General features: G+C 39.4%; 1 protein-coding gene and 1 pseudogene across 2 annotated transcripts; both read left to right on the plus strand.

Annotated features, from left to right (window-relative positions):
• SPTSSB (serine palmitoyltransferase small subunit B) lies at positions 3,235-33,993 on the plus strand. 2 transcript variants are annotated; one of them, XM_018048163.1, is made up of 5 exons: positions 3,235-3,319; positions 3,895-4,755; positions 15,740-15,833; positions 30,263-30,403; positions 32,425-33,426. In XM_018048163.1, the coding sequence occupies exons 4-5, from the start codon at positions 30,352-30,354 to the stop codon at positions 32,685-32,687; spliced, it is 315 nt and encodes a 104-aa protein (XP_017903652.1). In that variant the 5' UTR covers positions 3,235-3,319; positions 3,895-4,755; positions 15,740-15,833; positions 30,263-30,351; the 3' UTR covers positions 32,688-33,426. The 2 variants fall into 2 exon arrangements, with proteins under 2 accessions (XP_017903652.1, XP_005675430.1); XM_005675373.3 differs by lacking the exons at positions 3,235-3,319; positions 30,263-30,403 and having other exon boundaries at positions 4,250-4,755; positions 32,425-33,993.
• Positions 38,234-44,048, plus strand: LOC102179886 (annotated as a pseudogene).

Here is a 72,089-nt window from a genome sequence, read left to right on the forward strand (position 1 = left end):
CTGGTTGGAGCCTTATTATTTTCTCTCAATTCCTTTGACTTTTCATCGTCTTCTCTGTCTTATCCACATTGATGCAGTTATACCTAGGACACTGTATGAAAATACAGTGTTTGATGCTGCTTAAGAATAGATGCTTCAGAAAATCTTCAGTTAAACTGATCTCACTGCTGCTCTGGGAATTTCTATATTGTTCTCTTGGGGTATCTTTATTGCTAAGAATAGCCTTTTAAGGTCATAATTGTGCCTATTATGATATATCTCATATGTTTGTTGATGATTAATGGGACAGGCAATTAGTACCTTAATGAAATACTGCTTTTAGAACATTTAGAATATTTAGAACAAACTACTGATTCTAATTATGATCTTTATCCTAATATTAAATGTAGGAATGGCTAAATGTCAGAATCTTTCCATTAAAGACTTCAACTGAAGCACAGCATCTCTGTTAAACTGTAATCAGTGAGTTGGCACAATGACACTCATGCTGCTAGAGTATAGCCACACAGGAACTCAAAATATATATTAATTAGGAAGGAAGGAAGGGAGGGAGTGAGGGCAATCCTGCTTTTGCCATCCATCGTATAAGAGAAAGGCGAGTTATTTTTAGATTCAGGGATATCTCTCCAAAGCATCCCAAAGGTACTCAATCATGATGTTTGGATTCCTGATTGCTGAAGAGTCATAGAGGAGGTACCTAGGTCACTGAAAGGAAGGGAAGGAAGGTAGAGTCCTACTGACAAAATAGGAAACATGTCAATGGACAGAAGATAATATCCTGAAAGATGATGTTTACAGAAGGGGGGAGGTGTCAGCATGGGGGAGGGGGGTGGTGAACAGGGAGTAGGGAAGATAGAGCCCCATGGAGGCAATATAATTTACACATCATAGATAAGAAAACTAAAATTTAGAAATATTAGATAATTTGCCTCAGACTGCGGAGTTTCTTGGGTTTCCCTGGTGGCTCAGAATGTAAAGAATCTGCTCCAACACAGGAGACCCAGGTTAGATCCTTGGATCTTCCTGATCCCCTGGAGAAGGGCATGGCAACCCAATCCAGTATTCTTGCCTGGAAAATCCCAAGGACAGAGGAGCATGGAAGATTACAATCCACAGGGTCACAAAGAGTTGGACATGGCTTAGGGACTAAACTACCACCACCACAGAGTTTCTTAGTAGAAAAGCTGTTAATAGAACCCAGACTTTGCCCCAAAGTGCATACTCTTTCTACCACAACATTCTGGGCAGGTTTGGAGCTTGGGAAAATTCACATCTCAGGCTGTTAATTTTGGTCCCCTAGAAGTAAGACCATCCTCAGCAGATGTGTATAAGGCTGGATACCTGACGGCTGGTTATTTTCAGTGGATTCTCACATCAAGCCCTTTCTCCTTCCCGGTGTTCTGAACTCCAGAGATCATTTCCAGATGATCTTTCTGGGTCATAAATAAGCTTTTACAAAGTGATCCTATTCCCTTCCCTGTAATTTCTGTCTTCAAATCTCCCAGGTAACCCAGAAGGCATAGAGTCGTTTAACTTTTATTACTTTATAAAGTTTTCTACTCTAGCACACATGTGCTCTTCAGTTATTCAACAACTGCTTTATGATAATCATGATGAAAAGCCTGGTTCAAAATTCAGTTGATACAATTAGAATTACTTTATATTCTTATACTATTACATGCTAAACAATTTTGCCTACTTCTTCAAACCTTATTCCACTTTCCATAAGCTGTGGTACGACTTAACCATTTGTTACCTCACAATTTCTAGTTATCAGCACAAAGGGAGGCTCCTCCTTGAGGGCAAAAAACATTATCTGTTATTTTGTTTTTAATATCCTACTCACCTGTGGTTGTATACCATCTTTATTTTTTAATAAGGCTTGTATTTTTGTTTCTTGATTTTTTTCTTTATCTTTTCAATAAATGTTTTTTCTTTTTTGATCAATTTGCCTTGCTTTTTATTTTTCTATTTTATTAATTTCTGCTTTTATTTTCAAGGAATTAACATAATTTTTTGCAATTTCTTCTAAGTTTCTTGGTTTGTATGTTGTTTTGCAATAAATACATTGAAGATTGTATAGCTTTTTTATACTCTCCTGATTTTATGTAGGATTTTTGTTTTTCTTCTGTTTCTAAAGTGTTTGTAGTTTCCCATTTGTGCTTCCCTTTAATCTAGGTTTAACACATTCTTAAATTTTTAATTGTGCTATATCAACCAAGGGGAAATATGCTGTTTATAATCTCTGCCACTTAAAATGTGTCCATCTAGAAAAAACAGTGTTGACAATGGATAACCAGCAAGGACCTATTGTATAGCACATGAAACTCTGCTCATTGTTATATGGCAGCTTGAATAGGAGAGGAGATTGGGGGAGAATGGATACATGTACATGTATGTCTCTTTGCTGTTCACCTGAAATTATCACAACAATGTTAACCGGCTATACTCCAATGCAAAATAAAAAACTTAAAAAAAATAAATGAAAAAGAAAAAAAAGGGTGGATCTTTATTTGCGATCTAGTTAAGTTTTGAGAATGTTCTGTTTGTATTTAAAAAATAAAAAACCTATTCTCCATTGGGGGGGTGCAAAGATATGTGTGGTTATATTACATACATCATTTAAAATGATTTTTAATGGTATAGATGCTTCTGCAAGAGATACCAGTTTCTCCCCACCTACAGTTCAAATAATTGCAAGGTCTCAATGCCATTTCAAAAACCTTTGACAGAAAAAGAGAGACTTGTTTCTACATTTCCACAAACGTACAGTCACAGGGAGGATGCGGGGAAGCTGTCAGAATCTGATAAGAAAACTAAACAATAAATAATAAGACCTAAAAACGAGTGTAAATAGTATTGATCCCACCACAAAATGGCTTGGTGACCTTGGACAAGTCACTCCTCAAGGTTTCTATTTCCTTCTCTCTCAATGGGAATGGTCACACCTGTGCTCCCAACTTGACGAGGTTTGTCAGGAGAAGCCAAGAGGTAAGAAACATGAACATAAAGTAATAAATAAAAAATATTAGCAGAGGTTGCTAATATTTCGATACAAGATAGAAGATAACAAAATGTAAAACGGCCAACTCAGACTCCAAGGTGCTCATTTTCTATTGGTTCCCTTCCCTGGCCCCAACACCTTCAGGTTCCTTTGAGGACACCTTCCTCCTGCTTGGAGAAACCCCCGCCCAATTGTGTGAGTCTCTCTGTTCGTTGCAAAGGCAGGCAGCTTGGAACCTACTGGAAGCGCTTTGTGGAGGGAGCAGAAACCTGCCCGCAGCTAAAATTCGCGCTTCAGCACAATGAGACCGAGCAAGTACGGTGTCTCTTCCTTAGGCTGTGGGGGTTGACTGGCAGCTGTTGCCCAAAGACTCGTCAATCAAAGGACGCTTTCGCCCCGGACTCCCCCAGGTCTTGAGCATAGTCTCAGCTACGGAGATATTTGGGCTGGAAGCTTCAAGGGCCTCTGAGATCTCATCCAGCAATCGCGGCATTCTGTCTAAGCACTATGGTGTTCGGCATGAGGGTTATCAGGGAGGATGCTCCTCACGGTCCCGCGCCTCCTGGGGAAGATAATTGAGCGCCGAGAGCACGAGCGCTGGGTTCGGTGCTGCCGGAGCCTCTGCGGTGTGTGTGGGCACCCAGCCTCCTCCAAGCCCTCTCTCCCCAAACTGCCTTCCTGCCGCAGTCCGGGCCCAAATTAATTCTCTTCCCTGAGCACGATCCTTCCGTTTCCCGATGGGATCCAGCCTTTCAACCATTAACCTCCCAGCTACGGGGAGGAGGGGACGTGCAGGATGGACGGAGTGAGGGGTGGGAGGCATTTTGCACGTTCAGAGGCACCAAAATTAACTGCCAAAGCTAAAAGAGTCTTTCTTCCGTTTCTGACAGACGAATGCAGCGGGATGCCTGCTGGGCCGACTGCCGCCCCGGCCCGGAGCCCTGGGTTCACTTCGCAGCCTGCTGCAGAGTTTCAGACCGCAGTACTCAGCATCCACCGGGCTTTGCCCCCTTGCCGAAGTCTGCAGATCGATAGATGCTGGGCGTAGGCTTTTCCCTAGGCTAAAGCCCCAAAGCTCCCACCTTCACCTTCTATTTATTTGCCCGCTCCCACCACTACCATCGAAGTACGTGCCCCTCTGGTAGTGTTGGCGCTGAAACCCGAGCAAGGGAAAGGGCGCCTCCCCATCCCCTCCTCCCCATCCCCGCCGCGACTCGGGGTTTTACTGCGGCAGCCGGAGGTGACAGCTACGCCTGAGCCTCCTCCGTTGCTCTCAGAGCCCCGGCTTCCCCAGCCTCCGGAAAGCGCCTCCTTCTGAGAGGCTGGCCCTAGAGAAGTGCTAACGTGCTGCAGGAAACCAAATTTAAAAATGTAGAAGTCGCTGGGCTGCATTCCTCCGAGGACGAGCCTGATCGCCCAGGACCGAGAGTGGCAGCGTGTGGGAAGTTGGGACCGTAGGCAAGGGGGGAGGGGAGTGGTGCAGCCGGCATTCCCTCTGAAAGGAGTCGCTGGGAGCAGCGACCGGTTGGACACAAGTTTGCCTGGGAGTGTTTTCCTTTCGTCAATAATTAATCACCGGAATCAGGCTGACAGAATTGGAGTTTTAGCAATAGTGCAGAGGGCGGGGCCGAACACCTAACTCCCGGAGCTTTGAGGTGCCCAGCGCAGTAGGAAGCTCGCAGCAGTTGGGGAGGAGCCAAAGCGCTGGCGCTCACCTAAGCCGCAGGAGATATACCCAACCCAACCGGGAGGTAAGCATCTTCCAAATACATGCTTGAACGGTAACGTAGCTTTTAAAGGATAGAATTCCTGTCTTTAGAAGGAATAATAATACCGAGCCATAAAGCAATGTACCAGCTTATTATTTAACTGCACTAAAAATTTTAAGAATTGAATGGGTTTTTCCATTTGCCTTTAACTATGTTAGAAACTAAGATGTTTCAGTCAACAGAAGCCAAACTTTACTACTGAAACTTTCGCAGCCAAAAGAAGAGAAAATTACTTTGTTAATTACTTTTGTTTTTTATCTTTGTATAATGCAGTAACACTATTCAGAGAAATGTCATTGGGTGTTGCTTGATTTCATTCTTAAATATTTTGTTCATCTTGTTTTATGTTTTTATACAATACTTTTTGCCCATAAGCTAATTGAGGCAATAATACACACAAGTCAATTGCCCCCAAAGTAAAGAATTTCCAACAAGGGATACATTTTAACATTTTATCATGATTATTAAGCTGTATTGCTGTTTGTTTTAGTGGACAAGTCTTGTCTGACTCTTTTGCAACCCCCTGGACTGTAGCCCACCAGGCTCCTCTGTCCATGGGATTTTCCAGGCAAGAATGCTGGAGTAGGTTGCCATTTCCATCTCCAGTTAAGCAGTATGTATTTTCTTTTTCTTTTTTTCTTTTTTTTTTTTTTTTTGGTCTTTTAATGGGTTTTAGTCTTTTTTTTTTAATTTTATTTTTACTTTATTTTACTTTACAATACTGTATTGGTTTTGCCATACATTGACATGAATCCACCACGGGTGTATACAAGCTCCCAATTCTGAATCTCCCTCCCACCTCCCACCCCATATCATCTCTCTGAGATGATTAAGTGACCACTTATAAGTAACTAGACTTCTAAACCCAAGGAGAAAAGTACATATAGATAACTTTGACAAGGGGGTAAGGATATGGCATAATGAATGGATGGAAAAGAGTTTAGATATGAGCAGAGATTCTAGATCTGTGTCAACTAAAATGACATTCAACTGATTGGCAATTAACATATGAACCCAGCCCTTGATCAAATAAAGAATTTGAAGAATTATTAACTTTAAATTTTAGCCCTAAAACTACAAATAAATGCACCAAGAAAGTTGGGGCAGTTGTTTTCCTATATGACTTTGTGGTCTGGTAGTTCTTTTGAATTAAATAAATGTTAAGAAATGAATGATTATTTTTGCTTGTGAGTGCTATAGATTAGTGTGTAAAATTAATGAAGTTTTAATAACTTAATTTTCACTTCTGAATTATTCCTATACTTATTAAAAGACATCTTTTTATTGTTATTTTTAATTGGTTTTTATTGGAGGATAGTTGCTTTACAGTGTTGTGTTAGTTTCTGTTGTAGAGCAAAGTGAATCAGCTATAACTCCTCTTTTTTGGATTTCCTTCCCATTTAGGTCCCCACAGAGCACTGAGTAGAGTTCCCTGTGCTACCTGTGTTATCTATTTTATAAGTTGTTGTTTAGTTGCTCAGTCGTGTCTGATTCTTTGCTATCCCATATACTGCAACCCACCAGGCCCCTCTGTCCATAGGATTTCCGAGGCAAGAAGTAGTGTATATATGTCAGTCCCAATCTCTCGATTCATCCAATCCCCCTCTTCCACCCCTGGAATCCATAAGTCTATAAAACAGGAATCATTTTGATGATTGTTTCAATGGCTGTTGATGGTTTTACTCATCGATTACTAGAGCAACAGCAAACATGTGAAATGTACTATCACCCTCATTACCCAAAGATTTCTATACAACTATTTGATAACAACAAATTAACAATGGTTTGCCAGCCAAATTCATGGGCATTCTAGAAATGTAGTGGATATAAAGTTGAAAGTCAACCAATCCTCAACTTCAATTAGCTTTCTTAATCCACTGTTTGTAAATTTGCAAATACGTAAAAACTGTCCTTTGTAATTCTATATTTACTGGGCTTTTATGTCAGCATAAACTATTTTACTACCAAGTATACAAGATGGAAAATCTTCATTAAAAATTATCCAGATGGGACTCAACTTCCAGTATGGTGGTATGAGGAACTCTGTAAACCTACCCTTTCTAGCAAAACAACAATAACTTTAAAATTACTGTTGAAAATTGTACATAAACAACTATTTGGTCTCTAGAAATTGTCCTGAGGAAATAAAACAAATGAAGAAAACTTTGTTAAAGACAATCTATTAAGTTTCAGTAAGAACAGCAAGAGCTTGGATTCTGAGCTACAACCCACTTCCTTCACCAACTCTACCTGGACATGATTGGGCTCTACTCTGAGGGGGAGTGCAGCCAAGAACACTGGGCTCACTTTCAACCTAGATCACAGTTGAGGGCTATGTTATGTCCCGAGAAAATAGGCCACCAGCATCTCATCCACCACCAGGATTGCAGAAGCTCTATTTTAGTTAAGAGCAAGTGAACGGTCTGAGGCTCTCTTCTTCCAACCATCCCCCATTCTTAAGGCAAAAGAGACAAAACTCAACAACTAAAATAGAACTAACCCATTTTACAATGGGCAAGGGACTTCAGGTATTTCTCTAAAGAAGGTGGGTAAACAACCAATCAACAAATGAAGAGGTGCTTACCATCATTAGCCATTAGGGAAATAAATATCAAAAACACATGATACCACTTTATACCGACCAAAAAGACTCTAATCAAAAAGAAAGATAATAACAATTGTTGGAGAGGGAGTGGAGAAATTAGAACCAGCATATATTGCTGGTGGGAATATAAAATGAGTGAGTTGCTGTGGAAGATAGGTTGTGAATTCCTCAAAAAACTGAAATTTACCATTATAGCCTAGCCATACAACTCATATAATTTCACTCCTAAGTATTATCCAAGAGAATTGAAAATCTAGGTCCATGTAAGAACTTGTGCACTGATGTTCACTGCAGCATTACTTATAATACACAAAAAGAGACCATAACTAAAGTATCCATTGACTGGTGAATGGATAGATAAAATGTGATATGGAATGGAATAATGGAATATTATTCAGAAACGAAAAGGAAAAGATATGTACCACAACATGGATGAACACCTAAGACTATACTAAGTGAAAGACCATATATTGTATAATTCCATCTATATAATATGTCCACAACAGGCAAACCTAGAGACAGAAAGTAGATTTTGTGTGTGTGTGGTTAAGTATGACTGAAGGAGGGGAGGGGTGAAGTTGAGCAGGAATGGGGAGTTACTGCTAAAGGGTACAAGGTGTCTTTATGGGCTAACAAAAATGGTCTAAAACTGATTAGTAATGGTTGCATAACTGTCAGTATACTAAAAACCACTGAATTGTGTGCTTTGAGTGAACTGTGTCATGTTTTAATTATATCTCTTTATTGAGCTGTTTTTAATAAATTATACAAGGTATTAAAAGAATATATAGGTTCAGAATTTGGAGTTCATGAATCTTCATGTACCACCAGACCAATAGTTTACATGAACCTCTTTCCTAAGGGCCACATTGAAATAGATGAAATAATTGAGTGATACACGTGATACAAATGTGATTTTCAGCCTTGGAGAAGGAAATGGCAACCCACTCCAGTGTTCTTGCCTAGAGAATCCCAGGGTCGGGGGAGCCTGGTAGACTGCTGTCTGTGGGATCACAGAGTCGGACATGACTGAAGTGACTTAGCAGCAGCAGCAGCAACACGCCTGCCCAAGCTTTTCTCTGTTTTGAAATGTCAAATGTCTTTAATGCAGTCCTATAGAGAACTGGTTTGCAATACCCTAACTTTTTAAACTCATGCACTCATTAGATTAACACAAGTTCAGTGAGACCAGTCCTTCATCCTGTTTCTAGAGAAGTCTAGTCCTTTATCAGTTCTTCAGGCCAGTTGTTGAGAGAAGCCACACTAGGTGAGAGAAGGAAGGAGGGTACCTGAATCTCAGCCCAAGTGTACTTGTCTGCCACTTAGACAACCCCAGTTTCACTTACACTAGAATGGCTCAGAAGTAGAAGTCTTCAGGAGAAAGGAAGAGCTGGGGCAGCCACGATAGTGCTCAGAGCACACTGACATGTCACTGCTAGGAAGCATCTCTAGTGGTTTTAACAATCTCAAATATAGAAGATTCCAATAATTAATATTCTCCTCTACTCAACTTCTATATTTTGAGTTTCTATAAACTACCTGATCCTGTACTAAAAGCCATAGAATTGAGATAATGTTTTGTTAAAAAATGGGAAGATAAAATTAGTGAGTCTGAGTTTCAGAGGGGTAGTCACTAACACCTGAACTTGTTGCCAGGAACAGGTATGAGCACACTGAGCCGAAGCATACCCTTAGCTTTAGGGATTCAAGCAAATCCACCTGCATCAGGAAACCTCAGGATTTTCCATTCTCACCAGGTCAAGCTTATCCTTCCATATATCTGTTTAGAAGAGCATACCATGCTGATGAAAATGGGTTCCACGCAATTTTTGACCATTGAAGGTTTTATAGAGATCATATTGTCATGTTTTGTCAGATTTCTATAAAATAGTTTTAAATGTCCAACCAAATGTCTATAAATTAAATCCATGAAAAATCTGATTGTAGTTATGATTTATTAATATTGCTTTGATCAGGATTAATGATTCTTTTATTCAGCATATTTATGGTGCATCTACTCTGTACCAGGACAATTCTAGGCCCTGGATGAGTAATAAAACAGACAAAATTCCTACCCTTAAGAAACTTAACATTCCAGAGGGGCTGCCATATAAATATGTAATTTTAAGTGAATTATACAGTGCATGAGTAGGAGATAAGGGCTCTGGAGAAAAATTAAACAGGGAAGGGAACAAGTTACAATTTTTAACTGTGGCATCAGGCTAGGAAGTACAGTTATGTAATTAGATAATATAAAGATCATGTATGGGATGGGCCATGAGGATTACCTGCTCCAAGTTAATTTTTTTCCCCCGGGAGCTTCATTTCCCCTTCCTGTCAGCATTGTTTTATTACCTTGAATTTACTGCTGTTTCACCAAAGAAAATATTACATTAGCCCTAACATTCCAAGCAAGCACAAGGAAGACAGAACTTCTTGCCTTTTTTAAAGAACTACAACCCAAATAAACACCGCCTTATGACAACAAAAATTCTTGTTAAGGAAAATCATTAGCCTGGTCTTTCAGTTTCTCCTGGCCTTTCTCTCTTGCTGTGCCCTGGATCCCTTTTTTTTTTTTTTTTTGTCACCCTGCTTTTTTTTTTTTAAATTTTAATTTTTACTTTATTTTACTTTACAATACTGTATTTGTTCTTATAGTCTGTAAGAGGATTGTGTGGTCAATGATTAAGAACCACTTTCCCAAAGTTAACACCTTTTGAAAGAGTGAAGAGACTACAGGAGAGTTTGAGTGGAAGAAAAATTTCCAGGCCTCTCTGGAAAGGTGAAAAGAGAATAGATCTTTCAGAACTATAGAACATAGGAACCCCACTGATCAACTGGAGAAAAAGGAAAAAGCAACCTGCTTTCCCAGACCAACCCACAGTCTCTCCTCAGGATTAAAGATACCTGAGATATCTGATATTTGATACTTAAAAGATACCTGAGAACACACTGTTCTAGTAAAATATAATGGGTGTGGCAGCTTGCCTAAAATAGGACTTAGAAAATGGCTTAAAAGGGATCAGGGACTTGATTATTTTTTTAAGTCAAAAGGGAACATTTATTTTAGGCTTGGATGAAAAGTGTTTAAGAGTCAAGTTAGAAATAAATCAAAAACCTCCTGTTGTAATGGAGTCGTTATGGAGCATTAGAATTCTCATTTATTTAGTAAAATATTTTAATTGAGCAGCCACCATGTGTCAAGTTCTGGGGGAACAACACAGGCCTTGCTTCAAAGACCTTTCTTTCAGGTTCCCTTATATGCCCCTTGTTACAAAGTAGTCAGAGCACACAGTGATGAGGACAAGAACTTTTTGACCTGCCTGTCCTGACACTGGTTCCTAGTGTAGATTAGAGCCTCCTTCCATGCCCCAGAGTACCCTCCACTTCCCTGTCTTAGCACCTATCTCAGTGCATGGGATGCCTGTGTAACTGTCTCTCCTCCTCTCTAAAAAGTGGTCTGAAGAGAGTATGTCAGTGTTATTCACAGTTTATATATCCCTAGTACATGCTTACTGAATATCTGACTAGATGGACGGATGGATGGATGATTTACCAGAGGTGTCTGCCAAGAGAGGCAGTCTGGAAGAATAGTAGTTAAGAGTGTGTTCTCAACATTAACTGTGAGACTTTGGGTCAATATTTAAGTTTCTCAGTGCCTCAGTTTCCTCATTTGTAAAATGGATATAGAAATAGTACCTCTGGTACAGTGTTGTTTAAGTGAACTAAGGTAATACATATAAAATTCTGAGACATAAGTTGCTCAATAAATATCCACTATTATTACCAGTACAGAATGGTGGTTTCCTTGGTGACCATTGGCTATCCAAATATCACATCCCTGCCCTTTTGGCTCCATTATAAGCTCAAAGGATGTCCATTAGGGCTAAAGTTATCACTTTGGGTTCAAGATCTCAGAAAAGATTAAAAGGAGAATTTGGAAATGAATATAAGTAGAAATTGAACAAGAAAATTAAAAAAGGGAAAGTGCTCAAGATGGCATGTCCAAAGCAATTTTTCTGGGGCAGTAATACCTCTGCTTCTCTCACATCCACCAGCCAACATGCCGATTCATCTCTGTTCTAGAACATACTTGTGCCTCATAGGATGTCATGCCCAATAAATATCAGTAAGTGTTTACTGATGCAGAAGAAGAAAGAAAAATGGGAAAAATTTTTATTTGAAGTCAAGACTTATCTAAACCTAAGAGTGTTATATAATCGTTTTTGTTTCTTTTGAAAGTTTAATAATCTTTTTTGCGTGAGATCTGTAGTCAGGATTATCTTGGTACTTCTTCAAATACTGTGTTTATTACCTTCTAAATAAGGTGAAATGCCAACTTGTAACTGTCTGTGGAAATCTAGTAATTTTAATGTTTCCCTCTACTGCTATTAAAGAGAATTCTTTTGGCCTCTTCCCCAGTCATAGGGGAAATCTCTCTCTCTCTCTTTTTTTTTTTTTCATCTTCTCCTAAGAGCAAACTGATTCTCCTTTATTAACTCATCCATTTAAGAGTAATTTTTAAGTAAAACTAGCTTAGAGTCATTTTATGGATAGAAAAAAGTTAGAGTAAGAATTTGTAACAAACCCTGATACTTCAATTACCAACTCTTTATTCCTTGAGGCTGCAGATATTTTACTCCACAAGGGAAAGCTTGGTCATTAAATTTTTAATAGGATATCTTATTGCCTAAAACTTTAAACAAAGGAAAAATCAATCAGGTTGGCCTAGTTCTGATCTTGATGGGCAGGAAAATCATGTTATAATTCAGGACAAAAAAGTGGTTCTACAGGTTTCCTCCATTTAGGAAACCCTGATGCAAATGTAAAATAAATGATATGGTACCCCTCCCCATGACCTACTGGGTGAATTCTTTCTCCCAGACTCATGAGAGTCACCATTTTACCCAGTTACATCATTTGTGCTTTATGAGTTCAAAAGAGTCACCTAAAAGGACTCTCTTGGGAGAAGCAATAAAATGCATGTAGAAAATAAGAGGAACAAATAATATTCTGATAAAACTTACCATCTTTGAGCCATTATTAAAACCAGGCTCCATTAAGTATCATTTACCAACGTTGTGTAATCTTCACAACACAGAAATAACTAATCATCTCTGTGTTACCAACACTTAACTGATGTTTATAGAGGTTAATCAATATCCTGAATATCACATGACAGCAAACTCCAGTTTGCCAATTTCAAAATCCATATCCTCTTATTATGGAAAAAAATTAATGAAGCAAATCATTCTCCAATGGGATATTGAATTCTGTTATGGAAATAGCACCTTAGATTTGATGAAAGCTTAGTGATCTCTTCTTCAACCCTTCCTCCTGATTCTTAGCAACCCCCAGAAGGTATTATCCAGATTCTGTGAACAGTTCCCTAATGGAATTCTCACTACTTCAATCAGCTAGCCCTTTCCCCTTTAGATTACTCTTACTGTTTAAAGTTTTTCTTGAGTTTTTGTTTTTGCCTTTGGCCGTGTCACACAGCTCATGGTATCTTAGTTCCCTGACCATGGATTGAACCCAGGCCACCACAGTGAAAGGGCTGAGTCCTAACCACTGGACCACCAGGGAATTCCCCAGTTTTTCTGAGATTAACCTCTGAAAACAATAAAACAATTCCAAACCTTTCCCTCCATTATAGCTTATAACACCATTTAAAGTCTCTTAGATCTTTTAAGACTTCCATGATCCATTCCTTCCCCTCAAATCTTCTTGCAACCTCTCCTGTTGGAAGCCTTCCAGATTTTCTCCATCTGGCTTCCTGAGGACACGGTCAGCTTCCTGGAGTGACTGTTTTCATCAGATGGAAGAAGGATGCTAACCAAAGCCAAGAGCTGTGGCCCCCTTTTCTTATCTGTGGCACAACAATTCTATAAATATAAAGAATATTGGTGCTATGGTCTGAATGTTTTCCCCTCAAAATTCATATGTCAAATCCTGACCCCCATAGGAGATGGTATTAGGAGGTGGGTCCTTTGAGAGGTGCTTTAGTTGTGAGAATGGGATCTTCATGATGATATTAGTGTTCTTCGGGCTCTGGAGTGATCCCTTGTCCCTTTGACCAGCCAGAAGGTAGCAACTAGGAGTAGAAAGAAGACTTGGCCAGAACACGACCACACTGGTGCCTTGATCTTAGACTTCCTAGTCTCCAGACCCATGAGAAATGAATTTCTGTTATTTATAAGTCACCTAGTCTATGGTATTTTGTTATAATAAATCAAACAGACTAATTCAATTGGATCACTTCTTTGTAAACCATTTCACGACACTATTGGTTCATAATGAACTTGAAGTCAAATAAAATTCCTTAGTCTTTATTATTTGAATTGATTGTGGTCCACATTTTCCCCTATCTTATCCTTGGACAATTAACTTTTTGAACTGAAGAACAAGACTTTGTATTTTTCTCAAAGTTTTACCGTTGGTCATTCTTAGGACTCTGTAATCAACTAAGTCTTTTATAACTCCATCCCATAACTCTTGTTCATCTGCAAATTTGACCACCTATACTTTCTCTGGGCTGGATGAAGTCTGGAATCAAGACTACATGGAAAAATACCATAACCTCAGATATGTAGATGACACCACCCTTATGGCAGAAAGCAAAGAACTAAAGAGCCTCTTGATAAAAGTGAAAGAGGAGAGTGAAGAAGTTGGCTTAAGCTCAACATTCAGAAAACTAAGATCATGGCATCCAGTCCCGTCACTTTGTGGCAAATAGATGGGGAAACAGTGACAGACTTTATTTTTTGGGGCTCCAAAATCACTGCAGATGGTGACTGCAGCCATGAAATTAAAAGACGCTTACTCCTTGGAAGGAAAGTTATGACCAACCCAGACAACATATTAAAAAGCAGAGACATTACTTTGCCAGCAAAGGTTTGACTACTGGTTTTTCCAGTAGTCATGTATGGAGGTGAGAGTTGGACTATAAAGAAAGCTGAGTGCCAAAGAATTGATGCTTTTGAACTGTGGTGTTGGAGAAGACTCTTGAGAATCTCTTGAACTGCAAGGAGATCCAACCAGTCCATCCTAAAGGAGATCAGTCCTGAATATTCATTGGAAGGACTGATGTTGAAGCTGAAGCTCCAATCCTTCGGCCACCTGATGTGAAGAACTGACTCAGTGGAAAAGACCCTGATGCTGGGAAAGATTGAAGGTGGGAGGAGAAGGGGATGACAGAGGGTGAGGTGGTTGGATGTATCACCGACACAATAGACATGAGTTTGAGTAAACTCCGGGAGTTGGTGATAGACAGGGAGGCCTGGCATGCTGTAGTCCATGGGGTCACAAAGAGTCGGACACGACTGAAGTGATACTTTCCCTGACATAATTCAGATGGACAAAAATGCTACCATGGTCAGGACAAGATGCAGAGCCCTAGAGCTCATCACTAAAGTCCTACTCATCACCATCTTTATAAATGCTTCACCAATTATAATACAATTTCACAAATATCATTTCATTTAATTCTTATAATTCACCTGTGAAAAAATATTATCATCATTCTATTGTGCTTGTGCTCAGTCATGTCTGACTCTCCATAGCCCCATGGACTGTAACCTGCCAGGCTCCTCTGTCCATGGAATTTTCCAGTCAAGAATACTGGAGCATGTTGCCAGGTCCTCCTGCAGGGGATTTCCCAACCAGGGATTGAACTCTTCTGTCCCTTCTGTCTCCTGCATTGGCAGGCAGATTCTTTACCACTAGCACCACCATTCTGTACACGAGGACAGAGCTTCAGAAAGACTATCTGACTTGCTAATAAATGACAAAATAGGAAACAAACCTTAGAGCTTCTGTCTCTGCTTCTGGTGTTTTTTCAAAGATGAATGTTTAAATACAATGATTAACCTAATCTTTTTCCTTTTCCCCTCATATAGATATCAACAGAGACTAATTAAAATTATGAAATATTTTTATTTTCTATAAACAAAGTCTAGTGTTTTTGTTTATAGAAAATATAGAAAACCCAGAAACCTAGTGTTTAAAGCAGATTAAAAGCAGTCTACTCCAATATAAGTGAGGTGGGGGCTCTTAGATTTTCTCTCTTTGTCCCACCTGGGGCCTCCCTTTAACCCTGCCATAGATAGTAATGTGGCACCTTATAGTCCTCAGAGTACATTTGGAAGTCACTAGTCAATGGCATGTCCTCAAACTGTAACCTCTAAAATAAATTTTAAAATAAGGCTGGTTTCTGATACCTTGTTTTTATTAATAAAATACATTCTAGAATTCTATGGGAGATCATCTCTCTAAGGTTTAAAGACCTTTTATATAGAATAGAATTGTTTTAAAGTTTGAAGTCATCTTTGAGTTTGTTTAATTCAAATCTTAATTTCACAGATGAAGAAACTGCAACCCAGAGAGGAGAAGTAATATACACAGAATCATTCTCCAGGGGAAGCAAGGACAAGAAACCAGACCTGGACTCTCCTAGGTAGGTAGATTCTTCTGGTTATATCAGGGAGTATTGTTTTTAGAAATCTGCCTGTTTTCCTTACAAGATGACATCTTTAACAAGATGAAGTTTCTGGTTCTCTCTTAAGCAACCGTGAGACATTTACGATATATTTGATTTTACAAAGGCACTTAGATGATATATAGGACTGAAATGTGCAGTTAGCTTTAATAATGAGGCTTTGAAACAGTGGTTCTTAACTTAGAGATATTACAGGCTCCTTTGAAGTGGGCTTCTCTGATGTCTCAGATGGTAAAGAATCTGCCTGCAAGGCAGGAGACACAGGTATGATTCCCTAGGTCAGGAAGATCCCCTAAAGAACAGAGTGGCTACGAACTCTAACATTCTTGCCTGGAGAATTCCATGGACTGAGGAGCCTGGCGGGCTACTGTCTATAGGGTTACAAAGACTCAGACATGACTGAGAGACTAGCACTTTAAAATGGATATCAAAAAAATGTTTCTGCAAAACTTGAAAACATTTCAAGAGGTTCATAGATTCCACATCCTCTCCCCTCACACACAGCAAGTTATTGGCTTCCTGGTTAAGAACCTCTGGCCAATTCTAGTACAAGTGCCAAGATAAGGATTACATAGCACCAACTACTATCTTATTTATGGGTCTGCTGGTTAAAGCTGCTCTGTTTCTGCATCCTTCATTTTTTATTTAAATGGATCAGTGTCTTATCCTGGAAGACTTCTGATACAAGAAAGGAATAAATGTTTCAATAAGTTCTCAGTTAACCAAATTAAGAGAGAAATTTGATAAAGACATTTTTATACAAAATGTTAATGAAAGTAAGGCTGGTCAATGTTCATATGGGACATTCATTTTCTTTCAACTTGTTTTTTTAAGAAAGAAATAAAAGGAAATGGAGTAGAAAAAACCTTGACTACCACTGGCCACATACCCACTTTTATTAAATCTGTTTTGTAGTGGTTTAGTTTCTAAGTCGTGTTTGACTCTTATGACCCCATGGTCTGTAGCTCACCAGGCTCCACTGTCCATGGGATTTCCCAGGCAAGAATCTCCAAAGTTCACACATTTTGCCTTGAAATGATCTCATTCTCATTTATTCTTTGCCTGGTATTCATAGCCTCAGCAATAATATATTAGTATAGCATATAATAATCGTAACAGTTAATATTCATTTAGGCCTTCTTTCTATGTTTTATTCTAAATATTTTACACCTTTTAATATTCCCAGAAATTGTATGAATGAAGTTCTATTATCAGTCCTTTTTTTCCAGTAGAGGAAATTGAGTCTGAAGGATTGAGCAACCTAGCCAGGGCCAAACCCAGACAGGATCCAGAGACAGGGCTCATTAACACTCCACCCTGCCTCTTGGCAAGATTCTCATGTGGATTCTCACCCAGCTCCTCACGTGGTTACTGTGAGACTTTGGGCCTCAGTTTCTTCATCATAAAATAGGAATCATTTAAGTTAAACATTTAGCCAGTACCTGCCACAGTGCTGCTTAATACATGCTGTTTCTGTTCCCTAAAGAGAATTCCACATGATACGATTCTCGTACCTTCAAGGAAGAGATCTGAATTCATTTCCTAGGACTGCTGTAACACTGGACCACAATGTCGGTGACTGAAAGCAAGAAAATTACCATCTGATAGTTCTGGAGGCTAGAAGTCAGAAATCAATATATCAGCAGGGCTGCAATCCCTCTAAAGACCCTAGGGGACATTCTACTTTTCTTCTTTCAGCTTCTGATGGCTTATTGGCTTATGGCTACAAAATTCCAATCTCTGCCTGTCTTCGCTAGCCCTTGCTTCCATGCCTTTCTTCCGAGGACGCTCGTCATTGGATTTAAGACTGACCTGGGTTATCTAAGATGAGCTTTTTCAGAGATCTATAACTTAATTACTTCCACAAAGACACTTTCCCCAAATAAAGTTATATTTACAGGTTTCTGGATGTGGATGTATCTTTTGCAGGGTCACCATTCAACCTACTACAATATCTTAACCCAAATATTTTTCTGTCTTGGCAGATTTCCTCTGGTATTCTTGACAAACAAGCCCATATTTTTTCAAAGAGGGCAAAGAACGTTTCATCTCATCCAGTTTGAGCCTATAGTTAAATTGGTTACAAATCTATTGGTTGAAATATTTTTCTTTAGTTGCCATTAGCCTTCTTGAGAATCAACAATGTTCTTTGGAAACAAACAACTGTTACTTATTTAGAAGAATAATCTTAGAGTTCAGCCCTTTACTGCTTTTCACTAGAAGCATGCAGGTACCCATGCACCTGGGAGCAGCTAAAGGAGAATGAAGCCAGCATAATATGTCTATACCATTCTGCCCAGAAGGATGAGGAATCCACTGGGCTAAATTGTTACTGATGCTTTTTTCTTTCAGTATCTCACTTAAGTAACTCACTTCTAAGTATCAAATTACAAAATCTAATTAACTTAATTGCCTAAAAGCAGTGATGTCTTGAGGTAACTCTTATTACTCCTGCCCCTCCATTCTCAACTCTCCCTGTCCCACCCTAGAAAATGACCTACACTGCTAACCAACCCGGTAGGGAAATCTCCCCTGAGCTGGGGGTTAGCAGAGAGAACACCTCGACAATGCTGTATCTATCTCCATGAGCCTTGAAGTCAGCTCAGCTCTCAGTTCGTTTTCTTAAAAGCAGTGATAACTGAGATACCAAAGCAATTCAGGTGAGGGTAGTAAAAGGGCACTGAAAAAAAAAAAAAAAAACCAGTAAGACTGTGTTACTGTTCTCACAAAAAAATCACACCTATGCGAGTTCAATGTTCAGTTCAGTTCCGTTCAATTCAGTTGCTCAGTCGTGTCCGACTCTGCGACCTCATGAATCACAGCACGCGAGGCCTCCCTGTCCATCACCAACTCCTGGAGTTTACCCAAACTCTTGTCCATTGAGTCGGTGATGCATCCAGCCATCTCATCCTTGGTCGTCCCCTTCTCCTCCTGCCCTTAATCCCTCCCAGCATCAGAGTCTTTTCCAATGAGTCAACTCTTCGCATGAGGTGGCCAAAGTATTGGAGTTTCAGCTTTAGCATCAGTTCTTCCAAAGAACACCCAGGACTGATCTCCTTTAGAATGGACTAGTTAGATCTCCTTGCAGTCCAAGGGACCCTCAAGAGTCTCCTCCAACACCACAGTTCAAAAGCATCAATTCTTTGGCACTCAGCTTTCTTCACAGTCCAACTCTCACATCCATACATGACCACATAAAAAACCATAGCCTTGACTAGACGGACCTTTGTTGGCAAAGTAATGTCTCTGCTTTTTAACATGCTATCTGGGATGGTCATAACTTTCCTTCCAAGGAGTAAGCATCTTTTAATTTCATGGCTGCAGTCACCATCTGCAGTGATTTTGGAGCCCAAAAACATGAAGTCTGACACTGTTTCTACTGTTTCCCCATCTATTTCCCATGAAGTGATGGGACCAGATGCCATGATCTTCGTTTTCTGAATGTTGAGCTTTAAGCCAGCTTTTTCACTCTCCTCTTTCACTTTCATTAAGAGGCTTTTTAGCTCCTCTTCACTTTCTGCCCTCAGGGTGGTGTCATCTGCATATCTGAGGCTATTGATATTTCTTCCAGCAATCTTGATTCCAGCTTGTGTTTCTTCCAGCCCAGAGTTTCTCATGATGTACTCTGCATATAAGTTAAATAAGCAGGGTGACAATATACAGCCTTGACATACTCCTTTTCCTGTTTGAAATCAGTCTGTTGTTCCATGTCCAGTTCTAACTGTTGCTTCCTGACCTGCATATAGGTTTCTCAAGAGGCAGATCAGGTGGTCTGGTATTCCCACCTCTTTCAGAATTTTCCACAGCTTATTGTGATCTACACAGTCAAAGGCTTATTGAACTCATCACCAAAAGCTTTTCAGACAATGCAATAAGATGTAAAGAATAAGCCAGAAGAATGAGGAAAAGAAAGAGGAGGAGGAAGAAGGACAGAAAAATAAAAGCAATTGAATGTTTTATGAGTAAATCTATTCAATGTCATCCAAAAAATTGCCCCCAAAGGACCAAAAAAAAAAAAAAAACCAAAAAAAAAAAAAACCCAGAAAATTAGTATTAGAAAATACTATTGGAAGAGTCTTGGTTGACCAACTGCTTATGCAACCAGATTTCCTTTGGCAGAACACTGGGAACAAATGCTTAGCAAGTATGCTTTTGACAAATCAATATTGTAGTAACTCACCTTCCTTGCCTTCAGATCTTCCTTGGGAAAAAAGTCTTCTATATCTGAAGACACATTGAATATAATGGCAATAGGCAGGGATGAGACAAAGGCTTGATTTTTTGTACTCCAGGCTTCTAGCTCCTAAGGAAACTGAGTCCTTAGAAATGAACAGTAAGCGGGTATTTCCTTTACCAAAGTATAGGTTTGATGGTGAAGACCTGGGGATGAAAAGAGAAAATCAGAATCATTATGATGCACATGGCACATAGTTGCCAGTAAAGGGGTCTATAATAACAGTAGAAAAGTAATAGCTTCAGTCAAATGGTTTAGCCACTTTTCCGCTTACTTTTAAATATTCTGGGTTTGGGGGTCTTATGAGCCCCTTATTTCACAGTCTTGTCAAAAACAGGTAAGCATATCACAGAATTTATAATTCCCACAAGTACTATAGGAAATTAAACTATGAAAATTTCACAGATGCCAAGAATCAACCTAAATAGATCAACCCTCCTCTCAGAAGATTCTTTGCATTTCAGCAGTTTCCAATTTTACTCTTATATCCTGAAAGCCAAGGAGAGGAAAACCCCAGTTGGGACCTTAAAATGATTATTTGAAGATATTTTAGGGTTATTCATTTGTTCAATTACAGATGGTCCATCCAAGCAATTTTGCTAGACAAGTAGTGCCCCACTACAAATTGAGACTCTCAATGACTTTTAAAAGATATTGTTTTGAGTATTTTTAATGTATTTTGCAAAACTGCAATTTCATACCCAATAAACAAGTCCCAATTTCTCCCTTTCTCCAGCCCCTGGTAATCACTATCCTACTTCGTTTGCTTGAGTTTGACCACTCCAGATATCTCAGATAAGTGAAATCATACAGCATTTGTCTTTTTATGACTAGTTTATTTCACTTGGCATAATATCCTCAAGGTTCATTCTGGTTACAGTATGTGTCACCATTTCTTTACTTTCTAAAGATAAATAATATTCCATTGCAGGTATGTGCTATTAATACATTTTGTTTATCCATTTAGACATTTGGATTGCTTTTTGGCTATTGTGAATAATGTGCTTTAACATGTGTGTACATTTAATGACATTTAAAAATGACTGTTCATGTCTTTAAGTCAACTGTTAGTGTTGTAGCTATATTCACGTTTTACTTCTAAAAACAAAAAACAAATTGGTAAGCTTTGGAAACAATATCTGCAGAAGGAAAATACAACCTAGAAGCTGTATTTTTTCCTTCTTTCCTTAGGGTAACAGGGTTTTTCTCTCTTTTTTTTAAATAAAACAATAAAGTAAAGAGGTTCATCCTAAGAAGTGACATTAGAGTTAAAAAGTTGGTCCAGAAGTCCTACTCTCCATTCCCAAGTTAGCAGAAATAAAGATACTTTCCCTGTTTCTTTTTTTGAGAGGCTTTTTTTTTTTTGTCCTCACATGGCTTGCAGAATCTTAGTTTCCTGACCAATAACAATCCAGACATGGTGAAATCACACCATCCTAACCACTGGACCATCAGGGAATACCCCTTGCCCTGTTTCTATATGAGTCGATGACAGGATACCAGGAATCCCTATATCATCCCCTATTACAAGTTTCTCTTCCTATTCATAACATCTATTCAGCATTAATATACGTACTGTTTTTTTCTTGGTTTTAATATGTGCATCATCTTTTTAATAGCCACGTGACATTGAAATTTATCTAATCTGAATTTTGTATCTCCTAAATGATTACGAAATTTTCTTTTAAAGTGAAATTCCAAATTTCCTTTCCCAGAGAGAAGTCCTTCATTCATAAATTCCTCTAGAGTCTGTGATAAAATGCAAAACAGCAAGGACTGCTTTGAAATTAGTATTTCAACACACACTGTGTTGCCCAGTGGCCTCAGTTGATAGTTGGACTAGAAATACGTGTTTTCTATTGTTTTGCTTTTGTTGGTCTTAATGGAAATTGGAAGCCAAAAGTTTGGTTCCACAAAAATACTCTACTCTTGTGTATTAGTCAAACTAACACCATACCTACAACAACTGGGCTAAATTGTTGTCAAGACTTTTTCCTCTTAGTATACTATTTCAGCAACTCACTTCTAAGTATAAGACTATAATACTGAGTAACTTAGCTGCCTAAAAGCAGAAATATGCTTCAACTAAAAATTGTTTATTTCTTCCTCTTTGAGGAGTCTATAAATTGTCCATCTAATTCATGAAAGTATAAAGAAAGTTCCTTAATTGCCCTATAGTTATTTGATTTGCTTCTCACAAACTTTTAAGTTTTTTTGTTTTTGTGTTTTAAAGCTCCCTCTGAAGACCTGGACTTCAAATCCATCACTTCTGGTCTGATATCCAATATTCACCTTGGTATCTGACTTGCCAAAGGGTGACTGGAGAGTATTTTAAGATGAAAAGGAAATTCTCCAGAAAATGTTAAGCAAAAATAGAACCTTCTGTGGGATACAGAAAAAACTGGAGTCACCCACAGAAAACTTAGAGCCAAACTTAGAGGAAGTCAATAAACTATTGTTATGTCTGATTCTTACACAGACACAATGTGAGCTTTTTCCTTTAGTAATACAAATCTGTACCTCTGTCAATCAAATTGTGTTCATGTAAAGAAGCAGTCTGTGGTTAGGTCCCTGAGATATGAACAATGACACAAGCTTATGCAACACACAGTCCACACAATGGTACGTGGTGGCCCTGCCCAAACACATCTAAAAATTATGTGAAGATTATAACACCTTTCAAGTAATAGTTTGTGGCAATGACTATATACATGTGTTGTTTTATTACAATTTCTTAATGTACTAGGCAATTCATCTAGCAAACATAAATAGGAATGAGGTTTTTTCCCGAAGCACTCCATTGCTGAGATGAGCATTATAGACTATTCTATGAAGAATCTTTGACTCTAAATTATGATTTAATAAAATCTTGCAAAAAGTTTAAAGTTGTACCAATCCACAAGGTACAACAACAAACATCTATTACTATGACTCTTAAAAATATTCCTGAAGAACTCACAAACTATGCCTATATTCCTTACTACATCACTGAGACAGAGAGAAAATTACCAATTATCTCCATTTCACATAGAGAGGCTGTGACACAGAAAGCCTTTGGAACTTTCTCAAAGACACAAAATAATGAATGAATTAAGAGAAATAAAGAGAAAAAGAGATGAATAGAAAAAAAAAAGCTGTAATACACTTCAGGTCTTTAGATGTTTTCATCTGGAATTATTCCCATTAGAACCACTTTTCTACCTACCAATCTTAAACTGTTATTCACCTAGAATACTCCCTTGTAAAAAGTCATTTTAATGGGATTTAAGACAACTTTATAAGTGTTTTTATCTCCCCCACAGAGTCCATGAACTTTGAACAGTACTGGAAAACTAAAAAGCATTTGTCATAATAAAAAAAATTAGTACCAACTCCCTTCCATCTTACAAAAAAACAGATTACACTGAATTTGACAGTACTTAGAAAACAATATGTCTAAAACTCATTGCCTGAAAGCAGATAATGAGAATTCATAAGTTCCTTTTATGTGCCCAGATTGTGCTACAGAAATATTAAATAAGTACAAGTGTGGTCCCTGTGCTCCACAACCTTACAATTTAGTAAGTCAGTCAGTCAGTCAGCCAACCAGCTCATGAGCTGGTGTATAAGTATCCCACATTCCAGACACTGGGGATAGAGAGATGACTGTGGCTTATCCTCAGTATTTAAAGACCTCATAGTGTAATGGGGAAACATTGTATTGAATATGTGGGTAATTATAATACAGCATAATTGCTACAATGGTAACCCATAGAAGAAAGCAATATACATTTCTTGGGAAAGGTAGTCTTCTGAGAATGTTTCGTAGAAGAGATAATATAGGAGCTACATCTTGAAAACCAATAAGATTTTCTCTAAAAGAAAAAATATTTCTAGAAAAGTAAGCAGGTGAACATAGAAGCTTAAGAGTGAATGGCATTTAGCAGGAAAGTTCAGAGAGGTGGAGGTCTTAAATGAATGTTTCATTTCATAGAAAATGGAGAGCTATTGAAGGGTTTCAACCAGAAAAATAAATCTGTTATTTTAGAAAGTTAATTCCAGCAACAGCATGGAAGAGTGTAAGGTGAAAAGAAGACAAGTGGTAGATGGGCTATTACATTAGTCCAAATAAGAGATGGAGAGAGTCCACAGTACTGCCCAAGAAAATTTTTTGCAGTGATGGAAATATTCTGTATCTGTGCTGTCCAATATGGTAGCCATGAGCCACATGCGGCTACTGAGCACTAAAATTTTAAATTGCCACATGTCACTAGTGTTTGCCAAACTGGACAATGCAGAGACATCTTGAGTTAAACCTTAAAGGAGAGTTTTTCCAACTGCAGGGTGCAATTGGTGGGTTAAGAAATTGATGTGGTAGGGAGTTCTCCGGTGACCCAGTGGTTAGGATTCTGGGCTTTCATTGCCATGTCCCAGGTTGGATCCCTGGTCAGGTAACTGAGATCCTACAAGCTGTGCAGCACAGCCCCCCAAAAATTGATGTGGTAGTTCACAATTGGTATTTTGTAATGAATGAAGACAATAACACAGAAGACAGCAGAACAGAAATGAATGGAGTAGAACAGAATAGGAAATAAAATGTCAGCATGCACTGAAGAGTATTCTTTTGAGAGATGTTTATTTCAGTTAAAGGTATGTGTATGTCTGTGTACCACGGATCACAGTGTAAAGTGTACTTTTCTTCTATATTGTGTTTGAAAATGTTTGAAAGTCAGTCTTTTGTGGAAGGCTATTATTTAGCTACATTCAGAGTTATGAGGAAGAGATTTCCAGAAGGGAAAGACAACATAAGCAAAATTCACTGGAGTTTGGAGTAAGGATAACTGGATGTTTTAGGACTTTTTTTTTTTTTTTTTTTTTTTTTTGCTGTTGTTAGAATATTAGAATATTTAGAACATTTTTAGACCTACAGAAAAATGAGACAATAATACAGTGAATTACCATATGCCCTGCACTCAGCTTCTGCTATCAACATCTTACATTAGTATGACATGTGTTGCAATTAATGAGCCAGGGTTGATGTGCTATTATTAAAGCCAGTACATTACTCAAATTTACTTTGTTTTTAGCTAAAATCCTTTTTCTTTTTTCAGGATTCCATCTAGGCTAAAATACTACATTTAGTTGGCATGTTTCCTTAGACTGCTTTGGGCTGTGACAATTTTTCTGTTTTTGCCTGTTTCTGATGACCTTGAGAATTTTAAGTGCTAAGAATTTTAAGGGCAGGCTTTTTGTTAGAGGCTCTTCTGTTGAAAATTTGCCTGGTGCTTTTCTCATGATTAGACTGAGGCTGTGAGTTTGGGAGAGGAAGACAGTAGAATAGTGCTATTTTCATGCCATGATATCATGGATACATACTGTCAGCCTGAGTTATCACTGTTGATAGTGGCCTTGATCAGCTGACTGAGCTTATCAGTCTCCTCCTCTGTAAATTTACTCGCTTTTATCACCACTTTTCACACTGTAGTCTTTGGAAGGAAATCACTCTGCTCCTTCTCTAAATGAATTAGTTAATTAAAGGAAGGCTTCAACTTGAGTCAGTCATATTGAGCTCTTTCTAAAGAAAGCTACTTCCAAGTACAGACACAATCTCTTTTTAGATACAGCATCTCCCTCTGCGGCAGCAGGCAGGATACTTTTCCCACTTCTCAGGTTTTCAGGTTCCAAATATGAAGCACAGAAAAAGCTGAGTGATTGATGTAGAATTCCAAAATAAGTTGGGAAGGAGCTAGCCCACGATCAATTGTAGATCCTTCTGACTTTTCTCTTTAGCCCCAGATTCTGACATTTTAGAAGGCGATTTAAACCAAAATGTGTTAGGTCCCACACCCACCTAAGGAGGGAAGATTCATTTTTAGCCAATGTTTAGAGAGGAAAATCCCTTTCTTAGAAAATCCAATCATTTGGAGTCCTTTCTTAAGGCAGAGGAGGGCTGCAGGATCAAGTCTTTTGCAGTATTCCCAAGGTAAACACCACCCTGACAAATCATCAAGTACTCATCTTTCATTGCGGTTGCCTAACTTTTTACCACTTCCATTCCCATGGAGAGGGCCAAAACCAGAAAGCCTCCTGAGCAAGCCCAGCCTCTACTTTTGTCCCCACCCTGAAGGTTCCTTTAACAGTGTTCTCATTTCGTGACTCATGTATTACATGGGTTTATGAGAGCATATGGTTGTTTTTTTTTAATTGCTCTATTTATTCTAACCTTCTTCTCTGCTCAGGCCAGAAGAAAGTTTTGTCCCTGGCTAATGTGGATCCCACATCCCAGGACTTTTCCCTCTCATTGTGAGAGACGAGATTAAAACTTACCTTTCCTCACTGTATACAATCTAGTGAGAGAAAAATCACTCAGTGATCATATTCAGAAATAAAAAAAATCATTTGGAAATTAAAAATAGCCACTAACTCTCCAATCAGTTATGATATAACTTCTTAGCGGAATTCCAAGTCCTGTTTTCTACTGTCACTGTGTCCCCATTCATTCCCTGGGTTCCCTGCAGGAATCTCTCTCTCCCTCTGGTTCCCGAGACTCTCTTAATCATTCTCTGATAATCTTTCTCCCAGCTTTTTCTCCCCTCAACTTGGCAAAACTCTACTTTGGCTCTTTTATCCATGCTAAGTTGTACACTGCTAATAGGAACCTTGGCTTTTGCCAGTTCCCAGTAATATCTGCAATAAGTGGGCATTCAGACCTTTATATGACTGGAAGAGAATCTGGGGTTTCAGGAGTCTTGAGTAAGAGAAGAGTAGAATCTGGGGAAATTGAGAGAAGGTGGGGCTGAAGTTCTTCCAGATACCTACACACTTGATACCAATGTCCTTGCTCAACTTTGAATCTTTGAAGATCACAGAAACCCTCCACTGGAATGTCTACTTCCTTCATCCAACATCAGTTCACAAAACACAGGGTATTCACCACCTGGAATAATCTGGTCACTTTAATTCGGTTTGACAAACCAATTTGACATCAAGCAGTTTAATATCCATTTAATGTTTAGCCTCATAGGCTTGACCCTTTTCTTTAAAATTAATGACTGGGTCTAGGGGATTCTACAGTCCATCCAGCCACTAACATTCTAGGATTCCACTTTAGCTACTTAACACATGGTAAATATTGTCTAAAATGCATATATGTGGACTATATCCAGCTAAATTATAATTATCATTCTGGGGAACAGTGGCCATGATTGTCTCAGTCACTATGGAATCTCCAGTTCCTAGTGCAATTACCAGGATGGTAGTAAATAAAAAGGAAGGTAGAGAGAGAGGAAAGTCTGTCTCTGGTTAGATTCCATCTTCCTATCTATGTACTTCTTCTATATATAAATCCCTTTACTTGATGCTTTGCTTGCGTTTTTGCTAATCCTCACAGCAACCTTAAACAGAAAGGATTGTTATTTCCATTTACAGATGAGGAACTTGAGGTCCAGAATAATTAAATAACTGTGCCAAGGTTACATGCCCAGCAAGTAGAGGAATCAGAACTTGAGCCAGTGCTTAGGCTTAGTCACATATACATATATCTATATGCATATATGTATATATACATATATTTACACACACTTACACATATAAATACACACAGAAATTGAATCACTGCTATACACCTGAAACTAACACAACATTGACAACTATACTTCCATTAAAAGAAAGAAACATTAAAAATCAAACAATGGCCCAGAGAAAGCTTTTCCTCTGGCCTCACAATCCATCCCTCCAGGCAACAGTGCTGACCTTTGTCCCACCCCTATTTTTTACCAAGCACTTCACTGACTTTGTGTCCTGCAGGGCCTCCCAGTCCTCCCCACTCACCTGAAGGCATTACGCACAGCTTCAGCTGCTAGAGCCAGACCCATCTAGGCCACTGTACTACTGAACACATACCACCATGTGCTTAGGCAGTGTCACCTTTGAATGCACAACCTCCTTAAACATTTAAGAGGGTTTTAAAAAATCATCAAGTTTAGAGGAAAAATTAAAAGAAGGAGGAGGAAGAGAAAAAACAAACTACTTGCTCCCTCTTTTCCATATACAGGAAATCATCTTTTAAAAAACACATAATTAAAAACAAGGAGATGCATAGTATGCTTAAATAGAGTAAGCATTTTATGTCTTTTTTTAGCGTTACTAGGATATGCCATCAGGTCTTTAAGGGCAAGTTAATTTCATACTTCACAGTGAAAATTAAGACATTAAGGTGTTTGCTGTTATCTAGTTCTAGGTTGGGCTCTCCTGGTGGCTCAGTGATAGAGAATCCTGCCAATGCAGGAGATGCAGAAGATGCGAGTTCAATTCCTGGTGAAGAAGATCCCCTAGAGAAGGAAATGGCAACCTACTCCAGTATCCTTGCCTAGGAAATCCCATCGACAGAGGAACCTGGCAGGCTATATAGATCATGGAGTCACAAAAGAGTTGAACACAATTTAGCAACTAAACAACAACAATAACATTTCCAGGTTACCTGTGGATAATTAATTTCATGCCATTTTTGTCAGCTTATTTCCCAAATTCAGCCTATTTTCCTAGCTTGCTTCTTAGCATTTTCCACGCCCTTTCCCCTCATTTAGTGCTCATTCCTCGCCCTCATCACTGCATGTTTGCTACGTGGTCCAGTTTGCTGCTGCCAAGAAGAGCATCTTCTGTCTGCAATGCCATTTTGGAATAGATTCCTTTTGAAGCTCTTACTACTCAGAAAAAACCACATAGCAGTACTCAAAGAGCAGTTGTTTAATGAATGAATGAATTCTCCTTCCCACATTACTCATCTTAAGTTGTCTAAAGTGGTTTTCTTAAATCTTGCATGTTGTCCCATAGGAAATTTAAAAATAGACTCAATAGGAAGGAAAAACATATTAACTAAGCAAATCTAGAATCTAAATATAGTGTATATTCTAACAATAGGTTGTAGCAGATGGTTTACCAATAATAACCAACTCTCTTCTCACCTTTTCATGACCAACAGTAAATAGATAATCTTTAAAACTGCATCTCATTAATAAGGGGGAAAAGAACCAAAGGAAAGGGGGACATCAATGCTTTTTATTGACTCTCCTACTTTGTGAGACTGGAATGAAATGGGACCATAAAAGCATGTCAGAGGTGACAACTGAGAGGGCTGGGAAATGATCCAGGGCACTGTAGAAATGGGTGAGAATAAAAAAAATTCAATCTTATCCTTTAAATTGTTAGCAATATGTAACCAAGGCTTTACCAGGTATCCAGCTTTGGTGTGATGCATGTTGGTATGCTTTAGAGCTGTTGTTTCCTTGATTGTTTGACTTTAACAGCTAAAAACAGTGAACACTGATCACCTCAGGGTTTCTGTGGCTTAGAAATTTGGGCACAAGTTAGCTTAGTGCCTCGGCTCAGGATCCCTCACAAGGGTACAATCAAGGTGTCCACTGGGGCTACTCAAGCAAGAAATTTAATTTTTTAAGAGAAACCAATGGCTAGGCAATTAATTAGTACATTTTTAAAAGCTAAAATGTATAGGGAAGAAAGTCAATGATTTTCTAAAAGAGTGATTTATCTCATTTATAAAAGTAAAAAGAGTAATTGAAAATATTTTAAACAGATTTTCAGTACATGGTTGATTCTGAATGACTAATTCCTATGGGAGGGCAGAGGCATAGATTTACTGAAAATTCAAAAGCATTTCAACTTGGCTTTAGAATACAGGGAAGGCAACACGTCTATATAAACTTAAAGCCTCATCCTCTCAAACCCACTACAGCATTCCCGTATTAAAAACCTCTTGAGCCCCCTCACTCATAGGTTCAAGCTTAGAGTGTGTGGCCTCACTCTGGTCATTTCCTCCTCTTCAGTTTTCTCATACTCCCAGTCTCCCTCCCCAGATCTCTGTGCTCCATTTACTGCCCCACCCAATCACCTATCAAACTCCTTCCATCCTCTACCTTTTGAACAAACACAAGTTGATTCTTCTGTCTTGGCCATTCTCCCCACCTGACTTATCTGTTAGACTCACAATCATCTCTTGGATTTTACCTCAAATCTCTCTTCCTCACAGACATATTCAGGCTGGATTAATTTTCCCACAGCCCCTTTATACATTGCTCCTGTCCTTTAGGGTATAATGTAGTTGATAATTATATATTTATATATATATTGTTTGATTGCTACTTGTGTTCACAACCAGATCAAGCTTCTTAAGGAGAAGATCTGGGCTTCCCTGAGCCATCATTCTCCCACCTTCACCCAGCACAGTCTGGAGCTTCATACCTATGAATGGACTCTCACGTTCTTGGTCACTTACCTGGCACCACCCTAAACTGTCTAGGTAATAAAGAGGGAGCAAGTATGGGTATCCATGAATGAAATTCTTAAAAATCAAATTTAGTTTGAAACATACAGTAGTCTAATGAAACAGCCTAAAAGCTCAAATAGTCGTATCTCCTAATTTTCTCTGTGAGTCTATCAATGGAAAGTCTTGGTTGCTTGGATAATATTATTCACTAAAATTATCACTCCTTCTGTCACTCATTTTCTCTAAGACCTTTCCCTGCAACTAGAGTTAGGAATGAAGAACACTGGAGGAAACTCCTCACTGAAGTCCAGATGCCAGGGCAATGCTTTTATATCCAATTACTTAGTTCCCAACTCCAGCTTCTAGAAAAGATGAGAGGCTCACTTTTCTTTTCATAGGAAAGTAAAAACAACTTCAGTTTGTATTATCTACTTATTTGGATTATTCTGACCATTATTACAAATAATCATGACCTAGTAACACAAAGGCTTTCCCATTTTAAGTTTTTGTGGAAATTATCCTTATCAGAAAGGGGTACTTATTATCAAAGCCAAGGTACTGAAAGTCAGCAATAGCCAACTGTATCCCACTTAGGTCCAGACTATGAGTCCTCTCTATTTTAAGTTAGTTACATGTTATTCATTCATTTACTTATTTGTTCAGCAAGTATTCACTGATGACTGCCTCTATGCTAGGCCTTAGGATCATGAGAATCTCCCCATAACCTGAGGAGTCCACGGTCACATGCAGCAAAAATATTTTGGTTTTACTCAAATGAGTATCAAAGAAAAGAGAGATACGTTCATGTCAGAACATAGGAATGATCTTCAAAAGATGTAACTGTGATTTTAATAGTAAAAGTCATCAAGGTGGGCTTAGATGATGTAGCATCATGATATTCTTAGGAGTTAGCAGAACAAGCACAGGTCAGCTTGTATCTACAAGGACACCCACCATGTCTATGAGTGTCTGATGGCCTTCCTTCTAGGAAGTTTTAACTGTGATCCTATCTGAGGGCCAACAAAACATTTTTTTGGCTTTCATAAGTTCTCTACCCCCAAACCAAATGAACACCCAAAAGTACACTTTTGGCTTCCCCTTTGTTTCCGAGGTTCTAAGACCAACCACAACCACATGTCAAGTGCCTCACTAGAAAGACTCACAGGACTCAGCATATATTCACACTCACAGCTAAGGTTTATTGTAGCAAAATGATAAACAACAGGATCCGCAAGGAAGAGAGACATGGGCAGAGTCTGAAGAAATTCATTTATAGGCTTCAGATGTTCACTCCTTCCCATGAGTGGACACCCAGAGCGTGCTTCTTTCTTTACCAACAAAAAGTACCGTGATAACACGTCAAGTTTCTGCCCAGGGCAGCCCATTAGAGACTCAGCACCAAGATTTTTATTGGGGCTGGCTAAATGGATACTCTCTGCCTGGCAATTACAAAAATTCCAGGCTCCCAGAATAAAGCAGGTGTTCACCATAAATTACAGTGTTTACACAGTCTAGGCATGGTGAATCATCCTTATCCATTAGGGAATGAAGAGAACATTCCAAAAACCAAGTTCCCAGATGCCAGCCAGGGGCCCTTCTAAAGATAGCAAGCAGCCTCAGGCTTGCTATATTAACTCTTTCCTGCATAATATTTTTTAAACTTTTTTTTCCAAAATACAGTTGTAGGAAATAGAAAATTCATATTGATTTCTCTTGATGTACAGGGCTAAAGAAAATGTGGTTAGCCTCAATTGTAAATACTACTATCAATAGAATTATTACTAGCATTAATAATTTTAGATAAATATTACTGTTAATAATATTGCTATTAATTCTAGTAGTAATTATTAGTAGTAATGACAATATTATTAATTCTATGATTAACATGCTGTATATTATTTCCATGTAATATTCCTATTAGTAATTCACTCAATGATCATTCAGTTCACTAACCTTTGAAAATTTTTAACATGCTGAGATCATGAAAATCTAAGGCGATTCTGTGTTCAGTGCCTTATTTATGTTTTGTTCTAATCTGTTACCTTTTTTAACAGGACAGACTTTCTGCAGCTTGAAGGACCCAGCCATGGATTTCAAGCGTGTGAAGGACTATTTATCCTGGCTCTACTATCAATATCAAATCATTAGCTGCTGTGCTGTCTTGGAGCCTTGGGAGCAATCTATGTTCAATACCATCATACTAACCATCTTTGCTATGGTAGTGTACACCGCCTATGTTTTTATCCCAATCCACATTCGCCTGGCTTGGGAATTTTTCTCCAAAATGTGTGGCTATCACAGTACAATTTCTAATTGATCTTTTCTGCATTCTGCAAACTGGCATTGCATATGTGTATGTTGCTTCCAACGCATTGATTTAGGTGAATACTGTGGCTTCTATCACTGTCTAACCTGAAAAGCTCTCCCTTCTCTATGCAGTCTTAGATCCTGCCTGAAATTTGAGATAAATGTCTCTTTAGGTTCTTTTGTACACACCATGTTGTGCATCAGACCATGGATAACACAATGACCTGACCTCACGTACCATATTCTTTCAACTTAAATCTATGAGTTTAGATTTTGTTTTTAATTGGTAAATTGCCTATAAGCTTTTTCTGGAAAATAGGCTCATAAGAGATCTATCAGAATCATATTTAAAATGCTCCCTTGATACCTATTCTATAGTTAAGGATATATTTTTTAAAAATTTGTTCATAAGCTACAGTCAAAGTATCCTATCTTTGTTTACAATATACAAAAAGATCTGAATAAATTATATAGACCCCTAAAGTCTTATTTTCTAGTAACCTGCTGATACCTAAAATTCTTTTCCTTCAAGTGCAAAAGAATTGAAGGCATTGGTTGAAGGCAATTAACTCCTTTCAGACATGGTTCATGAATTGTTTCAAATGTCTCTAAAAGTCTGGCTTTGTAACAGTTTAAAATCAACAAAGTTGATTTTTGATAACCCAGTAAGTATTATAATACAAAATAATTTTAAGCATAAGAAAAAATATATAATCAAAATAAATTCAGATATTGTGATTGTGATGCTGCCTTGCCTTGCATGATGCTGGGGGGAAAAAGAGACAAGAAATTGCATCCTTTCTGTGCTTTCACTCAGTGGAGAGGGGGGTAGGGATCATATATTGGGCTACAGGAAGAAAAGCTAATAAATAGGCTGGAAGTAATATTCTACCAGCAGGAACTCGACAGCTTCAGTTAAATGCTTTGATATAGTGGCTCCTTTGCAGAGCAAAAACAAGATTTATCAAATTTCCTTCAAAGTGTTTATCTTAGAAACAAATACAAGTTTTTAATTATACTGTTGAGTCAAATATGAATGCCAAAGAACAAACCTTGCAGTTTTCCTTTCCTCTCAATAAATATTAATGTTAGTAAATATGGAGGGTAAAAATATAAATAGTTTTTGGACAATATTTGCACCTTTCTTTGTGTTATGAAAGAAAATTTCAAGGAGAGCTAGAGAGAAAGATGTTTGGCATGCCAAATTACCTTGCATGTTTGTTAAAAAACAAAAACATGTTTTGAAGATAAAACAGATCTGAACATGTATTTGTTGATTTTTCAAAATAAAATTAGGTTTAATTTTATAAATAAAATATCCGCCTCCAGATTTGCTTTTTCCTATTGCACTCAATATCTAGATACTTACATCCATACTTCTATGCAAACATCATTTCTTACTAATCCAAGGTGGCAACTGATCTTAAGATGGTAAGGTAAGACTACATTTATCAAGAGTCTTCTACATGGCAGACATGTTTTATATGTTCAAATACGTATTAAGGTCTCCCAGTTACAGATAAGGAACCTAGAACCTAGAAAAAGTACATTTCTTGTTTAAGGTCCTTTAACTACTTGTGGCAAAGCCAGGAAACAAATCTAGGTCAGGACCATACTGAGCCCTGAAATATTTGCCACATAGAAGCCCATGGGAGGACAGTGTGAGCAAATGAAAGTTAATTGGCTGAGGGTCCCTGACATGCTAGAAAGCAGAATGTCATCAATAAAAGGGGTGAGGGGCTGAGGATATAGCCAAGATCAGAAGAACAACAAGCCCAGATCTCAGCTCTGCTTCTACTGCTTATGCAGCACTGTGTTCGCCATTTCTATGTTGTCCAAGCCCATGGGCCTGTTTTAAAAGAACGCTTTCCCTTTTAAATATTTCACAGAGGATTCTCAGTTAAGCATAAACTTGGACGCATTCCCAGTTCACAATGATTCAACCCCTTATATACATGGACCCCTGCTAAGTACTCTTGGAATTCAATCACTGACCTTCTTAAATGCGTTGACCTTCTTAAAATCCTCCTTCTAAAAATAAGAATTAAAATAAATGTGAATAGACACAGTAAAGCTTAATAAAGGATATTGCGAAGCACTGCCCCAGGATGTCACTTCAAAGGTAAGCATTTCCTCTGAGCAATCAAAATAATAAATGCAGGGTCCAAAAGATATAATCGACCGTAGTTTGAAAAAAACTATTTGCATGCAGAAGGAAGAAAGCTCTACCTGCTCTTCTCTGTCAGTTTTGCAGACTAGGCAGAGATGCTCTTTACCTTGACCATAGTTAGCCTAAATAAGCAATACTTTTTATATGTTTTCCTTTGCTTCTATAATGTGTATATTTCAATGGTATGTACAGAACTTAAAAAAAAAAAAAGCTAAGAGTTTCGTGGTTCCAGTGGGCTTGCATTTGTCACCCACTGAACTAGGAATCATAAAATATTCCTTCATTGGTATTGGCCAAGTCAACAATTGTTTCTGCCTACTTGTGCAACAACAAACATAAAAGGCCAAGAAATCAGGCAGTTTTAACGTTGAGATAGCGCTGGTTGGTCTTTATTAACAAGTCATGCATGCAAAAAGAAAAAAAATCTCTATTCTACATTCTCTACTTCTTTCTTGTTCTATCAGATACTAATATATCTGGATCTTCTCACTATTCAAGCATGTGCCCCTGAAAGGCAGGAAATTTGTCCTTATTTCTCATTTTTCTGGCCTCCTCAGTTTTCTAGCCCAATGCCCGGTACAGAGCTAAACAGATACACTTAGTACGGAACATAACATAGTTCCCCATACCCTGTGTCCACACAGAAACAAGGAAGTGTAGTGTTTGTGTTGAGTCACCTTAGGACATACAACTTCTATTTACCAAAGGGTAAATTTTTCATTTACCCATTTATTCAACAAATGTATTAAAAGTCAACCATGTGTTGATGGGTAGATAGAGGAATGGAGAGATGGATAAACACATGATGAAGAAAGTACACAGAAACTAGGGGTTAGGTATTCAGGTGTTCGTTATAAAGTTCTCTATAGTATATGCTTGAAATTTTTTATTTCAAAAATGCTGTGTGAAAAGTCCATCATGTCCATTTTTGCAATTGCCACTAGGAACCAAAGATGAATAAGACAGAAATATCCCTGAATTTATGAATCATACAATCTGGGCAAAATGATATAATAAAAAATAAGCAAATGAACTATTTTCAAATTATTGTAAAGTCTTTCGAAAGAAACAGCAGAGTGCTGGAGAGAAAACAAGAGGATAGGAGAGAGGGGACTGCATTAGAGGAATTCAAACTTCTCTCAGGGCAAGTCTTTCAGCAGGTGAGCAATGTGGGGTGGGAGGTCATTTACACTCTAAGATGAGGACACTGGCTGTTGCATGTGAGAAGATGGAATGAGTCTGAGCAGGTGGAGCCAACACAGATGAGAGCCAGACTAAAATGGTGGCATCAGAGACAGAGACACAGTGTAATGTGATGTAATTTTTGGAGCTATAAAAGTCAACAAATAATAACGTCAACATATCTTGCTTATAGGTTAGAGCAAAGGAGTAATTTTATTAAATATATAAAGTATTTTTTAAAATCATCTAAAGGAAACTTCCTCCTCATTTTGGGGGAGTTATTTGCCGAGCAATTAGCTGCCCTAAAGAAATGTCTTTTTGAGAGGTCCAAGGAAACAAATTTCATATATTTTCTGCCGGGGTCCAGCCCCAGTAGATCCAGGGTAATTCGAAGCGGGGATGGAGTCAGCAAGGAAAAACTTATTTATTTAGAAATATAAAGAGAGATTAGGAAAGAATAGTATAGTAGGAAAATTAGTGGAGAAAAGAGGCTGAATAACTTGGTTTATGCGGAAAACCAATAAAATTCCAAGACAAGGAACGTGCACCGTCTACGTAGGCCGCCGGTGCCCCCTTGAATAGCAGAGGGTGCCCCGCCTTGGGCTCCCTCTCGTGTGGGTCTTAGAAACCAGGGCAAATAAGTATACATGGTGAGCCTCCATGCTCCAGATGGGAATTCAGCCAGAAAAGGGAGAAAAGAACAATATGGGGGAGCCAAGCATTGGTGCCAGACCCACAACTTTATTTTCAAAAGTAGCTTATATACCCCAAGTTGTACATAAAGAAATAATGGAATATGCAGAGTTATGCAGGGGCAGCAGTCCTGACCCTTATTGAGACCAGGCTTTCCTCTTGCATACCTTCCTGTATACAAAAGGTCCCAGGTGGTTTTACATCATCTTCTGGCCAAGGGGCCTGTTAACATTTTGATGGCTATTTTCCTAGATAAATGTCTATCAACCAGAAAACTCTTTTTCCCTTGAAGTGTTTTTTTCTTTAATCTGCATCACCCTCAAAGTACTAAATAAAGTTACATTCTTGTAGAACAAAGGTGCAGTGGGTTATAACAAAGAAAGTACTTAACTCAAAGATCTAATGTTGCTAATACCAGGTCTACTACCTGTTTTTTCTACATGCCAACTATATCTACAAATAAAAGATATGAAAACTTGGCAACAAGTATTGGCTCAACAAATGAAACCCTTAATCAGTCCTATTCTAATGATTTTTGACTCCTCGGAAGCCCCTACATTCCTAGGATGTTGTAAGTGTCCTGTGCCTCTCATGGTTGGGAGGCTGTGAACAATCACATTTGGCCGGATGAGCCTGTCAGGCAAGCTACAGAACTTTCAGAGGAGTTTGTAAGTTGAAACACTCTTGTCACGCCCAGGAATTTATTAACTGGAGCTCCAAGTTAACTCCTTCGCAGAGAGAGGTGGTGGGGGACAGCCCCCCGTAAAGTCAGAGGTGTAGGTGACAGCGTAAAGCAGTAAAGTAGGCAGACTCTGGTTTTGGGGGTAGATGCTCGGGAACAGGGGGTCTCCTGAGGCTCAATCCTGCCTTTGCGTATGCCGAGCCTCCTTCCTCATGACCTTTGCTACAGGCAGAGTTCCTCACGCTGGTTCCCGACACTTTCACCTACTTTTTCTAGCATTTGAAGCTTCACTGTATCTCATCAAGAGTCCTTACACTTCTGATTGAAAGGAAAGACTACAATTTTCCACCATGAAATAGAATGTTATTCTCTAGGTATATTGCACCATCGAAGTTGACTAACCAAAACACCAGTAGCATCACTATTCCTGCAGATTAAATTAAACCAACACTAAATTCTAGAGCTTGAAAAGGCTTTGAGAGCAGACTTCAGGGTTTGGGTTCTCTTTGATTCATTCTTGAGTTATGTTGATAATAATGAATGTGATCATATTGAGGAGATTTAATGGTGGGGTTAGCAAGGAAGAGAGGACCAATTTTTTATTTCAATTATTTTCTTGGAGACTATAAGGAAAGAGAAGGCAAAAGGAGTTCCAAAATAAAATTACAGTTGCTTTTACTGTAAGGCCAAAGTCTATTTTTATAGCAATGATGATGTATTCCATTGATAATATTCATACTCCTAATCATTTCCATATGAAATTTAAAATTCAAATTGCTCCTTTTTATTGTTGAATTTCTACTTCTAACAGAGGTAACACTTAACCCAGATGTCTGATTGTGGGGCAGAGGGAGACTGCAAAATGAAGGCGAGAGACCCCTATGCCCCACCTTCCATCCTCTGCTGGCACAGCCATCCCCACACAGCAGGTGAGTTCCTTGGGTGGCACCATCTACATCACTAGGGAATCACTGATTGGAGAGAGGCTCATGTGACTCAGCATGGATTGCCACTCAGTGATGACACTGGACTGGAGAAAGGGAAGAGGAGAGAAAATGTGGGAGAGTAGTGAAGAGGGAAAAGGAAAAGGAAGAAGCATTATCCTTTTGTTTTCAGAGCTTACATGCGAAGGCCTCACTTCTTAAACAGCATATTAAAAAGCAGAGACATCACTTTGCCAACAAAGGTCCATCTAGTCAAAGCTATGGTTTTTCCAGTAGTCATGTATGGATGTGAGAGTTGGACTATAAAGAAAGCTGAGCACCAAAGAATTGATGCTTTCGAAGTAACAGCAAGGAGATCAAACTAGTCCAATACTAAAGGAAACCAACCCTGAATAATCATTGGAAGTACTGATGCTGAAACTGAAGCTCCAATACTTTGGCCACCTGATGTGAAGAGCTGGCTCATTGGAAAGCACCTTGATGCTGGGAAAGATTGAGGGCAGGGGAAAAAGGGGGTGACAGAGAATGAGATGGCTGGATGGCATCACTGATCCAATGGACATGAGTTTGAGCAAACTCCAAGAGATAGTGAAGGACAGGGAAGCCTGGCATGCTGCAGTTGATGGGGTCGCAAAGAGTCAGACATGACGTAGTGACTGAACAGCAATACTTCCAAGTAAATTGCAATGCTGCCCCTCTGTCCTTATCTCTCCAAGAACTACCCTAATCTTTTATTTTTTTTCTAACATAAGTCATAACTAAATGCTTCACATCTGGTTCATATTAATATTTCAGTTTCTTTAGTTAAAATAACTCAATTTTACCCAGTGTTAAAACCTGAATAATCAGGCAACTGATCGCTCCTTTATCCAGTGGGTCTTTGATCTTCCTTCTCTTATAGCCTGGCTTATAAGGTTCTCTCTGCCTCATCTCATCTCCACCCCTACTCCATCACTATTTTTCAAGGTTAGCTCTTCATTAGAAAATCAGAATGGAGTAAAGTGTCTCCAGTGACTTTTCCAATTGAAAAGTCTACAGTCTATGAAAGTCCAGCTTCAGCTTCCTGAAGCTTTGGTTATTGACAAGCGTCTGACCTCTCTCTGAAATCCTATGGCCTTCCTAACCCCGGCATTAACCCTCATTGTTATGGAAATAATATAGTCTACAAATGAATAATTATACAAAATCCCAAAGAGCAATCAATCTGTCTTTTACCTGAGGCTGAGGTGAGAAAATCTATTTATTCATTCAATGCATAGTGGGTTTATGGGAGAGGCCTCTCTGGGGGCTTCAGCTAGCATTTCAGTAGCCACACCTAATCCATACCCCATCCTCCCAATCCCCCATAGCCCCTCAGTCCTTTTAACCTCCTCCTAGCCCTCACCCTGTCAAGTATTATATGTAGCCCCAGGAAGGTTTTACTGTCATTCACTGCAATCTCAGTTGTCACCACCAGGTGGGAGAAAAATGAGGAATCAGAGGTGAGGAAGTATAGCTCTAAGCAGAATTTAAAAAAAGAGGGAAGGGGGTTCATGCCCTGGTCTAGCCAATAGACAAAAGATCCAAAAAAATCAGCTGTTGAATATGATCTTCTGTTAGTTTATCTCTTGCACCTCATACAAAGGCAGTACCATCCTCCCCACCCAAGTTACATTTTCATGAACCATAGAAAGTACCTGGCTCCAAAGGAGGAGAGGGAAGAAGAAAAGTCCATTGCCCAAATATGCATATTTTGTGCCTCTCCTATGATATTTTCCACAAAATTATCCAGCTGTCATTTCTGGAGAGTAGAGGCTATGCTTTTTTGCCCCATGTATTCTTGCAAAAGTTCATTAAGTGAATTTAATTGATGAATAAGTCATTTTTATGAATCCATGTTAGGAAGCATAGAGTCATGTTCCAGATATGATTTGTCATTATAAATTGTATTGAATGACTTATCTATAAGGAGAGTTTCCAAACTGTGAACAAGTAGGTGATGGTTTTGAGAAATTGTTCCCCATCCTTTGTATTTTCCTACCTGTTGCTCCTTCTCTCCGCTCCTACATTAATTCTCACAGCAATCCCTACACAAGAGTTGTTTAAAAGGAGGATCAAAAAGAAAAAAAGCTAATTGATTACATTTGCTCCCCAAGGACCACATCATTGCTTCATGTTTTAGGCTAAACATTAGAATCATCTGGGAGCTTTGAAAACCACCACCGCCTGGCCCCACCCAAAAAACTAATTCACAATCCCTAGAACAGGCCCCCAGCATGGGAGGGCTAAAAGTCCCCAGGTGAATCTAATATTCAGCAAAGATTGAGAACCACTTTACCAGGGTTTCAGTAATGCTAATTAAATCACTCACATTCAGCTTAGAGCCAGACACTCCACTTACTTTCTCCCATTTGCCAGGTTCCCTGAACATGTCTATGATATGGTCAAGTCTCTCCTGTTGGTCTAGATTCACTCTTGACTGTAACAAACACCACTTCCCTACAGTTCTTTAGTAAAAGTACTTAACACTCCCATAAGGGCTTGAAGTGCTAAATCATTAAGAATATCACACTCTCTGCTGGATATTGTTCCATGTAATGATGTCTTCAATCATTTCATCATGCATCATTTAAAAGCTGTAAAATATCACAATTTATGCTTATAGGCACAAAGCTCTAAGTATCCTCAGTCTGCTGTTGATGAGCCTGGTGGAGCTTTTCAATTTGCAACCTGAGTACAAGATCATGTCACAATAATTTGGTTAAGCCAGACAGATAGTGCCATCAGCACTGCTGCAGAGCAAGCAAGGCTTATGAATTTCACTACAATGGTGTCAGGCATCTCCTGGATGAATGAGTGTATCATGCTTTCTATTGTTTTTAATTATTTGCATCTGCATGTCTTTAATAAATACGTGATATTGTCAAAATCAGAAACAAACAGAGACCAGCCTGGAAAATTCCCTGAGCAGAAAAAATCAGTTCAATCATACAAGCAAAGCTTAATTTATTTTATTTTACAAGACCGACTTGACCTGGGTCATTTCTTGCTTATGCCTCTGAAAATCAAAAGCAAAACTTACAACTGTTTCCCCAAGCAGATTATGCAGCAACCACTAACCCAGTTCCCTAACATTTAACAAAATTCTAATATTATAACCAATCATGGTGAAGAATAAAAAGGCACTGTCTTTCCAATGAATAATTTATTTTTTAGCAATACGCTTTAAGCCTTATTCCATGTTTTGATTTGAGGGCTCCTGGTATGTGAACCATCTTTGTGATGTGAGCACAATAAACTTTTACTGATTACCGGTTCAATGACTCATTGGTTTTCCTTCTGTTACTGATGAACTTTTGACAACACATCTACACAAATGCATATACACATACATACACATGTATTTTATATATATGCATATTTAACCATTTATTAATAAAATTACATCAATGTACTTGGTGTCAGAAGCCATTCTAATTAGGAACTAAGCTAACCAACTGATGTTAGGAAAATAAATACCATTATATATGATGGAATGACAAATATCAACCAAAGAGTAGAAAAGTCCAAGTTCCAGTTCTCACTCTGACTGGCTGTATAACACTTGGGCAAGTCACTTAACTTCTTTAGACTCTAAGTCTCTCTGTGGTGAAACAAGGACTCACCAGGGAATGCCGTATGTGGTTTTATCTTTTTGGTTCCTCCAGTCATTGGCAGGGAGATGCATTCTAAGGTTGCAACTTCTCACTGGAAAGAATACCATTATCAATATATCAGAATCTGTCATGAGCTCAGGAGTAGGGAAGCAGAGTGTAAGTTCCACTGGGCCAAATACCGAAGGATTACTTTCCCAGACCACTGCAGTGAATAGAGACTAGTAGGAATAAAATGAAAACAACTATTTACATCACCTTAACCACTACTTTTTATAGCCTTATAAAAGTGTGGTCCTGAATCCTGGTAAAAAGTTGTCTTTATCCAACTCATTTATCCTTGAGCTCCATCTCAAATTCTACCTGTTTACTAGACCAACCACATGCCAGAATAATAACTGGCAATACTTCAGTAGCATTTACAATGTGTCAAGCAGTGCTATAAGCATTTTGTACATATAATTCATTAAATTCTCACAGCAACCCTCTTGGGTAGATACTATTTATTCCTATTCTACAGGTGGAGAAAGGTGAGGCACAGGTTAAGTGATTTGCTCAAGATTACAGTCAGTGAGAGAGCTGAAGTGTGAACCAAGGCAGTCTGCTCTAAAGAAATGTGTTTAACCATTGGATGAAATGGTACCTTCTGAATATCCAGGTCAACCATCCCCTATACCATACTTTTTTTTGCATTCTATCATTTTCTGATTGTGTGAGTACAGGAGATCTATTAGTATGGAAAGCACTCTGAGACTGAGACATAATTTTACAGAGGGTGAGCATAGATTCTGGTTTTCTGACTCTGTGTCTTTGGAAGGAGGTGGGGAAATTTAGAGAAGTCTTCCTACATGAAGTGATGCCTGAGTCACTGAGTTATTTAGGGATAAACACCAATTAGTCATGTTAAAATTGGGAGTTAGGATCAGTTTGTTCTCTAATAAAAAGATTCTCCCTTGCCAATTGTTCATATTGTTTGGACTCCAGAATACATCCTTTTGTAAATGAAGTTGACTATCCCTTCCCCAAATTCAGAGAAAACACTAAATTACCTGTAAAAAAAGTTCAGTCCTAGGGTAGTAACGTTACCCCCCAGAAGCTGGAAGTGCAGACCCGGGAGAGGACGTGGTGAAGAAGAAATCTCTAGCCACTGCTGAGGAGAGCAGCAGGAAATGCTAATATGTCCTGGCAGAACTGGAGACTGTCCTTGGACATGTAGAGGGTCTTTTTGCCTGAACGTTAGCACAAGTGCTGATGCTCCTTGGGGGCAATGCCCTAAGTTCCAAGGAGTTCTATTTTAATCAATAGAAATTGATTAAGGGCCAGATGAAGAACTCAGGCAGTGCTTTATTGGGACTCATGCTGCTTCAAAGGGAGACAAAATGAAGAACAGGTGCCCTTGCTCACACTCTCCAAGGAAGGCATGCTGGTTCCTTAAATGGGGGGAGGGGAGAGGCAGATAGGCAGGTCAGGCTAGAAGGGTGGCTTAAGTGGTCTGCTCACCCTCTTGGTAGCGCTGTGTGCAGGTATCATGGATAGGACCCTGCTTTTGCTCTCAGCACATCAGAAAGCTTAGTTGGTTTGTGGCATTTTGCGTTTGATTGTTCATAATTTGCCCTACCTGCCCATGAGCATAGTTATGTTGATGTTCTGTTTGCAGGAGATATGTGTCGAAGTACAAGTGCAAGCCCTCCAGTAAAGAGTCCCAGGTCCCAGCCTGTCTCAGTCCTACCACCTTGACTTGTCCTGCTTGACCATCAATAGCATGGACCCAAGATGAAGCACAGCAGCTTGTATGCACCGACTCTTGCGAGCCATTTTCCTTGTGGATGCCTTCAGTGAGCTGCAGCAACTCTGCTCATGGGCACCATGATAACAGCACAGGGCAACTGTGACTGTGGAGATTGGTCTGGACCCAAGCTCAGCTAGAGAGTGCCCAGCCAGGGTCACAAATTGACCTTGTTCTGTAGATGACCCTCCATCCCAACCACAGCTTGGAAAGATTACATTTGGCTCCAGGCACTAGTGACACTAAAAGTCTTCCATGAGTGAATTGGAATGCTTCTTAATCATGAATACAATGGCTAAATTATCTTTCCTCTGGTGGCACCAAGTGACTCATCTTTTGTTTGGAGCTGGTTACTTCCTCGTGAGAGGCAGTTTCTGTCCTTCTGGTTGCCTGCCTGTCTCTCTTCCTCAGACTTCCTGGTGGGCTGATGGTATGGTTAGGGCTGTAATACTGTCATAGAACATCTTTTTGAATCAAAGACTAATTTTCCCAGAGAGTGTGGAGTTGAGTATTTCTATTCGAGGTAGGAAAGCAAACATGGACCCATAAATAGACACTCATATGCTCCTTTTCTCCTATTTTCTGTGGCTTTTCATAATTTTTACCAGGGACATAATGTGGGTATGACTCATGAACCTAAATATAATGCAAATGGATTCATAGTAACTTTTCCTGAAACTAAAAAAAATCAGTCCCATCATAATCATGGTAGCTTACTTTACATGTGTAAAGTTTTAAAAGGTCACTTCCAGGTGATGTCCTTGGGTTGTTAGAAAGGGAGGGAAAGATTTAATGAAACTCTTGATTCCAAAAAATTAGGAATTTTTTTGGCTCCAAAAAAAATTTGGAGCCAAACATTTCAGGACACAAGAGAGTGAGGGAAAGTTTCTTCTTACAGTCAAGACTTCAGACTCTCCAATAAATCAAAGGTAATGAGCTGGTATCTCCATGAGGATGTGAGGGAAAAGATGCTACATTTTGGTGAGTTTCAGACAAATAAAAATTGATTCTACTTATACTCTGAGACCTAGTTTAGGGAGGATTGGGCTAATAGGAAAGCATGCTAATCAGAGAAAGAATAAGAGGGAACCACATTGGACTTCATCTTTATTTCTGGTTTGGTGATCATGACTTTAACAGTTATATATTTTCAAATTTATTATAATAATGAATAATATTCAACCTGATCACAACAGTGCCTTATTCCATAGCCAAGCAGAGATACGAGCCTTGTAAGACACATTTACCTGAATGCATTGAGAAATTCAGAGAAGAAAGGCAGGAAGGACACTTTTCACTTCTCCAAAGCCACACCAGGATGGCTCTGAGTTAATTACCATAAGAGGACACTCAAACCCAGCTCAAAAGTCTATCTGCTTTAAAGATGATCATATATCCGGGAAACTTGAAGGTGCCTGCCTGCCAGGTGATGGGCAAAGGGGAAAAATTTCAGGAGGGTGGGAGCCTAACTCTTCCACAGACAAAAATCTACTTATAAACAAGAAACCAGTCAGAGGTGATTTCAGTTTACCATCAGCATCTGGGCAAAAGGGAAAATAATCAGGAGCTAGGAGAACAGAAAGAGGGAGTCCAGACTGAAGTGAGAAAATTCAGCACCCCTGGAGTAGGAATACTGCCCAAACCTTCCCAGTTCCCAGCACTGGTAAGGGGTATCTGAAGGTTCTAAATTCCAGAGAGGTTGAGGAGTGGGGGATGTTTGGTCAAACTGATCCAGTGTCCAGTGCCAAACACCAGCTCCACCACTTTTGGAGCACATTCTTGGATCCATTTCTGACTTTGAAAAGGTACCGCTCATGAGTGAAAACATTTAGGAGGGCAGCAGAACAAGTCTCCACCTGAAGTCATCTAACATCAGTGTCCACAATCAAAGTGGCCCTAAAAGTAACAGCAAACCCAGTGTGCCCGTTTGCATCAGTTCAGTTCAGTTCAGTCGCTCAGTCGTGTCCAACTATTTGCGACTCCATGGACTGCAGCACGCCAGGCCTCCCTGTCCATCACCAACTCCCAGAGTTTACTCAAACTCATGTCCATTGAGTCTGTTATACTGTCCAACAACCTCACCCTCTGTCGTCCCCTTTCCTCCCACCTTCAATCTTTCCCAGCATCAGGGTATTTTCCAGTGAGTCAATTCTTCACATCACGTTGCCAAAGGATTGGAGTTTCAGCTTCAACATCAGTCCTTCCAATCTATATTCAGGACCGATTTCCTTTAGGATGGACTGGTTGGATCTCCTTGCTGTCCAAGGAACTCTCAAGAGTCTTCTTCAACACCACAGTTCAAAAGCATCAATTCTTCGATGCTCAGCTTTCTTTATAGTCCAACTCTCACATCCATACATGACTACTGGAAAAACATAGCCTTGATTAGACGGACCTTTGTTGGCAAAGTAATGTCTCTGCTTTTGAATATGGTATCTAGGCTGGTCATAACTTTTCTTACAAGGAGTAAGCGTCTTTTAATTTCATGGCTGCAGTCACCATGCAGTGATTTTGGAGCCAAAAAAATAAAGTCTGCCACTGTTTCCAGTATTTCCCCGTCTATTTGCCATGAAGTGATGGGACCAGATGCCATGATCTTCGTTTTCTGAATGTTGAGCTTTAAGCCAACTTTTTCACTCTCCTCTTTCACTTTCATCAAAAGGCTCTTTAGTTCTTCTTCACTTTCTGCCATAAGGGTGGTGTCATCTGCATATCTGAGGTTATTGATATTTCTCCTGGCAATCTTGATTCCAGCCCAGCATTTCTCATGATGTAATCTGCATATCAGCTAAATAAGCATGATAACAATATACAGCCTTGATGTACTCCTTTCCCTATTTGGAACCAGTCTATTGCTACATGTCCAGTTCTAACTGTTGCTTCCTGACCTGCATACAGATTTCTCAAGAGGCAAGTCAGGTGGTCTGGTATTCCCATCTCTTTCAGAAATTTCCAGTTTATTGTGATCCACACAAAGGCTTTGGCATAGTCAATAAAGGGGAAATAGATGCTTTTCTGGAACTCTCTTGATTTTTCCATGACCCAGTGGATGTTGGCAATTTGATCTCTGGTTCCTCTGCCTTTTCTAAAACCAGCTTGAACATCTGAAAGTTCATGGTTCACATATTGTTGAAGCCTGGCTTGGAGAATTTTGAGCATTACTTTATAGCATGTGAGATGAGGGCAGTTGTGCAGTAGCTTGAGCATTTCTTTGGCATTGCCTTTCTTAGGGATTGGAATGAAAACTGACCTTTTCCAGTCCTGTGGCCACTGCTGAGTTTTCCAAATTTGCTGGCATATTGAGTGCAGCACTTTCACAGCATCATCTTTGGGGATTTGAAATAGCTCAACTGGTATTTCATCACTTCCACTAGCTTTGTTCATAGTGATGCTTCCTAAGGCCCACTTGACTTCACATTCCAGGATGTCTGGCTCTAGGTGAGTGATCACACCATCGTGATTATCTGCGTCATTTTTTGTACAGTTCTTCTGTGTATTCTTGCCACCTCTTCTTAATATCTTCTGCTTCTGTTAGGTCCATACCATTTCTGTCCTTTATTGAGCCCATCTTTGCATGAAATATTTCCTTGGTATTTCTAATTTTCTTGAAGAGTCTTTCCCATTCTATTGTTTTCCTCTATTTCTTTGCAATGATCACTGAGGAAGGCTTTCTTATCTCTCCTTGATATTCTTTGGAACTCTGCATTCAGATGCTTATATCTTTCCTTTTCTCCTTTGCTTTTGACTTCTCTTCTTTTCACGCCTATTTGTAAGGCCTCCTCAGACAGCCACTTTGCTTTTTTGCATTTCTCTTTCTTAGGGATGGCCTTGCTCCCTGTCTCCTATACAATGTCATGAACCTCCATTCATAGTTCATCAGGCACTCTATCTATCAGATCTAGTCCCTTAAATCTATTTCTTACTTCCACTGTATAATCATAAGGGATTTGCATATTTTTCTGCAAATTGGAACATTTTTCATGAAGATGTCATGGCCTTTCCTCTGTTAATTTGTTTAGCAGAGCTTTTGTTCACAGGACAAAGTTGAACCAGAGCACCACCTAATTTAAATGATCACTATTTCCCATACTAGAGTGCTTTCTTTCCTGTAGCAGTTTTTCATAAGTGTGACATGATTTATTTAATGTGAATTCTCCCTTCAGACAATAGTGCCAAGAGTGAAGGAACTGTGACTGCTTTTGTCCACTTTTGTATCATCATCACCTGAAGTGCTATCTGCCACCAAGGAGCCCTCAGCAAATGTTTGCTGGAGAGTTAATATCCACTCAATAAGTCACGAGGACTATAAGAGAAATATATATATGAAGTACCCATTCCAGTGCCTGGTAAATGAATCAATATTTTTTCAGTAGAGTGAACAAGTGGAGATTTTACTGCACTAGTTCTTGGTGCCCACTCTGGTTACCTTCCTATTGTACAACTTTCTTTCATTACACACTTTTCAAATGAATGCTCAATGCTTCTATTTCCTCTCTAGTTACTGTCCAGCTTCTGCCCTTTCCACTTCACTAAAATAATCCCCTCAAATCTGTTTCAAATCCAAACAATTGGCAAACCCTCTCCTCCTTGAAACTCTCTCTTGGTGTCTGTGACACCACTACAGACTCTCCAACTTTTCCAGTACTTTCTCTGTTTCTATCACTGACTCTCAACTTTCTCCTGTTCTCTCAGTGAGAGTATCAATGGGACTCACACCTTGATCACCTGCCCTTTTTTTTTTTTTTCATTAAAATTGGACTCAGTCATTCTTAGATATCACTTACTACTTCTTGCTAATGACAAAAAATTTCACATCTTTCCTATTTTGCCTGAGCTACTAATATAATCCTATACTCCCCAAACCTTGGGGAAATTGTACCTCCTTTGTGCTCCTAGAATCTTTTCATCCTCCCTACAAACATAGCATGTATGTCTGTTTCTACCAGATTCCCTAAGGATAAACGCCATATCACAGGTTTGTTTTAATCTTCAACACCTCACATTAAATCCTAGCACAAAGCAAGTAATTGTTTGTTGAATGAATGAATGTTGATAAAACTATAATTAAAACATTTCCATCTGAATCTCTTGCAGTTTCTCAAACTTTATATCAAAATGATATCCTTTTCCCCTAAATTCCTTTGCCTCCTGATTTTCCTGTTGTCAGTGGTAGTGGTATCCACCCATCTGAGACTAAAAGCTTCATGTCCTCTGTGACTCCTTTCTATTTCCCTCACATCTCATATTCATCAAATCTTAATGTTTCCTATGATATTCTATGCCATATCCATTATCCTTCCCCAATATCAACATGCAAACCTAGCATGCTTTCAGGTCCCATCTGGGTTAGTACAACAGCCTCCCTATTCCCAAACATGGAAAGGCTCTCTATTATTTGCAGCAGACCTGTACTCTAATATCCTTGACCTGCTTTTCAGGAATCTCCATAATCCAACCTCCCCTCTTCCCCTACTACTTCTTACTGATCCAACCTCAGGTCAACATCCACTGCCCACTCTAGGTAGGCTGTCCCTGTCATTGACCACCCCAGGGTGGTTTGTTCTCTCTCTCTATGAAATCTTTTCCTCCTCTACCATCTGTGGATTTCTGCCCAAAATTTAAGACTGAGAATAATTTATTTTTTAACAGCTTAATGGAGATTACCTTTGATATATAATTATATATATATATTTAAGATGTATAAATTGATGTATTAATACTCAAATAATTTTGTGTGCAGGAAACTTACACTGACCATTCCTGTCCCTAACCCCTTCTCCTCCAACAGTGCTTAAATCCTGTACCAGGATCTCATTCAGAGCTTCATTTAAGGTTTTGCCCTGATTTCTCAGTGTTCACCTTGTTTCTTCAAAGATGTTATGAGCTAATGAGTTTAATAGAGGACAGCAGCTATGTTCTGAGTTCTCAGCAAGTGGTAAGTAGACACTTGATGATTGATTAATTTTATTAGATTTAGATACAACTGTGACTCATTTAAAAGATGAGATACAGTCCCTCAAAGCAGATTACCATAGGTAACTAGGAGAATCAAAACTCATTTTGTCTTCCCGTAAAGTTGGAAATTAGTTCTCAACAGAAAAAATTACATGCTCAGAATTTTAAAAAATAACATTTAAAAAACAACACAATTTTTAAATCACACTTGCCAAGGAATAGCAAGATATTTTGATGGAGAATGAGAAAGCGAATACAAAATAAAATCAGTAAAATTCCTCATGCAAACTACAATATACTGATGTTCTCAAAGAACTTTACCAACGTTCCTGATCCTCTAAAGTTAGGCCTAAAGATTTCAACTGTTTCTTCCCTTCTCAAGAAAACAAAATCTCTGTCCTGTCTTTATTTTTTTTAAACTTTCTATTTTGAAATAATTCAAAAATTTCAAAAGTAGTACAGTTTCCATATAACCTTTACTTACTGTCTTCTGATGTTAACATGTTGTATAACCTTAGCACAAGTATCAAAACCAGGAAATTAATATACCAATATTCAGTCAATACAATTGACAACTATAGATCTTATTTGAATTTCTCCAGTATTTCTCTTAATGTCCTTTTGCTGTTCCAGGATCAATTCAGGATCCACCATTGCATTTGACTATCTCCCTAATCGCCTCCAACCTGTGATAATTTCTCAGTCTTTCCTTGTCTTTTATGACCTTTAAACAGTAGTAGATGGGTATTTTGTAGAATATCACTCAATTTGGGTTTAAGTGATGTTATCTCATGATTAAACAGAAGTTTACACTTTTTTTTGACAAGATATCTGCAAAAGTGATCTTGTGTAATTCTCAGTATATTATATAAAAGGGGTAGGAAATACTGTTATGTCTCAGTACCAGTGACATTGACCTTGACCATTTGGATTTCTTCATTGCAAATTACTGTTACAAGTTATTATTTTTCCCTAGGGAGAGACAGTTTTGCAATTTTGCTAATATCCTGTTTAGAAATAGCTTCCAACAACTGATTTTATCCATCAGTAGATCTTGCCTGCAATAATTATTACTGTGGTATTTGCCTAATGATGGCTTGTATTTCCCTCATTCCTACTATATTTATTATTGGAATTCAGTAAAGAGGAATGTTTCCTAATATAATATTGATTTATGTTCCTCTGCAGATGTCTAGTATGGATAGCACAGCCCTGGGAACCTTGGAGATCCTAGTCTAGTAAGAGTGCGGTGCCATTGCCTTCTCCAAGTCTAGTAATAGCTCTGCTCTGATAACCTTTATCAACTTGGGAATGTGTCTGTTTTGTACTTCCAAGCCAAAGAAAATAGCCCAAAGGATGTTTTTTAGAAAAAAGAAGTAAGAGGAGGAGGAGAGGAGAAAGGGAAAGAGGAAAAGGACAGAGAGGGGGGAAAAAGGTAAATTAACTTTTTGTGTCTTTTTCTTAACTACCAGGAACTTCGAAAACAAGGAGCATTTTAAAAGGACATGTAAATGAGAGATTCTCATATTGAATTGCAAGGAAAGATCTAGAAACAAAAACACATGTCTGGCACTAGTGCCTTCTGGATGAGTTACACAGCAGGATAATACATTTCTGAGGTTATTACATACCAATACGATCACCATTATGATTTTCCCTGTCATCTTTTAGAATGAATATATTTTGAAACAGGAAAAAGGGGGCTCAAGCCACAGTACAAACTAGTAGAGTGGTAACTGCCTCCAATCTTGATGACCTTTGTACTCCATGCAGGAAAGTATTCATGGAACATAGTGCACAGTGATTCTCAAACTGGGAAATGCTCGCTTATGCTAGAGTGAGGGGGTAGGGGTTGGAGGGAATGGTATCCACAAATACCTTGAGATTATTATAATTCTTTTTTCTCAAATGATTGAAACTCTTGAAAAAAATACATAGGTATATTCTGGGTCAATCGGGATTGACCCAATCTGGGTCACTCAGTACCGACAGCAGATACTAATCCAGTGCTCATAATTTTGCACTGTGGTTTATAATCAGGTTACTATTAATTGATCATCTGAAGGGATAGCATTTAACTTCTATGTGCTAATAGGCATAACTGAATGCATTTGAGCCGGCATGTCCTAACATCCAAATGACAACATTCTATGTCTGATATTGTACTTACATTAACCAATTACAAAGATAAATCTTTAGTTTGAAGTGATACTCAAAACTGAAAGACATTCTCATGGACTAAAACTCTATTTCTTAAGTAACTTAGTAAACTAAGATTTTGCTATATATCATGAAAATTACAGTATGTAAAACACACTCTACTGAAGCAGTCTAATGATGAAAGAATTGAGGCAGACCTAGAATGGAAATGAAGCACCAAGGTCAACTATAGGCCAAACTACCTCATTTTGTGCAGTCTAAAAGCTTAACAATAGCTTGAGGAGGGAAATATTTGTTGAAGAGTTGTATCACTCTAAACAGACTAATCCAGATTAGTAATATAATCATTAGTACCATCTAGGAAGAAAATGTATGTAGCCCTCTGATCTAATTAGCTTGCAAAAGTTCACTATCAGAACATGTAATTGTAGAAATACATGGAAAATGCTTTTGTTAATAGCCCTTCCTATTATCAAACTGAACCATTGACAATTTACGGGCTTCACAGGTGGTGCTAGTGGTAAAGAACCTGTCTGACAATGCAGAAGACATAAGAGACACAGGTTCAATCCCTGGTGGGGAAGATCCCCGAAGGAGGGCGTGTCAACTCACTCCAGTATTTTCTCCTGGAGAATTGCATGGACAGAGGAGCCTGGCAGGCCATAGTCGATAGGGTTACAAAGAGTCAGCGACAACTGAAGCAACTTAGCACAAACGCATTGGCAATTTTAATTTAAGTACGTTAAGCTGAATTACATTAACATCAATAGTTTAATTTTTATTTTGAAATTTTGTTGGTTCTTAATTTATTCTTGTTTTATAGTTGTGTACCACCTAGAAGCACAAGGAATTTTATACCTAATTATGTAGCTATACCTATTTAAGCCACAGAATAATAACATAATTCAAGTCACTATGGTAGGCAGGGGTCCAAAGAGGAAAAAAAGACCAGAGTAATAAGTTGAACAAATTATAAACAAAATGATCTTATTTTTGTAAAATAAAATAGCTATGTAGGTGCTTATAAATATGCAACTTTGTAAATATATAGAAAAAAGAGTCTGGAAGGAGACATACTCTACCATTAACAGTGAAAACTCCTGAGGAGGGACATGTTTGGGGGGACAGAGATAAAATTGAACTTTTGAATCTATCATTTTCATACTGTTCCCATTTAATACAAATAAATTCATCTAAAAAAAAAGCATGGACCTTCTCTTTAGAAAACATGAGACTAAACTTTAATTCTGATGTTTCTTATGAGCTATAGGATTTGGGGCAAGTCATCTAATTTCTCTAAATCTCAATTTTCTTACTCTGCAAGATAGCACTGATACTAGCCATGGGACTATTATGAAGATTAAATAAAATTAAGTATGCAATGTGCTGAGTATACTGCCTGGCCCATGGGAGATGCCCAGTAGATAAAAGCCACATTTTTTTACTGTGTCAATTACTACTACTAATATTAATTACAGCTGTTTTATGAGATTAGGTTGACTCTGAAGTAGCCAAATGGGCTACCTGGCCCGTGCCATAATTCTCTGTTTCTGCTGAACATTAGTTACTTGCCTCTTCAGGTCCATTCCTGTCTTTTCCACCTGCTCAGCACCTTTGAAAGGCTGACCCTTATGAAGGCATCTATGGACTCCCATGCCTTCCAGCTTCCAGACAGGTGCAGCCAGTGGGTACACTGGCAGGAGATTAGGAGGTGGGGTAAGAGGAAAGTCTGGTATTTATCCTGTATTCATTCTCACAGCTCCTTCCTTACCAGGGAGCTAGCAGTTGGATTTCTCCTCTACCAATTACCACATCTTCTGTCTCTAGCCCTCTTCTGGTTCTGATAAGCCCTCCCTCCCACTGCCTCTTCAGCCTAGGGTGGCCAGGTCTTCCCAAGTTATCTAGTCCAGGCTTCTGCACTATCCTTGGTGTTTTTCCTAACTCCATAAATGTTGCTTTTCTAATATTATTTTCAAATTATGCTGTTGGAGTGTAGCATCTGTTTCTTCCCAGATACCTTTATATTCACTGTTCCATATTGATCCATGAGATAACCTGGATAGATATCAGGTTGTGTGTGAGATAGCACAACCCAGACAACTTCACTGCAGGAAACTCCCAGTGGAAATTTCTGCAAATCTCACCAGACCAGCCATGTACATAGGCAAGAGGGCAGTTCTTACTTTGTGCCATTTCAGTGGAATGGAAAAAAATCCCTCTCCTGCTGGTTTGAAATTCCACTGCTGTAGCAACTACAGTTTGCTAACTGATAATTACAAAAGATGAAAGTTGTCTAATTACAGGTTATAATTCCAAACCACCCATTCACAATTTGTCCGTAGAGGCAAAGGATGGAATCTTGGAAATGTACATATCTCATTCTAATTTTCAAGTTTTTTCTCTACAGGTGAGTTGCTCTTTAGCATTTCCTGTACAGTCAGTTTACCTTGGGTCAATGAGAATCAGCCTCTTGACAAAAACAGTAGCTAAATAGTAACTGGACCACTGGCCCTCCCTTTACTACCCTTTCATCCTACACCAAAAATGTCACTTCCCTGTTCAAAAACCTACAGTGGATTCTCATTTTATTAAACAATTACTGCTATAGAACTAACTAAGTGTTGGGTACTGGTCTAGTCAATTTATAATTTACTAGATTTACTCATTTAATCTTTATAATCTTCCTGTGATACCCATTCATTTTAGATAAGGAAATTGAGCCACAGAGATATCAGGTAAGTTGCCCCAAGTTCCGTAGCCAGTAAATGCTAGTAAGTAGAACTGGCCTTCAAATCCAAATAGACTGCCTCCATACTCTGTAGTTTTAACCTCACCTCCCTAAAGCTTGTTTGTCCAAGAAACTAGTCCACACTTCTTACTAGATTTTTAGGTTTCTCTACAATAAGACCCCAGCTAGCTCTCCCTTATTATCTCACATCATCTACTTAGTATCCATTTATCCAACAAAAAATCAACTGGACCCTATGTGGAGATGTAGCCTAGAGTGTACAGGTGCTAAACTGCTTCAGTCATGTCTGAAGTCACTCTTTGCAATCCTTAGACCATAACGGCCAGGCTCTTCTCTCTGTGGAATTCTCCAGGCAAGAACGCTGGGGTGGGTTGCTATGCCCTCTTCCCAACCCAGGCATTGGAACTGCATCTCCTATGGCTCCTGCATTGCAAGCAGAGCAGCCTAGAGGAATGAGAGATGTTAAAAAAGAATTCATCAAATTAAATAAGTTATGGCAGCCTCTAACAATGGAATGCTATATAGCAGAGAAAATGAACAAGCTACAGCCATAGGCAACAGTATGGCCCAGCTAAGACTGAGGCAGCCAATGCTGGTGCAGGACCAGCAGTTTCAACTAAAGGTAAATGTACTCCAGGAAAGTGCTAGAGAAAACATGGCCTGTATGGGACAGGTGCTGCTTCCAGAGTATCCTGAGCCATCCCAGCCCCCCAGAGCCAGGATCCCCCAGGATGAGATGGCTTTCTCTACTTTCTCGCTTTGCCTATTGTCTGTTTTAGCAGTTAAGTGCATTACTTGTTGATCTTGCAGCTCATTCATTCCTCCCGAAGAAAAGAACACCAAAAGGGTAGCATGATCCACCTCAAAAGAAAAGATTACACCTAGTGAATGAAATCAACAGTGAAGTCCTGTATCTTTTTAAAGTAGTCTATGACAAATGTTGGCATTCAAACCCTATCCTGCACATATGCCTGTACTATGGCTCATGTAATAAACCTAATGAGGGAATTTCTTGGCAGTCCAGTGGTAGGACTCCATGCTCCCACTCCCGAGGGCCTGGGTTCAGTCTCTGGTCTGGGAATTAAGATTTGGCAAACTGTGGCAGTGCAGCCAGAAAAAATTTAAAAATAAAACAAACCTAGTTAATTGACAAAAGATAAATTAGTTCCGTCACTATCAAAGAAGACAGGAGTATTAATGATGATGAATTAGGATCAAACATTTTTGTATGCTACAAAATCTTATGACAATATTTTCTATTCTTTGTGCATCCAAAATTTGTGACAAGGTAGTCTAGATTATTACTGCTGGTTAAAAAATTATTTTTCCCAGTTTTACTGAGATGTAATTAATATACAACAGTGTATATGTTTAAGGTGTATAGCATAATGGTTTGACTTACATATACTGTGAAATGAACATAATAAATTTATGGACCCATAATCGTATATAGATACAGTTTTTTAAAAAGCAAAACAATTTTTTTCTGGTAATGAGAATTCTTAGGATTTAATGTTAATAATTTTCATATATACATACATATTATATATATATACATACATATATATATATATCAGACAGTAGTGTTAGCTATAGTCATCATATCATACATTACATCCTTTGTACTTACTTATGTATATATATACCAAAAGTTTGTACCTCTTGACCTCTTTCTTTCAGTTCTACCTACTCCCTGCCCTCACTTCTGGTAACCATAAATATAATCTGTCTTTCTGTGAGTTTGTTTTACGATTTCACATATGATTAAAATCATATTAGTATTTGTCAATCTCTATCTGACTTGTTTCACTTGGGATAATGCCTAAGGTCCATCCTTGTTGCTGCAAATAGCAGGATTTTCTTGTGTTTTTTTTTTAATGGTTTAGTAATATTCTATTACATGTATACCGTAACTTCTTTATCTACTCATTCATTGATGAGCACTTAGACTGTTTCCATGTCTTACATATTATAAATAATGCTGCTAAGACAATAAGAGTGAAATTATCATTTCTAGTTAGTGCTTTTCTTTCCTTTGGATATATTCCTAGAAGCACAATTGTTGGATCATGTGGTAGTTATATTTTTAATTTTTTGAAGAACCTCCATATATTTTTCCATAATGGCTGTACCAGTTTACAGTCCCACCAACAATAGTACGCAAGGGTTCCCTTTTCTTCAGATCCTCACAAGCATCTGGTATATCTTCTCTTTTCGATGATGGCCATCCTGATAGGCATGAGGTAATATCTCATTGTAATTTTGATTTGCATTTCCCTTATGGCTAATGGGTTTCCCAAGTGGCGCTAGTGGTCAAGAACCTGCCTGACAGCTCAGGAGACATAGATTCATAGGTTCAACCCTTGGGTTGGGAAGGTCCCCTGGAGAAGGGAATGGCAACTTACTCCAGTATTCTTGGTTGGAAAATTCCAGGGACAAAAAATTCCATCAGTTCAGTTCAGTTCAGTTCAGTCGCTCAGTCATGTCCAACTCTTTGCAACCCCATGAATCCCAGCACACCAGGCCTCCCTGTCCATCACCATCTCCCGGAGTTCACTCAGACTCACGTCCTTCGAGTCAGTGATGCCATCCAGCCATCTCATCCTCTGTCGTCCCCTTCTCTTCCTGCCCCCAATCCCTCCCAGCATCAGAGTATTTTCCAATGAGTCAACTCTTTGCATGAGGTGGCCAAAGTACTGGAGTTTCAGCTTTAGCATCATTCCTTCCAAAGAAATCCCAGGGCTGATCTCCTTCAGAATGGACTGGTTGGATCTCCTTGCAGTCCAAGGGACCCTCAAGAGTCTTCTCCAACACCACAGTTCAAAAGCATCAATTCATCGGTGCTCAGCCTTCTTCACAGTCCAACTCTCACATCCATACATGACCACAGGAAAAACCATAGCCTTGACTAGACGGACCTTAGTTGGCAAAGTAACGTCTCTGCTTTTGAATATGCTATCTAGGTTGGTCATAACTTTTCTTCCAAGGAGTAAGCGTCTTTTAATTTCATGGCTGCAGTCACCATCTGCAGTGATTTTGGAGCCCAAAAAAATAAAGTGTGACACTGTTTCCACTGTTTCCCCATCTATTTCCCATGGAATGATGGGACCGGACGCCATGATCTTCGTTTTCTGAATGTTGAGCTTTAAGCCAACTCTTTCATTCTCCTCTTTTACTTTCATCAAGAGGCTTTTTAGTTCCTCTTCACTTTGTGCCATAAGGGTGGTGTCATCTACATATCTGAGGTTATTAATATTTCTCCCGGCAGTCTTGATCCTACACAGGAGAAGTGGGAGTACTTGACTTTGAAAATCAATAGTAAATATACCAAAGAAAACTATAGAACTGCAAGTAACAGAAATCCACTCTCAAAGAGCTCATGTGTAGGCTAACTCAACCCAAAATCCAGCAGAAAAACATCAGGCTGAAAAGCACATGAACCACAGGTGAAGGGGACTCACTAATCTTCATACATCTACTTGAGAGGCAAGAACCAGTTGGGACACTCCCCAGGGACTGAGACACTGATGGGAGCCATTTTTGTGAATGCAAGCTACCTTACTAATGCCAGCACTGGAGGGTGCCATTCTGGAATTCTCCTTAATCTGTTAGCATCATTGGGCATGCCCACCGAGAGTCCTGCCCATCCCTACAGCTCAATCCGGCCTCACAGTTGGGGAAAGGCAGGCAATAGCCCAGCCCACCAGCACACCACAGCAGCTGTGGCCCCACCACAACAGGAAGGGGGACATAGACCACATAAGTAGCATCTCTTGAGCTCCTGGCTCTGGTGGACCAGTGGCATTGCACTTCTGAACTACACAGAACAACTCCTAAATAAGGCCACTCCTTCAAGACAAATCAGACAGCTGATTTACCTAATACACAGAAACAAGCACAGAGCCGTATGCAAAATGAGGAGAAAGAAGAATATGTTCCAATCCAAGAACAAAATAAAACCCCAGAAAAAGAACTAAACAAAATGAAGATAAATAATCTCCTTGATAAAGAGTTCAAAGCAATGGTTATAAAGATGCTAACTGAACTCAGAAGAAGAATGGATGAACATAGTGAGAACTTCAACAAAGAGATAGAAAATACAAGAAAATATCAAATGTAAGTTATAACAGAACTGAAAAATACCCTAAAGGAGTTTAACAGCAGATTGGACGAGGCAGAAAAATAAATCAGCAAGCTGGAAGACAAAACAATTTAACTCGCCCAGACAGAGAAGGGAAATGAAAAAATAACTTTAAAAGTGAAGATACCTCAAGGGACCTTTGGGACAAAATCAATAGAATAAAATTCACATTAAAGAGATCCCAGAATAAGAGAGCAAGGAAGGACTAGAAAACTTACTTGAAGAAATGCTGGCTAAAATCTCTGGTCTGGAGAAGGAAACAGACATTCAGGTCCAGGAATCCCAGAGAGTTCTGAATAAGATAAGCCCAGAAACACATACCTGAGACATTATAATTAATATGGTAAAAGTTAAGGATAAAGAGAGAATCCTAAAAGCAGTAAGAGAAAATAACTTGTTATGTACAAGAGAACAAGTTAAGTTATGTTATGTACCTAACTTGTTATGTATCAGTGGTTTTCTCGGCATAAACCTTAAAGTCCAGGAGATGGTGGGATGATATATTCAAAATACTGAAAGAAAAAACTGCCAGCCAGAAGTACTGTATTTGTCAAAGCCATCCTTCAGAAATGAAGGAACATAAAGACTTTCCCAGGCAAACAAAAGCTGAGAGAGTTCACCACCAATAGGAGTTTACCACCTTATTGAAATGGCAGTAAGAAATACTAAAGGAGTTCTTCCAGCTGAAATAAGATGATGCTAATTAGTAACATGAAAATATACAACACACTCTTCAACTATGTACAAAAATAAACTCAAAAAGAATTAGACTTAAGTGAAAGATTGAAACCACAAAAATTCTAGAAGAAAACATAGGCAGTTAGCTCTTTGACATTAGTTTTAGCGTTTGGATATATCTCCTCAGATAAGGGCAACAAAAGCAAAAACAAACAAATGTGATTACACCAAACTAACAAGTGTTTACACAGCAAAGGAAACCATCAACAAAGTGGTGAGGCAACCTATCGAATGAGAGATATATATGCAAGTGCTCTATACACTAAGGGGCTGATATCCAAATATATATAAAGAATTCATACAACTCAATATCAAAAAATACCAACAACCCAATTAAACGGTGAGCAGAGGATCTGAATAGACATTTTTCCAAGGGAGGCATACAGATGGCCAACAGACATATATAATATGCCAGTAATACTAGAGGTCTTCAATAAATATTAACAATTGCTAAACAAATGAACATATAAATTGCGTAAAAGCAAAGGACACAGTAGAAGACAGAAAAAGAAGGTGGGATGTACTTGAGTTTGGCTTCTCTAAGAAAACATTATTCCCAGGATGGCCAAGCAGACAAGAGGAGAAGCGAGACCCAAGAGCCGGAGGAGGCACATGTGTGAAGAGGCAGAGCTGGGACCAGCTTGCTCACTGAAAGATCAAATGAGACTAGTGGGTATGGAGTGACAGAGAAGGGAGCTGCAGAACCCACACTCCCAAACCCACACTCCCAAACATGATACACATGTCTCTGCCTCATGCCAGTCTCTCTCTAGCAGGCAATCCTCTAACATTTTATTAAACATTCAAGACTCATCACCAATCCCAACCTTCTTAAGAAATCTCTCCTGACAACTCCAACCAAGAACTAGGTGCAGTAGTGTTGGGGGAGGTTATTGAAAAGACAGGATCCTTGAGCTGAACCCAGGTAATCAGAGGCTGCTTACTCACCCTCTGTCCGTGGAATGTACACTCTACCTACCACTCCCACTGTGGCAGCTGTTCTGAGGGCACAGCCTTGAGAAAGCGTGGAATCCTTGGGACAGTCTGGACAGAGGATGCGACTGAACCCAGTTTAGGCCTCTATGTAAACTTTTCAGATTCTAGCAGGTAGGTGCAGAAATCCACTTTTTAAAAAATATACATTTATTTATTTGGCTGTGCTGGGTCTTAGTTGTGGCATGTAGGATCTAGTTCTCTGACTAGGGGTTGAACCCAGGCTTCCTGCATTGGAAGTGTTAGCCACTGGACCATCAGGGAAGTCCCCAGAAATCTTCTTATCATGCTGCTGCCCAAAACAAGCCTCTTAAGTAAGTTCCCTTGCTTATTAAACCCACCACCTACCAATCTGGAATGATTTGCCTCTTTCTTGGGTCTCTCCCTGCTGTGTACGGAGGTCAGTTTTTGATTTTACCCAGGAAGCTGACTGAAAGCTTACTTGGCAAAAGTCAGGCAGGAGACTGAAGAAATGGGCTTTGAAAAAGAGGCATCCACGGGGGAAATCCTGAGTTGACCATCAATCTCTGTGTGGGGCTGGATGGCCTGTAAGTCAGATGCTTGTGGAATGCCACATAAGTATGGGGATGCCTGGAAAATGCCAGCTGGCATTTTGGGTTTGAGAAACTGCACATAGCACACTGCACCAAAGAAGGAAAATGAAGGGCTGCTGCAATGGGCTGGACTCTATATCCAACTCTATGCGACCCCATGGACTGTAGCCCACCAGGCTCCTCTGTCCATGGAATTCTCTAGGCAAGAATACTGGAATGGGTTGCCATGTCCTTCTCCAGGGGATCTTCCCAATCCAGGGATTGAACCCAGGTCTCCCGCATTGCAGGCAATTTCTTTACCGACGGAGCCACCAGGGAAGCCTAAAAGTGAAAGTGTTTATTGCTCAGTCTTGTCTGACTCTTTGCAAGTCCATGGACTGTAGCCCACCAGGCTCCTCTGTCCATGGGATTCTCCAGGCAAGAATATTGGAGTGGATTGCCATTCCCTTCTCCAGGGGTTCTTCCTGACCCAGGAATCAAACTGGGGTCTCCTGCATTCTTAAAGAATCTGCCTGCAATGCAGGAGACCTGGGCTCATCCCTGGACATCAAAGCCCCATTGGAGGCCAGAGCTTGAGTTAAAAAGTTGGAAGAAAAGCTGAGGTTAGAGAAAGATATGGAACTGTCCATTACTCTTAAGTTTGGGGCCATCGGACAAGATGGGAGAGTAGGACAATAAGTTTGAGACCTCAGCATACCATTTTGCAAAGATAGGAGGACACAAGTTGTCATGAATAGGTCCACGTGCTTGTGATAAAGCCTGATTAGGACACTAAGAGGTGAAATCCCTGGGAATGTGAAGAGAATAAAGAGAATGCTATGGTGATTGATGAGGAAGCAGATGAAACACTTGATGCCATCCAATTACACAGGGAAATTTTAAATAGCAATTACCTCAAAACCCTAGCAGAAAACTCACATTTTTTTCTCTGTCTTTTGAAGTTGTAAATCTTTATCAAGTCTTTGAAATATAAACACCCTGGGAGATAACCAAAACACTGCTCACAGAGACTGGAAAAAAAAGACAGGGAAAGAGACTTTTTAAAATACAGACTGTTGTAGAAGCTCCTTTGCCCAAAAATCTAGTCCACAGCCTCCATAAGATCAAAAATATCAATAAAAAGCTCTAGCCATATGAGTGGGTACCTGACTCATAGCTAAAGATTTGGGATAAAAGCCATGGAGTTTCTGCTTTTGTCTGTATGTTTATGTAAGTCTATAGATGTATGTTTGTGTATGTGTGATCTTTTCCTACCTGCAGAGGGTATTACCAAAATTGTTTGTAAAAGAGCTAAGGACTATGTTATCAGTCATAACTTTAAAATGTATGTGACAGAAATAACCAAATTCTTTGATAATTGCATTATAATGCATTATAATGAACTCTAATCAGACCTTTAACTTGGTCATTTTTTGTCTTTTGTCATTATTCAGGCAGTTATTGTTTTACTCTGATGCTTTGACAAAAGTGTACCTGCAAAAGTGCTTATCCTCAAAAAGATTTGTGGAAAAGATTTTGAAAACTACAGGTTTCTGATAACTAAGATCAATTTGTCTTCAAATAGGAGCAGCAACAATGGACCTTTCAAGTGCTTCCTCAGGATTACCTGCGCAGTCCCAAACTATGTCATGTGATGGTGGCCGAGACCTGTCCCTGTTATCCTCCTCCCCCACATCAGGAACAAGGCCCATTACACTGATGATATGCTGTCTTGATTTGTTTGATGATAATATCACACTAACTATGTGAAGACTTGCCTCTGCTGCAGGGCACTTTACAGGCTTTGCTAGAACCTCTGCAAGAGAGAAGATGGGAGTAAACTCACAGAAAAGTCATGGCCCAGGTACCACCATAAAGTTTTGACAGGAGTTGTTTAGTAGGGTAAGACCTGTGTTGTCCCAGAAGCTGTGTTTGATAAGATGCAAGCCTGTAAAATCCCTAATGTGAAAGAGATGCCCCCTTTCATAAGGATTTTATGCTTTTAGAGGACTTTTCTTCCCTACCCAGCACAGTGTTAAAGAAAGGGCACATGTGGGACCAGGGGTCAGAGCAGCAAGCCAGCTGTGAAAAGGTAAAAATAACAGTGAAATCAATTAAAGCTCTGGGCATGTCCCAAGCAGAGCTACCCTTTGGGTTGGATATGTCTATGGGTCAGGCACCATGACAGAGAAAACAGAGGGAGAGAGTGCCCCTCTGATTGTGGTCCCAGCTCTGGACAATGGAAAGCAAGCGCAGGTGATCCATGAGTGGGCCCCTGTGGGTCAGGATGTGTGGAAGGACATTTGGTTTTGCCCCAGAGGCAGTCCTCACTGTTTTCCGCGTCCTGGCTCATAAGGCACTGACACCCCCTGGCAATACAGAAGTTGATGCTCCAGCTCAGGTACGAGCCCTAGCAGCTGATCCTTTAATAGATACAGTGGATTTGGGTGTATAAAAAGGGTAGCCACCATAGTGCTTGGGTAGGACAGCATGTTGCCAAGGATGCCAAATTGCCCTTGAAGTACAGTGACTTGGTTAATGCAGTAACAGCATGTCCTGTGTGCTCTAAACAATGCCCAAGGCAACATTACGGATGATCGGGCCCATCTACCACAGTTCTCAACTGGGGAGGGATTGGTAAATTGATTATATTGGCCCCCTCCCTACAAGTGAGGGCTCAAAACATGTCTTGGTTTGTGTGGACACTGTGTGTGGTTTAACCTAAGCTATGCAAACCAGGCTACTACTGTTAGGGGATTAGAGAAGCTGAGGACCATGTATGGACACCTTCCTAAAACAGGCAGTCATCTGGGCGTCACATTTCAAAGGGCACCTGTGTAAGACTAGGCGAAAGAACATGATATTAAATAGAGGTTCTATCTCCCCTACAATATGCAAGACAATAGGGCTGGTAGAACCCAAAAATGGAATATGAAGACAATACATTAAATTACTATCAAATAAAATCACCTTGGCAGGGTGAACTAAAATACTCTCTCAGGCTTTGAGACATTTGAATAATCTGTTGCCCTATATGCCTGCTTAGGGATCCCTGCCAAGGCACCCAGTACTGTAAAGTTATGGAAATGGCACGAAAAAAAACATTGCCCAGGGTCTCACCATGGATCAACCTGTTATGCTGCTGAGAACACCAAGCCCCATCACTCCTGGGAATTATCTCCTGGAATTTGCAGTGGGACATCTCACCTGGATCAGAGACTTTGCACCCCTGGGTGAAAGGGAATTATTCAATCTCCTCTGGGATCCCATTGTCCTGCTGCAAGCTGGACCTACTGAAACACATGGCACCTGGATTTGAACACATAGTATTGACAGAGGGGAGAAAGTGGGGGTCCTGATCTAGCATATCTCATCCTCAGCCCACCTCTTCATGCCTAAGTGTGCTGCCTACCCAGGCAGTGTGCATGGTGTGCACAAGCAGGCCAGCTTCCTAAAGCTGTCAACTCCTGTCTCTTCAGGGCTAGGTGGGCATGTTCTGATTTCCACTGGTACACACACAGGCTGCTGCTGTCGCTTCAGTCGTGTCTGACTCTGTGCGACCTCATAGACGGCAACCCACAAGGCTTCGCCGTCCCTGGGATTCTCCAGGCAAGAACACTGGAGTAGGTTGCCATTTCCTTCTCTAATGCATGAAAGTGAAAAGTGAAAGTGAAGTTGCTCAGTCCTGTCCAACTCTTTGTGACTCCATTGACTGCAGCCTACCAGGCTCCTCCATCCATGGGATTTTCCAGGCAAGAGTACTGGAGTGGGTTGCCAACACACATAGGAGCCCTTACTAAATTCACCCAGCAAGGCTTCAGTGATAGCCAGCAAGGCCTATCTTTACGAAATACCAAAAGTTCTCTAATAATGAGAAAGCTATCTTCAAATTTAAGATCCTGGTGGGTAAGTGGGAAAATCTACTCATCTTATGGCCACCCAAGACAAGTAATGGAGATTTATTCCCTTCCTTATTAAACTTGTCACCTACCAAACTGGAGTGATCTGCCTCTTCCCTGAGTCTCTCCCTACCCTCTGTGTGTGGGAGCCAATTTTAGATTACACCCAGGAAACTCCCAAGGAGGTTGTGAACCAAAATATGCACTTGTGTCACTTCCCTCTGATTGCTCCATGACAACCTGTACTTCTTCCATAATACTGTCCTATTCTACTTTGTGTTGCAATTATGTGTGCCTTTACCTAATTTTCCTTTATAGATAACAAGCTACTTAAAGACAAGGAATTTGTCTTATTCATTTTGTAGATGAATAAGACCTTGCTCCATTTACCTTACAAATATTGTCCATCAGGAACTGAGTTGGGGTGTTGATATAATCTGACAAGTGTGGGATGTAGAGGAATGGTGGGAAGCATTGTGCATATGAGTGGAGAAGTGGGATAAAGACAGTATCAACCAGGAACACCTTTGTCTGCAAGTAACAGAAAAGATGAACAACCATAAATTGAACAATGAAGAATTTATTTTTCTCATATAACCAAAACTAGGTTAGCTACTCAGCTACACCAAAAAGTCAAAACTCCTGCTATATTTTTGTTCAATATCTTTCACAGATTGGCTTTTGCCCCCCATGGCTATCTCCCCATGGGTACAAGGTAGCTTTTGCATATCCAGAAAACTTGTTGATTTCAAACAAAGAAGAAAGAGGGAATGGTCAAGGGCCAAGCCAACTGTGCCTGTCGTCTTTTATAGGGAAATAAAATAGTCCCTGGCTCATCAGCATCCTCTACCTACATCTCATTGGTCAAAACTGGATTGCATGGCTAGAAACAAGGGAAGCTGAGAAATACAGGAATGTGATTAAAATTTTTGGCATGGGCCTAGATACATGCACTTTGCCACCATAACAAACTCCAGACTCTCACTGAAAAGAAAGAAAAGAGGACTGCCTCTTGGAGTAATAAACAGTCTCAGGGGTAATCTGTGCCCCAAGATAAGATCACAGGTACAAAAGTTAAACTGGGCATCTTAAACCCAAAGTCTATGAGTGAGTAAGTGAGCAAAACAGGAAGGTGATTTTTGTACAGGTCTATATTACATACCTATGAATCCCTAGGATATTTTCACTTCTAAAAGTAAATATGCTTTCTACCATTGTTTCTGGATCATATGGCATCTTGGTCTGCCACATTCTTCTGACACAGATGAGGTCACAGGACATATTTTAATATTCTATTAATTCTACCATCAGAGATCCAACCATCACAGGGATGAATGGATGACAGTTGACATTCAGCCTCAATGTCTGGAGGAAATAAAAGGGTGAGAGGGAAATGGACAATGGGGAGCTAGCTCCATCCCAGATGAGCAGCCATTATTCAGTTCTACTCAGTGATGGCTACTATGGTGGTATGCTATCCGATTTTTCAAGAGAAATGTGGTTTTGCATGTGAAATATCCTGATCAAATATTAATAATGAATGTAGGAAGTTTCAAATATAACGAAGGCTACATGTTTTGTCCCCTCTGAGAGAAACTTCCAAGAATGAGAGCTCTCACTGAAGGCCAAGGACAGCCACCCCCCGGATCCGCTGCAGATCCCAGCATTTCCCATAGGCACATTCCTTTCCCACCTCCCAATGTCTAGATGTTTCCATCAACTTTGACAAACCAAACCATTTTAAATGAGGACACTTTTTATTCTAAAGCTGGAGCTTATTTTTAAGAACAACTTCTATTACTGTTGGAAAGTTCTTTTCAATTTTTTACTAATGTTAAACTATATACCTTTAACCTTTGGTAAGAATTTCTAAAATTTTATAGCATCAGGTTTAAAAAACAAAACCAGGTGTTTCTGGTCATCATAAAGAGCAAATATTGATGCACTTCGGGGTGAGATGACTGTTTTTGGTTGAGTCTTCATTTATTTGTTTTCATTTAGAAAGTGCTGTTTGCTTTAGAAGTAAGACCAAGTCTGTTTCCAGCTCAAGAAAATGCTGGACTTCTTTACTCTGTCAAATTTTCCAAAGTAAAACTTTAATAAATAAAACTCTGGCTTGTCATCAAGTATTTTGATTTTTCTTTTCTCTTCTATTGTTTCCAGTTTCCTCATTTCACTCTGGCCCTAGGCCTTTCAGTTCAGTTCAGTTCAGTTCAGTTCAGTCACTCAGTCGTGTCCAACTCTTTGCAACCCCATGAATTACAGCACGCCAGGCCTCCCTGTCCATCATCAACTCCCAGAGTTTACCCAAACTGATGTCCCATCAAGTCAGTGAGGCCATCCAGCCATCTTATCCTCTGTCATCCCCTTCTCCTCCTGCCCTCAATCCCTCCCAGCATCAGGGTCTTTTCCAGTGAGTCAACTCTTCGCATGAGGTGGCCAGAGTACTGGAGTTTCAGCTTTAGCATCAGTCCTTCCAATGAACACCCAGGACTGATCTCCTTTAGAATGGACTGGTTGGATCTCCTTGCAGTCCAAAGGACTCTCAAGAGTCTTCTCCAACACCACAGTTCAAAAGCATCAATTCTTCAGTGCTCAGCTTTCTTCACAGTCCAACCCTCTCATCCATACATGACTACTGGAAAAACCATAGCCTTGGCTATAACAAAGCCAAAAGTAATTTGACAAAGACTATCCTAGCTTCACAACATAATATTCTTGGTGATTTATGTTACTGTAACTAGCCAAGGCAACCATGCCCCAATCTTAAATCTAATACTGTTTTTCTCTCATTGTGATAGAAGTACACCTTTCAAAGTTTGCTGTCTGACCTTAGTACATGTATCTTTTATCTGCATTTCTGGAACTGGACCACTGTATAGTTTTCTCACCAGCTTCATAATACTCCTTTTCCTCTGGGAAATCCTTTGGATTTTCTATGTCCTTTTCTTCTTCTCCCAGATATAAAAAAATAAAAACAATAAAGTAACTAAAGGTAAAATACATTTTTTCAACATATGGTTCTTCCAACTATACATAACATCCATCAGCATAAAGGTAACTTCAGGGACTCTCCCCATATATGTATTTGTAGTTTATACAGTTCTTTAAATGATCTGTAAATGATCAGAAGTCAGTTTTTTAAATGATCCTCATTTTTCTTTCCTACTTATAAGCACAATATATACCACCTTCTCATGTTTATCTAATAGCTATTGCTCCTTGAATTTCTTAATTTTACCATCACAGTGATTAGGTTCACTATGGCAAAAGGCATTAGTTTTCCTTAAACATGAAACAGATATGAACTGAAATTTGCCAAATATCTTTATTTACAAATTATGTTATTTGTAGTTCTAAAAAACATTTGTCATCACTTATAAAATAGAAATGCAATGCAGGAGACACGGGTTCAATCCCTGGGTCAGGAAGATCCTCTGGAGGAAGGCATTGCAGCACACTCCAGTATTCTTGCCTGGAGAATCCTATGGACAAAGGAGCCTGGCAGGCTACATAGGGTCACAAAGAGTCAGACTCAACTGAAGAAACTGGGCATGTATGCATAATAAAAATATGTAATCAGGCTAATTTAAAGAAAAATGAGCAGAAGTCAAAAATCTTTTAGAATCGGAATAAGATAATTATTATCCCAGAGCATAAAGTCTGGCTTGAAGTTTTCTGGCATGCAAAAGAAAAGAAAACCAGAAAATGATGCAAAACTCCGATCACATAATCGAATAAAGTACATGAGTTCTTCCTTCAATAAGCAAATCCGCTTAATAAATATTTGTGGAAGACTTACAATGCCTCAGACACCATGCTTGCTGAGTGGATAAAAGATAGATGATATAAAAATGACTTGAAGAGCCCACCATCCAGTAGGGTAGACAGACATAATGATGACAATGGAATTCATTAAATTTAGTGATTGAAATATGTACAGGATGTTACAGGAGCACTTTCTGGAGTCAGGATGTTCCCTCTCCTGAAGGAGAAGCAGGTGACTGTGCAGAACTGAATCTACAGTCATGGACTGGATACCCAAACTAGAGGACAACCTACACAAAGAATATGTGGGATTTCAAGTGAGAAAACCAATGCAGTTTGTATTTAATAAACACAATCAATCTGGGTAAAATTTTAATTGTTTTCCTCTTTGGATTTGCCAGCATTGCAGGAGATCTGGATTCGATCCCTGGGTCGGGAAGATCCCCTGCAGAAGGAAATGGCAACCCACTCCAGTATTCTTGTCTGGAAAATCCCATGGACAGAGGAACCTGGTAGACTACAGTCCATGGGGTCGCAAAAAGTTGGACACAACCGAGAGACTTCACTTCACTTGAATTTGTGGTGTCTCAAGTTCAAAATCCATTCAATTCGAAATGACTGGATGTGTACCTAGAAAAATAAAAACACGTTCTGGGCTATATAAAATATATTTAAAACATGGGCCATGCAGCTTTATTCAAGAGCAGTTCGTACAACCTGCAGTTTTAAGACTGCATATCATTAATTAACATTTGGATCAATTCAACCTAGAGGGAATTTGAACAGTAAGGGCTCAGCCATGTCCAGCAGGGCCCCTTCATGGACGGGTGCCTGTGCATGCAGGCAGAGCATCTTCCTCAATGTGATGGCTAATCTTACATCAATTAACTGGCCACAGGTGCCCAGATTAAACATTATTTCTAGATGTGTCTTTGAAGGTTTCCAGATGAGATAAGCATTTGAATCAGTGGACTCAGCAGAGTAGATTGCTCTCCTCAATGTAGGTGGGCATCATCCAGTCCACTGAAGGTCTGAATAGAACAAAATGTGGAAGAAAGAAAAATGTGCCCATTTTTTCCCTACCTCACTGCTTGAGCTGGGACACCTCATCTCATCTTCTCCAGTTCTCAGACTGGGATTTACACCATCAGCTTCCCAGGTTCTCAGAACTTCCTTTGAATTTTTACTTAATTGCACCACTGGCTTTCCTGGGTTTCCAGGTTACAGACAACAGATTATAGGACTTCTCAGTCTCCATCACTGTGTGAACCAATTCTTATAGATAGATATAGATATAGACATAGACACAGATATATAGATATATATAGAGATATATAAACATATAGATATAGAGATATGTCTATGCCTACCTGCCTGCTAGTTCGCTTCAGTCATGTTCAACTCTATGTGACCCTATGGACTGTAGCCCACCAGGCTCCTCTGTCCATGGGAGTCCCCAGGCAAGAATACTGGAATGGGTTGCCATGCCCTTCTTCAAGGGATCTTCCCGATCCAAGGATGGAACCCTTGTCTCTGGGGGCTTCTGCATTGCAGGCAGATTCTTTACCACTGAGCCATCAGAGAAGCCCCAGATATGTCTATGTCTATATCTATATCTATCCTTTTAGAACTAACACTCAAAAAAGATGTCCTTTTCATTATAAGGGACTGGAATGCAAAAGTAGCAAGTCAAGAAACACCTGGAGTAACAGGCAAATTTGGCCTTGGAATACGGAATGAAGTAGGGCAAAGACTAAAAAGCGTTTTGCCAAGAGAATGCACTGGGCATAGCAAACACCTTCTTCCAACAACACAAGAGAAGACTCTACACATGGACATCACCAGATGGTCAACACCACAATCAGATTGATTATATTCTTTGCAGCCAAAGATGGAGAAGCTCTATACAGTCAGCAAAAACAAGACCAGGAGCTGACTGTGGCTCAGATCATGAACTCCTTATTGCCAAATTCAGATTTAAATTGAAGAAAGTAGGGAAAACCACTAGACCATTCAGGTATACAGTGGAAGTGAGAAATAGATTTAAGGGACTAGATCTGATAGACAGAGTGCCTGATGAACTATGGATGGAGGTTCATGACATTGTACAGGAGACGGGGATCAAGACCATCCCCATGGGAAAGAAATGCAAAAAAGCAAAATGACTGTCTGTGGAGGCCTTACAAATAGCTGTGAAAAGAAGAGAAGTGAAAAGCAAAGGAGAAAAGGAAAGATATAAGCATCTGAATACAGAGTTCCAAAGAATAGCAAGAAGAGATAAGAAAGACTTCCACAGTGATCAATGCAAAGAAATAGAGGAAAACAACAGAATTGGAAAGACTAGAGATCTCTTCAAGAAAATTAGAGATACCAAGGGAAAATTTCGTGCAAAGATGGGCTCGATAAAGGACAGAAATGGTATGGACCTAACAGAAGCAGAAGATATTAAGAAGAGGTGGCAAGAATACACGGAAGAACTGTACAAAAAAGATCTTCATGACCAAGATAATCACGATGGTGTGATCACTCAACTAGAGCCAGACATCTTGGAATGTGAAGTCAAGGGGGCCTTAGGAAGCATCACTACAAACAAAGCTAGTGGAGGTGATGGTATTCCAGTTGAGCTGTTTCAAATCCTGAAAGATGATGCTGTGAAAGTGCTGCACTCAATATGCCAGCACATTTGGAAAACTCAGCAGTGGCCACAGGACTGGAAAAGGTCAGTTTTCATTCCAATCCCAAAGAAAGGCAATGCCAAAGAATGCTCAAACTACCACACAATTGCATTCATCTCACACGCTAGTAAAGTAATGCTCAAAATTCTCCAAGCCAGGCTTCAGCAATACATGAACCTTGAACTTTCAGATGTTCAAGCTGGTTTTAGAAAAGGGAGAGGAACCAGAGATCAAGTTGCCAACATCCGCTGGATCATGGGAAAAGCAAGAGAGTTCCAGAAAAACATCTATTTCTGTTTAATGACTATGCCAAAGCCTTTGACTGTGTGGATCACAATAAGCTGTGGAAAATTCTGAAAGAGATGGGAATACCAGACCACCTGACCTGCTTCTTGAGAAACCTATATGCAGGTCAGGAAGCCACAGTTAGAATTGGACATGGAACAACAGACTGGTTCCAAATAGGAAAAGGAGTACGTCAAGGCTGTATATGGTCACCTGCTTATTTAACATATGCAGAGTACATCATGAGAAATGCTGGGCTAGAAGAAGCACAAGCTGGAATCAAGATTGTCGGAAGAAATATCAATAACCTCAGATAATGCAGATGACACCACCCTTATGGCAGAAAGTGAAGAAGAGCTAAAGAGCCTCTTGATGAAAGTGAAAGAGGAGAGTGAAAAGTTGGCTTAAAGTTCAACATTCAGAAAAC

This window comes from Capra hircus, chromosome 1, assembly GCF_001704415.2.
Source record: "Capra hircus breed San Clemente chromosome 1, ASM170441v1, whole genome shotgun sequence".
Lineage (NCBI taxonomy): Eukaryota > Metazoa > Chordata > Mammalia > Artiodactyla > Bovidae > Capra > Capra hircus.

What these genes read in the sequence shown, in the direction of transcription:
- SPTSSB (XM_018048163.1), top strand. Translation starts at nt 30,352, where the DNA reads ATGGACTCTCACGTTCTTGGTCACTTACCTGGCACCACCCTAAACTGT. An exon ending in CACCACCCTAAACTGTCTAG is followed by an intron (nt 30,404 to 32,424) that starts GTAATAAAGAGG and finishes CTTTTTTAACAG; the next exon opens with GACAGACTTTCTGCAGCTTG.